The sequence below is a fragment of the Rhinichthys klamathensis genome, unplaced genomic scaffold (genome assembly GCF_029890125.1).
Source record: "Rhinichthys klamathensis goyatoka isolate OS25496 unplaced genomic scaffold, OSU_Roscu_1.1 h1tg000508l_1, whole genome shotgun sequence".
NCBI classification, from domain to species: domain Eukaryota; kingdom Metazoa; phylum Chordata; class Actinopteri; order Cypriniformes; family Leuciscidae; genus Rhinichthys; species Rhinichthys klamathensis.
Window position 1 is genome coordinate 109,091 of NW_026606989.1, and position 72,089 is coordinate 181,179.

The 72,089-nt window shown below is 37.9% G+C and overlaps 1 protein-coding gene across 5 annotated transcripts; it reads right to left on the bottom strand.

The window, feature by feature from the left end:
• Positions 1-425: 425 nt before the first annotated feature.
• On the bottom strand, positions 426-57,624 carry zmp:0000001168 (signal-induced proliferation-associated 1-like protein 2). 5 transcript variants are annotated; one of them, XR_008804176.1, is made up of 17 exons: positions 35,317-35,576; positions 26,938-28,559; positions 25,107-25,231; positions 24,346-24,534; positions 22,863-23,037; positions 22,059-22,162; positions 20,495-20,652; positions 19,809-20,412; positions 18,342-18,616; positions 16,983-17,360; positions 15,292-15,421; positions 13,573-13,696; positions 9,872-9,970; positions 9,648-9,729; positions 9,316-9,394; positions 8,981-9,066; positions 1,349-1,479 (listed from the first exon to the last, which is right to left on the bottom strand). XR_008804176.1 is itself a non-coding variant. In XM_056238093.1 (17 exons), the coding sequence occupies exons 2-16, from the start codon at positions 28,055-28,057 to the stop codon at positions 9,000-9,002; spliced, it is 3,825 nt and encodes a 1,274-aa protein (XP_056094068.1). In that variant the 5' UTR covers positions 28,058-28,559; positions 57,402-57,624; the 3' UTR covers positions 1,349-1,479; positions 8,981-8,999. The 5 variants fall into 5 exon arrangements, 4 of the variants coding, with proteins under 4 accessions (XP_056094069.1, XP_056094068.1, XP_056094067.1 ...); XM_056238093.1 differs by lacking the exon at positions 35,317-35,576 and adding an exon at positions 57,402-57,624 and having other exon boundaries at positions 8,981-9,182; XM_056238092.1 differs by lacking the exon at positions 35,317-35,576 and adding an exon at positions 56,800-56,964 and having other exon boundaries at positions 8,981-9,182.
• Between the last annotated feature and the right edge of the window lie 14,465 nt (positions 57,625-72,089).

Sequence of the window (72,089 nt, forward strand, 5' to 3'; positions counted from 1 at the left end):
AAGAGTACTTATTACAGAAATAATATACTTATTATAAGTATAAGTATAAGTTTTTTAGTTTGAAGTTATATTAAATGCAGTTAGCTGAACTTTACCCACTTAAGCACATCTTTCAAAGTAATTTCACAATGATTTCTATTGTCTTTGAAATATGGTTAAAGTACTGTTGAATATACCAACAAGCATTTATGGTAAAATAAAATATACTTTAACATCATTTCTATTGAAAATTGTATGTCATGTAATTAAATATATTTAAAATATATTAACTTTAAACTTATTTAATAACATACAGTTAAACTTAACATGACAAAAGGTTATTAAATCTATGATTAAAACGTGCACAAGAAACAATCACGAGTGTACTTTCTTTAAGCACACTTAAGTGGCCTTTTATTTCAGTAATATTATCTGCAAGTACAGGATTTTAAAAATATACTTTTTAAGTATTGAAGTACACTTCAAGTGCACATTCAATACAATTAAGCGCACTTCTTTTTCACAAGGGTAGTCCTAAACAAAAAATGTGCTTACAAAAATGCACGTATTTTCTGATTTTCACCATCAGTTTGTATCGCTCTTGGTGTTCGCATATTCACTCCAGAGATAAGTGAGAAGCCAGCCTTTTACCCCATTGCCAACAGAAAAGGTTAGATCGGGTTCTACCTATTTCTGACACTGTGATGGTTAATAGAGGGTTACAGTCACACTGATATTTTAATAATTTTCTTCTAGTAAGAAACTGTATATACACTGAAGTACATGGTCCGGAACTCCTGAAGCCATTTCAACACAGGTAAGGGGAATGTATTGCTAGGTATCTGGACACGGTTCACTATGTAGGGAATGAAATACTTAAAAGTATAATATGAGTTTGAACAGTTAATGTCACTAAATGTCTTCGTCAGGTCTGAGGGTTGCAAATAATTACTTTTGGATCAGTCAGATGGTTTTGAACTGCTTGTAAACAACATTAGCCGATGTTAAGGGCATGCTTCCAAAACAGTAATGATTAAGTGTTTCCTATGAGACTGGTTCTTGCACCGAAGGCTATCATTGTTAACAAGCTTTCACAGTGATGGGACTATATGTGAATCTAGCCCTGAAAACTGTTTAGGGTGAAACAGAGATTTGGATGACTTGTTATTTATATTAAGTGTATTTTGAGGAAGAATGTACTTTAGCCGACCAGTTTGTTTTCGTGCACTTTTCTAGAAAGGCTTGTCAATGTTCTTGTCACTTAAGAGAAGTTTTTAGGGCGTTGTTTGCTAGTTTTGCATTGGCCTTTAGATCAGTCTGTTGATCTTGCTTGCTGCCATGTTTTGGCCTTCAATGCTAGCAGGGTTTGTTGACATTGCAGAGCAGTTCAGTGACCTTAATGAGTCGCGCCACGGTACTCTGGGACTCTTCCTGCAACCGCTGGTTGTTCTGCCTGAGACTTTGCACCTCTGCTTGCAGCGTTGCCTTGTCCTCCTTCTCCTGTGGGAAGCATGCAAACATAATGTCTTTCAGGTTCGAGCGTTCTCACTCTGTATTGATAGGACATATCCACGCCACAAGAGGGTTTACTATATCTCAATATGTTGGTGGTACTGCATGAGACAGATAAAGACAGGCGGACGGACGTGATTTCACCAAGTAAAACAAGTTCCTGCATCAACATCCTTGTTGATCCTGAAAAAAAATTCCAATCAACCAGTCAGATTTGAGGGAAAGGTTTACAGTTAATGTCAAGTTTAGGCTTACAACAAGGGTTAGGTGCTTCTACACCATTCTTATTCACCTATCATTTCACTCTGATTTTAGAGACAAGTTATGGATAGAGTTAGGTTTAGGGGTAGAGATAGGGTTAAAACTATGTTTTTGGACAGGATTGTTGTTCCAGGATCAACAAAAAATGTTGATCTAGGAACATGTCTTACTTGGCAAAATCACGGCGACCATTGAAGTCAATGGCTTGCTTGACACACATTACCAGCGAATGCCACACACTATTACAGTACATGCTGCAACGCAAACAATGATCCTTAGATCACTTGCTATACAAAAAGTGGATAAATGAGGACTAAAGGTTCGTACACTGAGGCCCTGATTTACTAAAGGTTTGCATATGAGGTTTTACCTTTTAAAAGTTGGTAAGTTGGAGTTGGTAAGATTTTTTTTAAGGTTTCGAGAATGAAAATATTTTGAAAGAAGTCTTATCATCTCTACACTGGTTACCAATTAAGTTCCGTATCAATTACAAAGTATTACTACTGACCTATAAAGCCCTAAATGGTTTAGCTCCTGTGTATTTAATGGATCTTCTATCGCCCCACAATCCATCGCGTTCTTTAAGATCACTAAATTCGAGGCTCCTGGTCATTCCTAGGATATCTAAGTCCACTAAAGGAGGGAGGGCGTTCTCACATTTAGCTCCTAAACTCTGGAATAGCCTTCCTGATATTGTTCGAGGCTCAGACTCGCTGTCCCAGTTTAAAACTAGATTAAAGACGCATCTCTTTAGCCAAGCATTCACATAATGCTTACCTTTTATACTGCTGTTGAATCAGATCGAATACATTAATATTATGAACAGCAGCTATGCTAATTATTTCCCATCTGCTTTTCTGCTGTTATCAGAAATAGCGTTCGTCAGTTCCAGTTTGTATCCAGCCTCTCACGGAGACTTGCGATGAGATGACTAAACGCCTGTGAAGAGACGACTCAACGCCGGCGATGTTATGCCCTAAATTAATACATGATTAACTAACTCTATTTTTTCTATATACATTTCTGAAATGCGCTTTCTGTAAAGCTGCTTTGAAACAATATGTATTGTTAAAAGCTCTATACAAATAAATTTGAATTGAATTGAATTGAAGTCTCTTATGTTCACCAAGGCTGCATTTATTTGATCAAAATACATTAAAAACTGTAATATTGTGAAATATTATTACAATAGAAAAGAACTGTTTTCTATTTGAATATATTTTAAAATGTAATTTATTCCTGTGATGCAGAGCTTTGTGGAAACCGTGATACATTTAATTCAGGACTCTTTAATGAAGGTCAATAGTACAGCTTTAAAAAAAGAAAATAGATGTCTTTACTGACACTTTTGATCAATTTAATGCATTGTCGCTTAATAAAAGTATTCATTTCTTTAAAAAAAAAATCTTACTGACCCCAAACTTTTTGGATATTGGATTGGCATTTCAACAATTTCAATATATCAAAGGGCAATATAAATTAATAAATAACACTTGAAATGGATATTTGGCAATGTACACCTTAGAAAAATGTCCTATTTCTTGTGTGGAAAAAGTTAGTACACCCCTACATTTATGAAGTGCAAATTAGAACATTAAACTGGAAGGCCACATATTTAAACCTCAGTAAACTGGTCTGGTTTGATCATTAACCATAGAAAATCGAATTGAAATGCTGTTTGGGGACTTGAAGCAGTCCATATAAGAAACCTCTCCTCTCTAATCTTTATTTGAACAGTATTTATTTAAAAATATGAACATTGTAAAGGTCAATTTAATGCATTCTTGCTGAATAAAAGTAACAAAGGCAGTTAAATGAATTCTGCATGAAGGAATGGACTAACAATTATTCTAATCAATGTAAGAGACTGATAGACAATTATAAATAAATAAATAAATTATAAGTTATTTCTGCCAAATGGATGCAATACCAGCTACAAAACTGAGGGGTGTACTAATTTTTCCACAGTAGATATTTGGAATATAGTTCTGTATATTGTAGATTGAACAAGTTTGCAAGCTTTTATTTGTCATCTTAGTAAATCAGGGCCTGCATTCTGATTAGCTCTCGATTGTAAAAACAGCCCAAAAGTGGCATCAGACATGCATACACAGGCTGCATCAGTGATATGAAGCATTCAATAAGCAAGAAAAGAAAAATACATGGATTATAATGCAATATTCATGTGTCTGAAATATCCTGAGTGATATTCATGCATGAAAAGTAATGATGCGTCTAAAAATGGTAGTAATTGATGATAGATTGTTATCTGTGCATGTATAATACTGTTTTATAAGCCCACACTTTCAATCTCAAGGTGACCAAAGGGTTTAGTAGACTAAGGTTTACCTAGATGAGTGTGCTGGATAACTGTGGGACATTATGCAGTCAACCATGCTCAGCCTCTCTTTCCCTTCCTGACCTTATGCCGATAATGTGATCAAACAAACCTGAGACCCCAGATCAGCTATATTCATCCTGCTGAGGGGCCTTAATCATAATATATTATGTTTCTATATTATAGCGTTATTATGTGTGCATGGACTTCATTCATACGGTTGTGGTCTTTGTATTAATGGTCTGCAGTAATTCTATGATCCAATGTTTGCATAGATTTATGCTTATCCTTAACTCATCTATTGAGTGCCACATGTAGCTCTTTAAAGACAGTTTTGTAGCTCAAAGTCTGACTTTTACCTGACAAATGCCTCTCAATATAATTGAAACTACAATTTCAAAAACTACACTCAACAGAAATTTAGCTTCCATAAATTGGAAAATGAAACAGGCATATAACGATGTTGTAAAGTGTGTAAAATGTCCTTTTTGGCAAACTTTATGGCAAAATTATTTTCTGTGGCAATTAATATTATGCCAAAAATACTGTCAATGGAACTTAACTTGTTTTGAACCTAGGAACATTATTTTAAAAGATCATATTTAAAGCAACACCATAATAAAAAATAATATTAATGAATAGATAATGCTCCAGTTATTTTAATCATTTGATTTGAATTGTATATTTTTTATTGGATTTTTCTTGCCCAGTGTTGTTGTTTTTAAGCACAGCAGAAAAATAGGAAAATAGAAAAAATGTACCTTCGGGGCTTCTATAAGATTACCGGTATGCTTTCCGTGCTCTAATAAATTATTATTAGTAGACATATTCTAAAATTCTCAAACAGTTTTTTAAAACTGGGTTATTCTAAACCAAAGAAAATTGTGAACTGAATTGGATTCTTGTTTCTAAACTGGTCTAAATCAATAAATCCCTCATAATGAAAAATGTCATTTAAGAATATCTGGTAACACTTTATAACACAACATTATAAATGCATTAACTAACAATGAGCAATACATTTGTTACAGTATTTATTCATCTTTGTTAATGTTAGTTAATAAAACAACTGCTGGTTGTTAGTTCATGTTAGCTCTGGTACATTAACAGATATAACTTTTGATTTTAATAATGTATTAGTAAATTTTGACATGAACATTAACTAAGATTAATAAATGCGTTAGAAGTATTTATTAGTGATAGTTCATGTTAACTAATACAGTTAGCTCATTTTTACAACTCAAATTTTTTTGTAAAGTGTTTACTTTTTTCTATTTAAATCTGTAGGGTCAACAACATATCCTCACATTACTAAGAATGGTTTCTGTCCATTAGACATGTTTAAACATGTCATTTACAAATCCAAAATGAGCCACACACACGGTGCAAAGTGTCAGCAATCACAACCACATTTAAGTGCACTTAAAGGGATAGTTCCCCCAAAAATGAAAATTGTCATTACTTACCCTCAAGTTGTTCTAAACCTGTATGAGTTTTATTTCTGCTCTCTTCTTCTGGTTATCAACATTCTTTAAAATAATCTTATTTTGTGTTCAGCAGAAGAAAGAAACTCAAACATGTTTGGAACAACATGAGGGTGAGTAAATGATGACAATTTTCATTTTTGGGTAAACTATCCCTTTAAATGCATTTAAACATTTGAATTGGTGAATATGCTAAACTGTCGATTCACGTGTGAATGGAAAACAACATACGATAAAATGTTTCCAGTCACTAGTATCACATAGCACCTGTTTTAGGGCTGTGCCAAATAAAGATGTATAGATGCCAAAACGTTGCTATCGTTATCATTTAAAAACCATGTATGATAGCAACCTATGTATGCTGTGGTTATTAGTGTGATTTTGTTAGATTTGTAGAATTAGTTCCCTTTATTTGGGATGTTAGTAAATCAGGGTCTGAATATTAATACCAGTTGGAATCAAGACACATTTACAACTGTAAATTCTTGTGTACAGGATTTGCGTGAAATATGCAAAGAAATATTAAAAATGATTTCACTATTTTACAATGTATTTTTCTCTTAGTTTCTTTGTTTCTGAATGCTCTGTATGATTATGCTATCTTCTGTCTTTTACAATCCAAGTATTCCTGTGGGAATCTTTTGAGAAAAAAAAAAGAGAGAATAAAAACGTAGTATATCAGGGAATTGTTCTGAATGAATCCATTCAACAAGCTCAGATGTATTTGTCTCTGTTTGGGTCTCCTGCTTCTCATAGAATGCGTGTTTTTCCCTGTGCAACGATTAATCGTGATTAATCACATCCATAATAAAAGTTTGTGTTTACATAATATATGTGTGTGTGTACTGTGCATAATTATTTTTTATACTACAGGGCTGTTGAATGCTTGCTTCTGATTGGTTGAGAACGTTTTAAGGTGTGCAATTATTTTCAGGGAAACGCAGGGCTAAAGCAGTTCCAGGCAGGTTTGACCGCATTACAGGTCCATATCACTGCGCGTAGTTAACTGTAATAACGGAAAATAGGATACAATTCATAACAAGAAAAAACATGCAGCCCCATGCGCTTGATCTGCAATTTTTGCAATCAATGGACACATACAGTTTCATTTTAATAAATAAAGTATGTAGTCCTATCTATAGGCTAAATAGAAAATTAAATTGAATAGGCTATATAAATAAATTGATAGTCCTGCTGGGTTTTCGCAATTATTCCAGATAATATAACAAATCAATAATTATTGATAGACCTACTTGTTAAAAGGGCTATGTGTGTTTCATTTATTGGGTTATCTACTGTCAATTATAGAAAACAAGAATGAACGAATTAATTAAAAGCAATTTAATTAATAAATAAATAATAATATTGACGCACATGCTTTTCTGTCTCATTATTGCAACATCTCTCTCTCTCTCTCTCTCTCTCTCTCTCTCTCTCTCTCTCTCTCTCTCTCTCTCTCTCTCTCTCTCTCTCTCTCTCTCTCTCTCTCTCTCTCTCTCTCTAATAACTGCATAAAGCCGGGACACACTGACTAAGGCCAGTTATGAATGTAATTTGATACTTATGACTGATCATGCCCAAACGCGTGTTCAGCGCGTCCAGTCTGTAGCCTATTCACAGTCTGTGTTTAAGACCTGCTACAGTCGATGGAAACAGTCAGTCTTCGAATGTTTCAGCAAGTCGTAAGTGTGTCCCCCGACTGAGTCTGGTTCCCCCGACTGAGTCTGGTTCCCCCGACTGAGTCTGGTTTCTCCCAAGGTTTTTTTCTCCATTCTGTCACCTGATGGAGTTTTGGTTCCTTGCCACTGTTGCCTTGGATTTTGGCTTGCTTAGTTGGGGACATTTAACATTTAATATTCAATAATATTATTGATCTTCCTTACTTAAGGTGGACGTTGACGCAATTTCTTTTAGAAACAAACTTTGTTATATTGTTTTTGTTATATTGTTTTCATGTTATCACTGTGAAGCGCTTTGATACAATCTGTATTGTAAAAAGCGCTATATAAATAAAGGTGACTTGACTTGACTTGACTAGTCTGCTATCAGTGGCTCAAACCTCCGTTAATTAACTCTAAAATGACGTTTTGGAATTAGCAACGGAGGCATGGGATTAGATGCGTAAGAAATTAGACCTACATACAAGAGCGTTTTAATGACAAAAACTTGACAAACGTCTTGAAATGCATCATCTGAACAATGTTTTGAGGTGTGGTAACTGTAGTATAAGCGGAATAATTGACTTCAGGCCGTTGAATTATTAGAAAAATAATGCACACCCGAGGTGTAACGGCCACTCCGCTTCGCGTCGTGACCACATTACCACCTCGGGTGTGCATTATTTTTCTAATAATTCAATGGCCTGTCGTCAATTATTCCTTACGTATATATAAATACACACACATGCATGTATAAATTTAAAGGTGCTCTATGTAACTTTTAGCGGCCTCTAGTGGTGATGTTTCAGATTGCAACCAAATTTTACAAGAGCGCTCGTGCTCGAACTCATAGACAATACTGTCTATTACGCAAATATCTCGGCGAATACTAGACGGATTCGGCGAGCACCGAGCTCGTTGGGACCATCTAGTCGAGCTGAAAGAACCATATAAGTTCCATAGTTTTTGGTGGTGTTTTCGCGGAGATATTAGCAGAAAACCATCGGGCGCGCTGCAAAATTGCAGACGCCGGTGACGTCACGATCTCAGAAGAAAATCGCTCGTATCTCTGGAACGCAAAGACCCAGAGAGCTCAAATTCGGGGGAGGAGGTCCCAGGGGAACCCTTGCCCGAACGCTAGAGTGGCGGGCCTCGGGGATGCCCCCTACCGGATCGCCGTTCGCTGGGACCCCGGATTTCGAACGGCTATAACTCGGGGAGCCGAGTAGCAAAACATAGCAAAACTCGACAAGTGGATCATTTTAATGTGTGATTACAACCCCTTCACACACAGGCAATAAAAAAAGAATTCATTTTAGTAGAAAAGTTACATAGAGCACCTTTAAGTAAATTGTGTATATAAAATATTAATATTTCTTATAATATAAATTATATATAAATATCTATACACAGTATATACATTCAAATATTTCTTAATATATACATGCATGTGTGTGTATACAAAATAATTATACACAGTACACACACATATATTATGTAAACGCAAACTTTTATTTTGATTGTGATTAATCACGATTAATCGTTGCACAGCCGCTCACCAAAGTACATAAATGTGTTTTGATTGACATGGGCTTAGGCTTTGCTTCTCAACTTTATATCACATACTGTATGTCCTTCACATCCTTGAGTTAAACTTCCGCATCATTTTGATGTTAATCAAGTGAGAACTGTCATACATGTTGTTGTTTTTTGTTACTGATTGAGTAAAAATCTCATGCTCTACTTGCCTTCACTGCCATTGGTCGGTTAGTGTTGAGAGTGAGCATGGCTGCCCATTGTCCCTCCAGCAATCTTCTCATCTCCTCTGTTCACCCTGCTCAATGACAAGACAGGTTTCTTTTGCTTGTCCCGCCCTACCTCTACAGTCCCTCTGTTTGATTGGCTCTGTGAAGCAGCAGTGGCTCTTTGAAGTAGCGAAGAGGGCAAGGACTGGACAGGGCAGATATACAGACAAGGATGGGTGGATGTATTTAATGGGAGATATTTGAACGGGGTTACTGTGTGGGAAGTATGCTGCGACAGAGAGAGCTGTGCTGTGACAAACCCACAGAGGACAAAGTACCTTTTGGAGGTCGTCCTGCAGTCGCTTCAGCATGGCCTCTAACTGGGACACTTTCTCCTCGAGGTGACCAGGCGAGTCACTGCGAAGGCAGGGAGAGAAAGAAGAACACAAAGGAACACAAATACATGGTGTGATATATCATATGATATATATTTTGCAACATATGTGTATTCTGTTGGAGCATTTAGACTTCAAAGGCTCAATGTTGAATAACAGTGCAATACTGTAAATGTTTTTGGCAGGTCAGTTTATAGTTCTCTGTGAGTTGTGTCTCTGCTCATGTTGTGAGTATAATCGAATGTCAAAAGAATGCATGGCACAGTCATTCTCACCTGTCCTTGAAGTCTTTAAACTTGGTTTCCGTCTGACCTGGCTGGGTCATAGTCTCTTGAGTTCCATCTCCCGACTTCCGATCTGAAACCCAGCAGGAAATGACTTTAGTAATATTCCATCTTATCATTGCAAATTTACCAGACCAGCATTCTTGAGTGAACAGACTAAACAGACTTTCACATGCTCAAACACATTTCATCCACTGAAAATTGTCATTTCTCACCTTCTTGAGACAAAGCTTCCAGAATGTTCCGACAGGCGCTGGCCAGATCAGCAATCGACTGCCACTCTTCCTCAGATGAATCTGTTGTCTCTGAGAGAACTGAAATTAGCAAAGATATATTGTAAAAAGAGCTCTTTGGAAAGTATTTAGTTTTGATTATTTCTTGGAATCTACTAGAAAGTGCCTTTGTGAATTTTGTTCAAATTAGTGGAATTTGTGTGTAAATTAGCCGTTGTAGTGGATAAATGGCCTTGTGAAAAGTACACTTTAGCAGGGGCGCAACTACCCAGTGTCAGAGGGGTATGCAGCAACATTTTTTGCAGTAGCTGAGGCTAGGTTTTGAATCTTTTTCAAATTACTTCTGATGCCATCCCCCAAATTGTTCAAAGTGAAAGGTTCCTACTGACATTCTGGGGATTGGCTTAAAAAGGCCTGAGTAAAGAGAATAACACGCATGCACACCCGTATGCATTTTAAAAGAGAGCCTGGAGAGATGTAACCGCTCAACTAACAAGGGGCAGCACCGAACAGATGGCCCAGAGACAGCGTCTTGATTTAAGGCCATATAATACCCCTTATCCCAACCAGCCCTAGCCTGGCCCCCATCTGTCCAAAGCTTTACACTCATTTTAATACGTCAATGCCATTCATGCCTTGATTCGAATCTTTTAAAGCTTGCCGAATTTACTTATGGATGGGAGGCTGGTCGTAGATCAGCTTATTTTTTTAGAAAGGTAGCGTTTACAGGAGAAGGGCTTATGCAGGAGTAAGGGAAAATGAAACCTCCCAGAGGAAAAGGAGGAATAGAGCCGCCCTGTCGCCAAGACAAAAGAACAAAAGGAAGCTGAGCTAATGTACAGAGCAAAACCCTAACAGCTGAAACCATACCAAAATAGCTAAATACATTATATATTATATTTTATACATTTTTCAGCTCATAAGTCATTTTCACTACTTCCATAGTGTATGATTGCAGAAAAAGAAGTCTCTTCTGCTCACCAAGACTGCATTTATTTGATAAAAAAAAAAAAAAAAAAAAAAAAAAACAGTAATATTGTGAAATATTATATTACTTTTTATAATTACTTATAAGTCATGCATTTGATTTTTCAATGTGCATGCTCATAATCCATTATACGATCAAATATAAAATAGTTCCAGAGACACTTATTTGCCCCACCAATTAGTGGTACAAGTATGTCTTTAATGGCTAATGTTTGCATTAGAGGTCATGTTTTGCTAATATGTAACATTAAAAAAGATACATTTTTCAACTGTTTGTATGAACTATTTCTGTGTTTTTTTCTTCTTTATTTTATTTCATTTACAAATAAACAATTTAAAATGTATCATGAGCACAACTTCAGGTTCAGATTCAATTATGCATTTATAGAGGTTAGTAACTGTATTATCACTCACAAAAGGTATTTATAAGAACAAAACACATCTATTAATAACAATATATACACGTATTTGACAGAGAAAGAAATCTGAACTATAATAACATTATAGCAATGCAGGTTGCATCTTTGTAAATACATTCATGGAAACATACGACTGACTTATTTATACAAATAAATCAGTGTATAATGGATTATAAGCATGCGCATTGAAAAAGCAAATGCATGACTTATAATAATTAATTATAATAATTTGTTACATTTATATAGTGCTTTTCTAGGTACTCAAAGCGCTTTACATATGGAAGGGGGGAATCTCCTCAACCACCACCAATGAACAGCATCCACCTGGAGGATGCGATGGCAGCCATATTGCGCCAGAACGTCCCTACACACCAGCTTATTGGTGGAGAGGAGACATAGTGATGAAACCAATCAGTATATATAGGGGGTGATTAGGAGGCCCTGAGAGGCCAATGGGCAAATTTGTCCAGAATGCCGGGGTTAAACCCCTACTTTATTTCTGAAGGACATCCTGGGATTTGTAATGACCACTACAGAGAGTCAGGACCTCAGTTTAACGTCTCATCCGAAGGACTTATAAGTAATTATGAAAAATAATATAAATGTGACTACCGTAAAACTTCAAATAATAGCCGAGTCCCAAATAGACGCCTGTCTCTTTTACACGCCTGGTGTGGCTACAGGTTTGGGTAAATAAAGGCCGGTCTCAAATAGAGGCCGGGTCTGTTTTTTAGTTTTGGGTTGTATTTAATCTTCTAAAACATAGGAAGTGTTAACATAGGAAGTGTTACTGTGGAGGTTTTGGAAAGTGCTGCTGCAAGTTTTTGCGCCATCTAGTGGTTTAGAGGAAAATAAAATCAAAGGCGCCTTTTCCCCTGGTGCGCCTTTAGCCCTGTTGTACCCTATATACAGTAATATTAGAGGCATGTGATGTGACATTTTCAATACTTTAACATAAAAAAATGACATTTAATAATGTCTCTTTGTCTCTGTGTTGATGAAGTCATCAGTCACGTCACACACGTGCCTCCATTAGGGCTGCAACTAGGGTATCCGGGGCCACCGAGACTCAATGCCTCCTCTAGCGATGGCCCCGGGGCCGAGTTTGGTTCTCGGACCTGATGTCTCTCCTGGATGGTCCTCCATGGGAGATTCCCGTCAAGAGGGATCTTTTGTCTCAAGGAGGGGGAACGACTTATCAACCTGACCAGTATGGAAATTGTGGGTTTGGCTAATGAGGGGGATCAACCAATTTCCTGCAGGGCTATACCCCTCCACTTTGAAGGTGTATGTGGTGGCCATAGCTGCTTCCCATGCACCTTTGGGTGTTGAGTCATTGGGGAGAAAACCCACTCGTGTCTCGTTTCCTAAGTTATTATGAGGATGAGGCCCGAAAGCCACGCAAGGGTTCTGGGCTTGGCATTTGGTTCTGGTACTAGAAGGTCTGTCCACAGCACCATTCGAGCCTATATTGGCCCCGATTTTGTTGCAGAGAAATTTCGGATTCTAAAGACTGTGTTCTTACTGGCGATCACGTCTCTTAAGAGAGCAGGAGATAGACAGAAAGTTCTGTAAGTTTCCCCTTCATGCTTAGAATAAGTGCCCAGCATGGTTAAAAACGTTGTGCACCCTAGACCGGGTTAAATGCCTAAGGTTCCAACTAATGTTGCACAATCTATAGTCTTGCAAGCCTTTTGTCCTCCTCCATTCCAGACGTCAGTCCAGGAGAGGCAGAGCACTGGACGCTTATGTCCACAGAGATGCCCTGTGGAGAAAGTCTGATCAGTTTTTGGTCCGTTTTGGGTCGCCTTGGAAAGGTTCACCAGCGACCAAACAGACTGTGAGCAAGTGGATAGTTGAGGCTAATTCTCTTGCTTATGAGGTGTGGTGTCGGCTTTCACCTAAGGCTGTCAGAGCAGCGGTATTGACTCCCTCTGTTCATGACAACTCCTCAAGCCCCAGTTGGCTCGCTTTGGACCAAGGTATTTGGCGGGCCAAAAACCCCTGGACGTTGGCCCCGAGGAAGCCCCGATGAGGCCTGATCAAGCCCCGGAAGTGACAGTGGAAACACGACTGGCCCTGGCACGCACTATCACGCTCGCTTTTGGCACTGCAGTGAAAACACGGCTATTGTGGAAGTGCTTTTTTAATATCCCACTGCAAATATTGGCCTGCTGTAGCAACAGAGGTCTAAACTTATAACATTAACTACACAATTAATTTTACAATAATACATTTACCGCATAATGTTTTGTGGTATCATTAAGAAACACTTACTCTTAGTGATGGAGTTATGGAGGCTCAGAGCTCTAGAGTTTCTTTCTGCACTTTCCATGCAGGCAGATCTCATGGTCACATCACTGACCGATGGCAGCTCCTCAGTCCCCTGATCAGGCCCAAACTAGACAGAGCAAGAATCAAACGATCAATTAGTGTAATGACCAAAATATTATGGTAATTGCATATAACAAAATAGTTACTGGTAGCACTTTATTTTACAGTCCTGTTCCCCATGAACAATACATAATAACTTATTATAGTAATTGCAATAACTGGGTAATATCTAGGTACTAACCCTGAACCTGATTAGATGCTGATTAGATAGGCTATGCAATGTTTCAATTTTGAGAAAACACTTCTTAAAAGTGAAATGATTTCTGTAAATCCAGTGATCAAATGCTGTGGCTCTCAGTGTTCAGTGATAGGTTTCTGTAAATAAGTATTTCACAATGTACTCATGCATTTAAAACAGAATAAAAATTAAGATGATTATGACAAGAGAAAATGTGGGGAGCATGAGAGAAAGTGATTTTATGAGGGGAAGAAGGGAAAGATGAAGTGGGAGGAACAGTGAACATACAGGAAGGAAAGAGAGAGAGAGAGTGGGAGAGGGATCTCAGAGGTTAAAAACCCTTCTAAAAACACTACAATGACTTTCCAAACACAGAGAGCTACAAGCTGATCCATCAGTTGCCCTCTGTGTGGGAGGCAGGATCCTGCATACACAACAGCAGCAGATCATGCCATGCTTCAGGAGCTGAAATCTGTTGTGCTATTCTGGAAGTTGGTCATGCTTTTAATGCTGTTTCTAAGTAAGAGTCACAGCAGAGGTGAATGATTCACTTACATTCTTAATGCATCGATTACAACATCTTGAAACATTTTTTAAATAGTGAATAGTTTCGGCCAAGCGTCAAAACCCCCCAGAATGAATCATCATTCGTTAAAGTATTATTCAATATTTTAAAATAAATAAACTTTGAATTCCGTTCTCTATAAATATATATATATATAGGCTATATATATAGGCTATATATATATATATTTTTTTTTTTAAATGGAATATGGATTTTTAATTTATTTTGGCAGATTTAACCATTATATATATTCAGAGTAGCCTGAATATTTAATGTTTACTTTCAAGTTGCTTGGTGCAGTAAACAATCTATAGCAGTTTGTCTCTTTCTCTTTCTTACTGAAGACACAATAGGAGATCATTTACATAATCCTATAAGTGCACTTAAAAAGTATAGAATCAAATCATTAATTGCAATCAGATCAAATAGCATTGCATTATTCTGCATTTGCAAAAATTCAATGAATCATGAATTGAATCGTAATTGATAACTGTTAGTCATGGACTAAAAGTCAAAAACGTCCTCGGGCCTACAGTATTACACCCTCATCACATGCATATACTGTAATACACACCTGTCTGCTCCTTTATCTAGTCGATATACTTTTTTTTTGATAATATTATCTGATGGTCAGAAACACAAAATCAAAGGGCATTACCGGTATGTTTTTTTGTTCCAATAAAGTAATGTGTCTTGGTGAAGGAAAAGGTTGACAACTCAATAAGCTTCATTGTATCTGTGCCTATTGTGATCACATGATCAGTTCTTGCTTGCCTTGACAATCAATCAAATGAATGTTTCTCCCTTCAGCTTGTAAAAAGTAATGTCATAATGACAAAAGAAATTGTGCATTTCATACCTCTTCCACTAGCTCTGGAGGCACTTTAGGTTTGACTGCCAGTATGAGGTCAGGGGTCTCATCCCTAAGCTCTCCAGGGTTTTCATAGATGTGCCTGTTTCCTTTCAGCCCCACATTATCATACACATGTCTGACAGACACATTCATAGAGAGAGAAATATTAGTTAAAATAGATAAAATAAAGAATAGAATAAAAACTTTTCTGCAAACATTGAGCTGCTCATTTGTGTCAACAACAAAGAGATTGAGGCTGGGATATAAGTCTTGCTTTTTTACAACATCCAATTGCTTCACACTTCACTACTACAAATGAACTCTATTTAATTTAGTTAATAATTGTGTTGTCTATTTGTGAGTGCTATCCAATTAAAGGGGTCATGCTTATTCTTCCTTACCATTGTGAAAAAGAAGTGTACTTTACTATACTTTTAAAAAGAGTACTTACTGTATTACTGAAATGAAATACTTTAAAAATATATACTTCAGCGTGAATTGAATGTAACGTTTCCAGACATTTGCTTAACTGAATGTTATTTGTAATTAAAAGAAAATATCTCATAATTTAAATTTGTATTAATTTGAATTATCTTTATAGTGCTTTTTTGAACCACTTAATTAGGACTTAAGAACTTGTTTATATGTAATTTAATAATTACTTCTATGTCTTTAAAATATGGTTAAAGTAAAGCAGAATGTACTGACAAGCATTTGTGGTAAACTCAAATACTTTAATGTCATTTCTATTGACACTTGTATGTCATGTCTTTAGTTTAAATGTATTTGTAATTACACATTTCAAATGAAGAAGCAATTTAGTAGCCTATACATTTAAATATATTAACTAGCCTAAATGCAATATCGAAATAACACACTACAGTTAAAATTATAATCACGTACTTTACATGGGTTTTAGTATGTTAGTCAACACGTCAAAATAAGTGTACTTCTTTAAAGCATGAGAAAACATTATTTAAAACATAATGATTTAAAATGTACATTGAAATGTTTCATTTGAGTTTATTACAAAGTGCATTTTAAAAAAAGCATACTGTAGTCATGAAAGGGAACTGTATTTAAGTGCACTTAAGTGGCCTTTTATATTATTAATATTATCTGCAAATACTGTTTTTTTTTTAAATATACTTTTAAGATTTGAAGTACACTACAAGTGCACATTGAAAACAATTTAGTGCACTTCTTTTTCACAAGGGTAACCAAATAACCAATGGTGAAACATTTACATGTGCTTTGTAAAGGTTGAGAGAGGCAATCTTTTGGTGTTAGAACTCATAATTTTCAAAGAATGCACCTTACAGCGCAACATAAGACCACAGATTTCCAAAGACCAAAGATTTCTTATAAAATGTCAAAACATTATTGCTTTTCCTTTTAAGTATACGTTTGGTACACATGACCAACTTTTTTTGAGTCCTAATCATGATTTTGCAACATGGGTTAACTGTATATGAGTCCTAACACATCGAAACAACCAGTTACCACAGCTGACGAATTAGAATTAATAGTTAATTAGCACAGATCCATCTTTAAGTAAAAGTTTGTTTGCAACGTGATGCACACTTTTAAATTGTGGCTGATTTACAAAATAATTGACTGCCATTGGCAGGTGTTGTTGTTATTATCTATTAAGTGTTATAGTGAAATCAGAAGTAGGCAAACAGAAATCTGTATACCCTTCAAGGATGTCCTGGCATGGAGGGTGTCCTTCTAATGAGTAGCTTCGTGTGAGAGAGACAGGGGTGATTTCTGGGGTCTGACTCTTCATGCTGTCCTGCAGGGAAGTTGCCCGCAAGAGGGGCAAGCTGGGTGGGGAGAGGAGCGAATCTGTATCCATGGGCTCGGGAAATACCATCTGCTCTCCAAGTAGTTCCTGCTTTGGAGTTTCACTGTCGTCCATCTTATTTTCATTCTCTTTCATCTCTTCTTCCTCCCCTTCATCATCATCACCATCATCTTCATCGTCGTCCAGAACCCAGGCTTCGCCCGATCGTCCTTCTCCGGATTTGCTTTCTGCGTCCTGGATGGCTTTCTGGTAAAGCTCAGAGAAACTCCTGAAGTCAGACACAAGAACAAGAAAAAAGGGAAAAGAAAGTGAAGAGCAACGGTGGTGAAAACCTCAAAGTTTCAGCTTATTTATTTCAGCACAGTTAGTCACGGGTGAAAAGATCAATGCTACTATTTTGGTTCTCTTTTTTGAAGTATGTTATATAATCAAAGACTTACATAAATCATGCTGAGTGAGTCGCTTTATATAGGATTTTTTTTTTTTTTTTTTTAAATACAGTTTTAAAACCAAGATGTATTCGTGTGTGTTGGATTAGATCCATCAATAAGCATAATGAAAATTTAATGATAGTTGGCCAGCTGGTGAAACACTGGCTAAAACATGTTCACAATACAATGAGATCTGTCCTTCAATCAATTGCTCCTTCCCCTCTCTATCCATCTGTTTCCCTCCCTAGGGACATTGCCTCCCCCCCCCCCCCCCCAAATATATTTTGTAATACTGTTTTTACTATATTTTTTATCAAATAAAGGCTGCTTTGGTGAGCATAAGAGACTTCGGTCACACTTTAGTTCAGGGTCCAAAAACTAACTCAATAAATTACTGCTTATTAATAGTTAATTAGGTAGTTGTTAAGTTTAGGTATGGGTTAGGATTAAGGGATGTAGAATATGGTCATGCAGAATAAGGCATTAATATGTGCTTTATAAGTACTAATAAACAGCAAATATCCTAGTAGTATGCATGCTAATATAAGCATCTAGTTAATAGTAAGAATTGGACCCTAAACTAAAGTGTTACCAAGACTTCTTTTAAAACATTGAAAAATCATACCGTCCCCAAACGCTTGAATGGTAGTTTGATACATATATGCACAGTTTAGCACTCCATCCTCCACTCTCTGCTAACTATTTTTACTAGTCAGCCCACTTTTTGCTAAAAATCACTGCAGCGTATGAGTGCTTTACATCATCTCTCCATTTTGTCCACCCTCTTTCACACGCAAATAAGCCATCAACTCTTTTACCTGCGTGGTTTCCCGTTCTCGTCTGGAGGAATGACTGTGATGTGGATCTTCTGTGCCGTGCGGAGGAGTCGGCTCCTCTCTTCCTGGCTGAGGTGCACCAGGACCTGACCACAGAGACGAACAACACGAGCCCCCAACTGCAGCCCACCGCTCTCTGCATATCCAAACCGCTGCAGCTCAGTTACAAAGCCTTCCTCGCTCATCAGGAAGCCAGGCTGACCTACTCCGTCCCGCAGGGGTGTGATCTCACGCGCCTCACAGCCTCGTGTTACCAGCTACCAGGGGAGTTAGCATAGAAGTGTCATGTTAAAATGGCATACTGCATATCATAAAAGCTCATACTGCATATCATAAAAGCTCAGTCTTATTTTTTCAATATTTCTGTTTTTATGGTATTTTGATTAAATAAAGACGGCTTTGGTGAGAATAAGAAACAGCAACATATCAAGATGTAAACTAAAACCATATTTTCATTTTTTTTTCTTTTTTTATTGAACAATATGCAGTTCTTTAACATGTTTGGAATCACACAATTAATTGTGGTTAATTAATTTACCTATATTGACAATCCCTACTTTGTAATAATATTGTATTGTATGTCTTTTTTTTATTCAAGAGTGCAATACTTGCAAATGTCAACAGTTTTGTTGTATTTTGATGGATGCTACTGTTTAATATTTACTGCAGCAGTAAAAGCATACAGTAAAGTAGTAAAACCATTTTATGAAGGTCAGATACATGTAGTAAAAAGCAGATGCACCAATATTTGCAATATAATTCGGTGTGAATTGACAATTAACATTACGAAGCTCACAATAACAGTATTTACATTACAGATATACCGATTTATATGTTCTGAAATCAAATCCCTCATCCCACAGTGCTAACAATTCATGGGATTAAAGTGCCTCTATTACGCTTATTCGGATTTTGCCTTTCATGTAGCGTGTAATATAGCTGGTTGTGAATGTCTTCTTAATTTTAAAGATCCAAGTGCAGATAAATGGAGTTATTGTCTCCCAAAAGAAAGAACATATTCGGAAGTGCCCGAAACAAGTCTTCAAATCCACTTTGCATGCACTTCCAAAGGATAAGGACTTGGACTGGAATTGATATGGCAAAACCGAAGCCATCATTACAGGAGCTGACATTTATATATGGTAATAGGAGTTTTGTTTCCGAAACAAACGGTGAGTGGTAGACCAATCACAACAGACAGGGTCATCTGACCAATCAGAGCAGAGTAGGCTCTCGGAAAGGAGGGGTTTAGAGAGACCGGATCCTTGATCGAACCATTTCAGACACTGTGATGCTGCAATGTATATTATGAGAAAATTAAAGTGTTTTTTGACCCTGGATGTAAGTAAACCTATTTTAAGAGACCTTCAAAACAAATTAGAAAACTTTAAAATAGCATAATAGGGGCACTTTAAGTAATATAGATTTGCATACTGCATCACATCTCACCTCCAGCCTCTGGACAACCTCCTTAATATCCTCAACTTGGCTGTCCAACATCGTCATGGTCACTGCCTCGCCTCTCTCGTAGAAGATATCCAGGCAAAGGCCACCCTGAGCTCCAGTCTCAGTCACGGCCTTCCAGCCGATGACATCACGGCAGCTGCAATTGAACACGACTGTTCTAGTGGATCGCTCTATGAGCACGACTGACTCCGCTGACACGCCGAGCAGGCAGGACAGGCTAAGACCGTTGCCCTCCCCGCCCTGAACGACGGTGACGGCCCACACTAAAGCGCCTGCGCTATGAAGCTCTGCGCCTTTAGCTCCCTTAAACTTCTCTTTGCGCTTCCCGCCCAGTGAAAGCAACGGGAATTTGGTGGAAGAATCAATGGGTGTGGTGGTGACGTAGTTTTCCGCTAGGTCTTTCAGGTACTCTTGCCGTGTGCGTGTGGCCATGGAACGAAATTTTTCCGCTTTCTCAGCTGCGTTCTCTGCATTAATGGCTTTGGCAAGGAGAAAGTCACGGAAGGCAGGAGAACGGGGGAAGCGTGCACCTTTAGGGAAGAGAGGACCAAAGAGCGGGATGTCCTTGGAACGAGTTACAGCAACTCTGAGAAAGGTGGAGATAAAGACATTTTTTTATTTTTTTTTAACATTTTATGTTTTTTTTTTTAATGTGTCTACTCTTTTACCTGTAATAGGTGTTGTCGGTGCAGGGCTCGTGTACTTGGACAATGATGAACACATGCTGAAAGTGAGAACGGATGGCTTTGGGGGTGAAGGGTAAAGCACCTGGCTCTTGGAAGACTATTGTGATAATATCATTCCCTATGTGCCTCTTCCTCAGTAACTAGAAGAGAAATAGAGAAAACAGAAACTTAGTTAACTCGGAAGTGCTTGAGGAAAGAATTTGTATTCTAAATGTAGTGAATTATTCTAATTATTTCATTCTAAATGCAGTGACTTGTGTACTTGTGTTGTGTACATCGAATCTTATAGTAGTATATTTTTAAAAACTGTACTTGCAGATAATATAATATTAATTAAATAAAAGGCCACTTAAGTGTCCTTAATGCAGTGGTTCTCAAAGTGTGCCCGCAAGGCACTGGCTTTCAGAGTCTGAAATTTAAGAGCCCGAAAACATTCTTCATGTTTTCACACGCAAGTATATTCTTTTCAAGTATATTATTTATTTTCTGTAATAAGTAGAGTTTTTTAAAGTATGCTAAAGTGTACTTCTTTTTCACCAGGGGAGACATATGTTCACTGCACGTTTACGTTTCATAAATTTGATGTGTATGTTGGAAATGGCATATAAACTTTTCAATGCCCATTTTGTTATTGTAAAGTTATTACACATGACCCCAGGGCCGGTTGCACCAGCTGTGTTACAACTTAACCTAGTTTTGACTAAGTTACAACTTACAGTTACAACTTACGCACTACCAAATATTTTTGCGTTGCACCATTAAACTCTATATACGTATAAACTAAATATTTACGGAAGCCTCTCTGATCAGGAGTAATGCTTGGAATAAAATAGCAGAGAACATTGTGTGAATATGTTACTATTTTGTTAGAGGCTCTTCAGCACAAACCCGTCCTAAACATTGCGCTGCTGTGTGCATCGATCCATGTTGTGCATGTCAAATAAAATCAGTCATAATAAATGCATTTATAAATAAATCAGTATTTATATAAAAATACCTATTATGATCACGATTAAGTAGTATCGTATTTAATTGAACTAATTTTTACTGTTAGTTACGTAAGGCAAATGTTAGAATGAAGGAGTGAAATTCTCAGCATTTCAACAACTTCTGGTCACGTATTTGAAGGCTACTATAGGAATACATATATTATGGAGAGCTTACGAACTACTAGCTACGCTCTGCCTTAAGAACAAATGGTCAAAAGTACAGAGTTAGCTAGTAGTTACTAGGTTTCTAGTGTGGACTTTATGTTCCAATTTCAGTACAAAATTACTAATGGTTGGTGCAACCCTACCCAGGTCTCTTGCTTGACTAAAAATAAAAAACTGAAAAGGGCTATATTGAAAGTTACCAGTGACACTTTTCATCTCTTTACTATTATATTTTGAATATTATATATTGTCAAACAATATATTAAAGACAAGCAATTCAACACATTTATATTTACAATTTGCAGATAGATATAAGTTCCTAATAGTTATTCTATTGCTGATTCATATCATTGTCCTGTTTTAAGGGGATATTCTCTAGTTCTGTGAGTTACCTGTTGTGTATTGTTGGATGTGTATGGAAGCATGGTGGAGACATGGAACATGATCTCGTAATCCTGGTAGCGAGTATACAGTGAGTGTGTTCCCGTGGAGTCAGCTGCGAATTACAAACACACAAACACTATTATTATTACACACCAAATCAAAATCTGTTATTTACTATGTGAATATATTTTAAAATGTAATTTATTCCTGTGATGCAAAGCTGAATTTTCAGCATCATTACTCCAGTCTTCAGTGTCACATTAGCCTTCAGAAATCATTAAATATGTTGATTTTCTGCTCAAAAAAAAAAACATTTCTTATTATTAGTTTTATTATTATTTTATAAATAGAATAGTTCAAACGAACAGCATTTATTTGATTTTTTTCATACCATGTAGAAGTCTTTACTCTCATATTTGAATAATTGAATGCATCCTTGCTGAAGAAAAGTATTAATTTCTTTAAAAATATAACATTTTACTTTACCTTTTAAAATAAGCAAAATAAGCAATTACAATTACAATGTCTGTGGTACTCGTAAACCCAAAGACAGTAATAACGGAAGTGTTTACCTTGTGAGGACATTTATTTGGCCCCCATGAGGAAAACAGCTTATATATCATACTAAATTATGTTTTTTGAAAGTGTAATAATGTAGAAAGTTGTATGTGAGGGTTGTGCTTAGGGTTATGGGATAGAATACAGTTTGTACACTATCAAAATCATTATGTCAATGGAAAGTCCCCATAAACCCAATATGGTGTGTGCGTGTGTGTCTGTGTGTGTGTGTGTGTTTTGAGGTTTTTTCTTACTTTTGGTGTCTAGTTGAGCTCTGTATTTCTCCCAGGCCTTGAGTCGCACTCTGTCTCCAAGAAGGTCCAGAAACTCGTCAAACACTGGGCCAGCACTCTCATTGTTATACATGTCCTCTTCAGTACTCTGTCCTGCTCTGCAGTACATAACCCCCACCTTACGCTGGAAATTCAACTTTACACACACACATACACACGCATTAACAATGATGAAATTACGGTTGCTTATCCAACTAGTTTTCTACACACACACAACACCATCCTTCCTCATTTTTTCACTAAGCCTGTTTCACACTGCATGCACAAGCGTAACTACAAAAAAAGGGCTTTTGTTGGGCTTTATCACTGACAACATTGTGAAATCAAATCATCAGACACATTTCAAATGCCACTTTCAGACATGTTAACAGTGTACAGTACCTGTATATGTTCAAGTTTTGTTGCCTTTAGTCTGTCTATTAGCGGTCATCTATGTGATATGCAGTATGCAATGTTGATAAAATTAGCTTCTAGATGATACATTTATTTTTTATAGTCTGTTCGAAAACATGGTTGAGGATAACAACACTTTTCAAGCCTATAAACACACGTATACATACGTATATATTGACACAGGTGTTCAAAAGTTTTTAAAATCTTTTTTCAGCATCATTACTTCAGTCTTCAGTGTCACATGATCCTTTAGAAATCATTGTAATATGCTGATTTAGTGCTCAATTACTCTGAATTATTTTTGGTGCTCATTTATTAAAAATAGTTTTAATTATCAATGTATAAAACAGTTTTTGATGCTTAATATTTTGTGGAACTGTGATTTTTCCAGGATTCTATTATGAAGAGACAGGTCAAAAGAACATCATTTATTTAAACAATAAATATTTTGTAACATTAAATGTCTAAACCGTCACTTCAATTGAATGCATCCTTGTTGAATAAAAGTATTAATTTCTATTGTTTATTAAAATATCTTACCTCAAACTTTTAAATGGTAGTGTATCACGCTTTCCACAAAAATATGAAGCAGCACAACTGTTTTCAACATTGATAATAATAAGAAATGTTTTTTTTAGCAGCAAATCATCATATTAGAATGAATTCTGAAGTATCATGTGACACTGAAGACTGGAGTAATGATGCTAAAAATTCAGCGCTGTCATCAAATGAATAAATTCAATTTTTAAATATATTACAATTGAAACCAGATCTTTTGAATTATATAATTCACATATAAATAATATTTCACAATATTACAGTTTTTACTGTATTTTTGATCCAATAAATGCAGGCTTGGTGAGCAGAAGAGACAAACATTTTTAATTATTCCAAACTTTTGACTGCCAGTGTCATACAGTATATACATATGTACAGTATATCCACATGCATTCTGTATGCACCTTATTTCTATTAGCGTTTCAGTACCCTTCAAACACGAATTGTAAGTTCACCAGAATTACAGAAAGCAGCTCAATGTAAAATCACTTACCCCCTGCTCATCCAGTTTAAGGAGTGTGTCTCTGACTTTAGGTGAAGTGGAGGCCAGTCTGAGGCAATGTAGGTTAAGATCAGGCAAAATAAACTCCAGCAGTCTCTTGGGTGAAAGGCCGCGTGGCGTGGTGTGACGTGCTGCGGAGGGAACAGACTCCTCCAGGATTGAACCTCTCAGGGTCTTCAGCTGCAGGAAAATGACAGGGACAAGACCAATTCATGAGAGCAAAACACATAATGTAGACTTAAAGGGGTTATATCATATATATATATATATATTTTTCCTGAGGTTGATCATATTAGTCATGTATTCAAAATTATTTAAAACCTCATTAAAAAGATTGAATTTTAAAATGAACCTCTGCCTCCTAAGAGGTCATAGTAGCAATGTTTCTTTAAAAGATACTAATTTATTTTTCTGTCTGTCAAAAGTTGAACACATATCTTAATCTATGTAAAGTACTGAGTTATGGCCTGAGGACAGGTGCTTTTAGAGTTAGTGAGTAATAATGTAATGCTATGAGTTGTTTGTTTTGTTTTTCTTAAAAGTACATTTGTGTATGAATTTCCTTGTGATCTCATTAATTCTAAACAAAAACAAAACCTTAACAAACTAAAAAGTGTAAAGACAGAGGGTGGAAAATTGTCTAATTTCTGACCATTTTTTCCTAGTGTAAATTAGTAGCAACATAAGTGGACCTCAAGGAAAATGTCTTTTTTTTCCGACTTATTCTGTGTGTGAGAGAGTCTTGTATTTACTTCAGTGGTCCTGAAAATGATTCTGTAGTTGTACTGGGCCCCACTTGATCCCTCTTTTTCCTCCCTGCGAAAACTGACAGCCACTGGCCCCAAACGCTCGTCGATGCCAAAGAAATTCTGATGGTCTGGTTTACAAGAAAGAAAATATGCTAATAATTAATACAAAATGGTAACAATTAATAGTTAACAGTTAATACAAAATGCTGTAAATAAATAAATAAATAGTGAAAGTGAAAACAATATAAACAAACACCAGAATATTAAACACTAGAATAAGAGAAAACTATGATTGTGAAACCTTTAAAGGCTCATTACAGAGATGAATAAGCATACATGGCCAAACTACTGTTTGATATTGTCAAGAGTCTGAGTGAACTGTCTTCCACCTGCATTTATTTTGAGCTTTTTTCAAAATACTTTGACATCAGACTTTTATTTATGTCTTTATGTATGAACATATTTGTCAATGTTCAGAACTAGATAGCCAATAGCGCTTACGTCAAAGCCTGGCAAAGCTGCACTTTAGCTCTGCAGTTATTCACTAAACTTTTGCATCACATTTGATGTGAAGGGGCCTTTACAGTCATAAAAATTGGTCTTAGAAGACAAATAAATACAAAAGAACAAGAGGAATACAATAACAGTATAGTATGTTGGTTTGACAAAAGCAATAACAGACATGGTTACAACACTGTCAGAAAAAAAGTACAAAAACTGCACCTTTACAACAGCTTGTCACTGGGGCTAAAAGAGACAACTTTGTACCTTATCTACCCCTAAAAGTTGCATATTAGTAGCAGGGGTGTCAAACTCAGTTCCTGGAGGATCACTGTCCTGCAGAGTTCAGCTCCAACCCTAATTAAACACACCTGGACCAGCTAATCAAGGTCTTCAGGATTTCTAGAAACAGAGATGTGCCTCTGAATTGTGAATTATGTGAATTGTGTCCCAATTCGCATACTATGCGTCCTAAATAATATTTGAAATTAAAATTTGTGTGTCCCAAATCATAGTATGTTCAAATGAGTATCCTAAAGATACCCCGATGGTCTACTTTTCCCGGTTAGAATTCGAAGTGCAGATCTGTGCACACCATAGATATGTATGAGAAGATGCCACATTCCACCACTCCAGACACGTTGGCGCGCCCGCCATATTTTTATATATCTTCCATTGACATCCTTTAAAACAAAAACAAAAAAACATGCCTCTTGACTAAGTACCGCAGCATTAGCAGGCATTATTCTTTTTTTATGGCTAAGGTTGCAGGCTTGCCTTCAAGAGGCTTTGTTAGAAACTTCCAGGCAGGTGGCCCTCCAGGAGTAAAATGTGCCTTACAGTGTTTAGTAGTACCCTTTAAGGCAAGGGTTTCCAACCGCGTTCCCGGAGCGCTACCAATACTGCACAATTTGCATGTGTCCTTTGTCTGATACACGCATTTCAGGTCTCGAGTCTCTACTAATGAGCTGATGATCTGAAGGTGTGTTGGATTAAGGAGACAAGTGTTTGGGAGATATACCTTAAGATAAGCTCAGTTCCAACCTTGCTCCAACACACCGGTCTGCAATTATCAAGTGCTCTAGAATATCTTAATTAGCTGCTTCAGATGAGCTGTTTGATCAAGTTTGGAGCTGAACTTTGCAGGAAGGTAGATCTCCAGGAAAAGGATTGGGCACCACTCTTTTAAGGCTAACGCCCAAGCTGTACCCCTAAAAGTCCATTTTTTCACATTTATTCTGAGAGTGAAGTAGACTAAGCAATGAAAACGAGTATATGATATGTTTCTTCAAAAAGAGCAAACAAGCCAAAGTGGTTCGCTACACACCCTCACCTTTCATGTAAAAGTACTTGTGATAGTAACGAGCCCCAAGGTCTGCATGCTCTATGAAGTAGTTACTTTTCCCCTGGGGCTGGACGTGGCTCTCCCTGGGCTCCTCTAATACTGAAACAGCATCATTGGGGCTTTGAAGGCTCCTCCACCTGCACCTGCTGTGCAGGCCAAGCCCCACGCTCTCCTCGCCACCCATCTCATTCCGAAAGTGAGGACAGCTGAGCAGGAGATCATTATCATTCCCATCTCCTTCGTCCAGCAAAGACTGCTCTACATCTTCCGAACTAATCCCACTTCCCGTGCCACTCCCTCCACCCTGAGAAACTGAGGAAGGTGTGGATTGAGAGAGCGGACGGAGTTGAGAGGCAGCTGACGCACCAGATGTGATGTTCTTCTTGCGCCCAATGCTGTCCCGATTAGTGGCAGCCTCCGTCAGGTCGAAGAGGATACTCTGTACGTCATAGTGTGCAAAATTGCGCACCCAAGCACCGCCTGGGACTTGTTCACAGGGAAACTGAGTGGCCTGCGGAGGGGACGGTTTGGCCTTTTTACCGAGCCCCTCTGGTTTCGGGGGCTTGACTGGTTTTGAAGTGTCTACTGCTGGAGGACAGATTGCTTTATAAAAGCCGTCCACCTCGGGAGGTGCCTCTTGCAGCCCCAAAAGAAGAAACGGATCTCTGAAGCGCAAGGCATTGGGACTGAGAGCGCCTTGTTCTTCGGCACCAGGATCTACGCACTGTGTCTGTCGCTCCAGCGAGGAGAGGCTGCCGTATTCTCGGTGGAGGTACTCCCCCTGCCCCGCAGTTAGAGTTTTGTCCCCCCCTGCCCGGAGCAACTTCCTCCCGACCTGTCCCGTTGAATCCAAATCGCCAAGGGTGACATCACTGTTGCTGCGCTGCATTATGTGTCCACGACCAACTGTCCTTAGATTCAGTGTAGCTGCGTTGGGTGTGACGCTGTCACAGTTTGTTCCCTCTGGCTCTCTCCTGGGGGGCCATTCGGCCACGACTCGTGTCCGCACACTACCACCATCCTGCTTGGGGTCAAAGCTCACTCTCGCTAGGGGCGGGCGTGGACTCTGCCTGCGGAACTTGCGGATGAAGAGATCGTCTGACTGCATGATGCCCTGATGATTTGAAGTTGTGGGAAGCTCTTACTTTTCAGATCCCCTTGCCCCTTTTTCTTACTTCTCCCCACCAAATTACTGCATCTGTGTGAATAAGTCAGGAGTTTTTGAGGAACTTAAGTGACGGACACAAATGTTTCTGTTCTAGCCATGAACACCTAAATTCTCCAGCACTGCCAGCAGAACTCCGTTCAATAGGTTCCTCATTCACTAAAATATTCAGAAGGGCTGAGCGCAACCTTCTTCCTTGGAATAAAATAACAGCCGCGCAGGCTCCAGATAGGATTTCAGTCTCTCATTAACCATCTTAAATTCTAATACACAACAGTATCATTAATGTTATAGGCCAAACCCCAGCTTGGATTAAAGTTGGACCTCCTATTGACTCCCAGTCTGGTTTATTCTGAGTCAGGTACACCTCGTCGTGACTCTACGTTCATGGCCAACCACAAGCTCTGTGCCCTTAGAGACCACGGCTGCATCCTCCACTGAATTCCTGAAACACAATGACATGTAGGTTATTAATAGGTTGTACATGATAATAAATGTTATTTAGATAGCATTTTTGTAAAATACACTTTGTGCTTGGCTTGTAAGGCAGTACATTAGATTCTGTGGTAAATTCTGCAGTACAGTTTATACTTTATTATGTGCAAAGATCTTGACTAGCTTGAAGTTATTTATACACTGGGAGATCTTGCAGATGAAGAGAACGTCTGACTGCATGGGATAGGGTTAGTAATTCCACCTACTTCAATTTTAATTTCTCTCAAAAAGTGTTAACCTTCCCTAGCCAGTGGCACTATACTGTAGGTCAGTACAGGGCGCAGCTCACACACACACACACACACACACAGACAGCTGGTTGGTCTCCTTACCACTTACCAAAAAGATTAATCATCTCTAATCCAGCTTTCTTTTTTGGTGAAACTGCCAAATTAAAATGTAACCAAATGTGCCCCATTCCTGAAATACACACACTGACATACTAATAATTGGTTTTTAATAATGTATAAGCGAGCTGGTTTTGACCAAGGGGCTGCTCACAATTAGTACAACAACAACAACAAAAAATATGCAAAATACAAAAAACATTGAATGTATAGGCCTACATGTAGGTGTGTAATTGGGCATGTAATACCTGACACCTACATAACAAATCTAACAAATAATACACATATGTCTTGCACAAAAAAAATCAAAAAAAAATCAGAGGCCTATCTAAACGCTAGCGCAAACAAGATGTGGTTGCATAGGTAGAACAGTTATAATTTTTATACACTTCCTTTCAGTCAAAAATAGCATACAGACTATTCCGTACATCAGACCACATCCACCCAGCTGGCCTGCACAATAGCTGCTCTGCTCACAAGGGGAGGGGGCTTCCTGCAAACTTTGCCAATACATTGGAAAGTACTCATAAAATATGCAACATTGTTTGCCTGGTTTTTTAGCCCATGTTGCATGATTTTTTTGCGTTATGATTTGGTCTGCTCCCATCCTCTTTCAGAATCTATATCTACATTCTGGATTGTTGGGTAAAGGAGGGAGAGGAAGATTAATATCCCAGACACATGCATGATAAATTAACTTTGTTTTAATAAAATCATTCAGAGCTACAGTCTACTCTGTCAGATGTAGCGTCACACATAAAGTTTGGCGCATGTACAGTAGTTTATTCAGCAACAAAATTACATCTCATTTAAATTATTATGCCACCCATTGGTCAAACGACCCTGAATACTATGGCAAGCAGATTTGTCTTTAAATGTCACCAGTGTGTCACCAATGTAATCCAGTTTTGACAAGTACAAATCTAATTCATGTGCTCTACAACTGCATTTAAGGCTATTTAAAAAAAGCTCTCTTATGGAATTTTTACTGATAAAAACTTTATTAGCAAACATGCAGTTGAAATAGTTAAAATACAGATAACACACTTTCACACAATTAATCAATGTTTTTGATCTCAATTTTGACAAGACATAATTTGATCTATTATAGAGCTCAATAGAATTTCTACTTGTTTTCATCATGCAAAAAAAAAAAAAAAAAAAAAAAAACCTGTTTATAGTTTATTTATTTGTATCTCTTTCTTTCCAAATCTTGCCTGAGGTAGACGTTGTCAGTTTTGGATATTGGCAAAACATATTTTTTTAAAGTTTATTTATATTCAACATTCTTCAATCCATCGATCCATTTTCAATGTAAAACTAAATACTATTGTACAATTCATAATTTGAGTCCAGATGACTCCCAGAGATACAGGAGATTCAAGTGTTAATGCTCTGACTGCAACTGATTTAACTCCTGCACAAGGACTTATTTCTTGGACTTATTCACTGCCCACAACGCTTTATCACATGGATGCAATTACCATAATGAGTTGAATAAAGAGCTCTAAAATGCAATTCTGACTAGTAAGAATTACTCTTGTAGATGTCTTTAATTACATTTAGTAATAATGAATTTGATGATAATACTCATAATTTCACTTGTTAAGATCTTAAAATTATTTCTAGTTATAATAATACTCACTAAATTTAATCATTTCAGATAGGCCTTTCTTTCATTTGATTTGACTATAGTATAAATATAATTCTGACTACTCAAAACTGAATTATGACTGTAATTGTTTTTTTTTACAGTTAATTACAGTCACTTTGTCTGGCAATTCTCATTTTTTGAGATTCATATTCATATTTTTTGTTTTATTTCTATTAGACAGCTTGAATTGAACTTAAATTAGAATTGTTACTTGTAAAAACACAACTGCAGATATCTAAAATAAAAAGCAAAACAAAACAATGGAAGTCAATTCAGACAAGTGAATTACTAGTCAACCTTGCATTGTAAATATCCCCCAAATGAATTATTACAAAATTGCATTTTCAGATATCTTCGATGTGAATTATTACTAGTCAAAATTAGGAGGTGGACCAATTCCACTTTTGCTTTTCGGATTCCGATAACTGAATTATGCTTATTAGCCAATACAGATCCGATACATAGGACTGCTTTCTTTCTTAACCCCTTAAGTTGCACCATAGCCATTACATATTTAAAACAGTAATATCCTATACTAAACCTAAACTAATATTGACTACATATCATTTGAAAGCTTAGAATCTGTAGTTTTCATATTTGGTGATTGAACACATATGGAAATGGAGGCGCCCTTATATGGGCAGTAATGGAGTCTGGTTGTGACCTAGTGAAAAAGTTTGGTACTGCGCCCAAAAAAATCTTACTGAAAGCTCATTTTATATCAACCTAAAATTTGAAACACAACTTGTTTAGCGTTTTGGCTTTGATTTTCTTGCAGCTTTAGACTCCACCAGTTTTTGAAAAAATATATTTTATATAAAATATGAATAATAAAATGTTTACATTTTCATAAACTCAAACTTCTATAACTTTTTTTTTGTTGTTTCACTTTCTTAATTTATTTAACTTCTACAAACATCTGCCAAATGTCTTGTTTAAAACAAGACCAATCTTACATCTATATTCCAAAGCATTCTTGAATTACAACCATTTAAGTTCGGATTGTGCATTTTCATGTTTATTCAAAAAAGGGGGTGTGACACTTAAGAGTTTAACCAGTTTAGAATATCTATACATCACTAACATGCCAACTACACAAAAATGCATTATAAATAAAGAGTAAACAGAGTCTATAGCTAAACAAAAACAAATTATATATATATATATATATATATATATATATATAGCCTATATAGGCTTAAATATATATATGTATATATACATACACACACAATTGTTGGGAATAGCAATAACATCCATGGGTGATGCACAATATTGGATTTGTCTGACACATTTGACAACCAAGTCCATGTCCGTGCAGATACCAATCCAGGTACAAAATCTGTGCATCCCAAGTAAAAACTGCATTACAAATATCTAAAATTGCACTAGTTCAAAACTGAATTACAACCAATAATGCATGGGAGCTTTTTAGGATAAAATGTCTAGTTGCCATCGACACTAAGGCACGTGCACAGACCCCAAGTGGTGCTCAAGCACCTAATGCCCTTTTCTGCATCATAAGTGGATTTTGTTATATATTTTTTATATATAATTATTATCTTTATATTTAATTATTTTATATTTGAGTTTTTATTTAAAATAAGTATTGCACTATTGCAATATCTGCCTACAAAGAGCCAGCCTAATATACACTATAAGGCCTACATTAACTCAAGAGAGTCTGGCGTTGGCGTAAAATAGCTTCGTTAAGGGTCGAAAATACCACCACCAACATTAATAAAAAATGCCCGCAAAATTCAAGATATGAATTTTGCCTTTTATGTTTATATCATGTTGAGCAATATCACACGAGCAAAAGTGCTGTTTTCCCGAATATCAGCACGATTGCAAATGCAATTTTAGTATTTTGATTTTAATACAACAGTTCCACAAACAAAGTTGATATCAATTTAAAATTTTAAACACAGTAGGCCTATTGTAGCCTACATTTAGACTGTTTTTGCTCTATTTCACAAACGAAAATAGTTCTGACCAAAGCAAAAGTTGCGGCTTAACTGCATGGTGTTCGTTTATGAATGAATCAGCTGCTTTGAACGATTCAGTGAATGAATAATTTTTTATTTTGACTCGCTTATTAAAACTTGCCGCCACCTACTGGCGGTTTTGTTTTATGTAAAAATATACAGAAAAGTATAATTTCATTTTTTCATTTCATATTTCAAAAATGAACATTTAAAACACTCATTTCATAGCATAATTCCAGCAACTGTACACTCTAAAAAATGCTGGGTTGTTTCAACCCATGTTTGTAGAGGCCTGCATTTCAGCCCGAGCCCGACGGGCCCCGACTTATTTATGCTCCTAGGGCCGGGCTTCGGGCCAATTTTCACGTCATAGTTCACACGCGGGCCGGGCCTCGGGCCTGTTTTAGGCTTATCTTTTTTATAGCCTATTTTAGACATTAATTAAAATAAAACATGAGAAGATGACGATTGAAAAGCAAACATAGAAAGACGTTTTATAACCTATCACACTGACATAAGACTGACACATGACAGTCTGCTCATGCTCACGCTCACGCACACACACACACACACACACACAGGTTTCCCGGCGGCGCGATCTGAGATTCGCGCGACCGGCTCGTTCTAGTGTCCCGCTATGGTAGCGAGCGTGACTTCAGCGCAGCTGGAAAAAGTACGACTGGATTAAAACCTTCCACTGTGGATGCTGTGCTTTTTCTTCACGATGCTCTGAGACTGTTCTTAGCCATGTTAGGAGGAGGTTGTTTTTTGTTTGATTGGACTTTATTTTCATGAGTCTGTTGGAAACTATTGGAAATGGCCATGTTCTGTAGTGAAGACTTGATTTTTGAGGTAAGATAACCTGCATGTTTGTTTTTAATGTAATTTATTTGATTTGTTTAGATTGCATTCTCTGTATTGTAGCCTATATTATAAATTCATTTAGTTTGCGAGCGCTGTTGCGACTGAGCAGCAGAGCAGTTTGCCTCAGCTTTTCAAAAATGACAATAAACGTTTAAACTAACGTTAAATGTCTGTGTGATATGCTTAAGTTGTTTTATATCTATGGATTTTATTGTAGCCAAGTAAAGTGTTGATTTGAGAGGCTATAAATCAATCAATGGATCAAACATGTTTAACTCGCTGTCGGCTGCTTGGTCGTCATAAATTTTGTTTTTTGTTTTTTCTTAATTAACTTTATAAAGAAATGAAAATAAACCTACCGGTAAATACTTTGCCATTGAAAACAAAATATATCTGGTTGGTTTACTGACTGCAACATAGGTCAGGCTGTTTATCTTTTTTTTTTTCTTTTTTTTTTTTTACGGGCTCGGGTCGGACTCGGGCTGATCATTCTGATGAGCTGTCGGACACGGGCCGGGCTAGGGCCTGAGCGTCTCGGGGCAGGGCCGGGCTAGGGCCTAGATTTGAGGCCCGTGCAGGGCTCTACATGTTTGGGTCAAATATGGACGAACCCAACCGTTGTTTCAATTTTTTAATTACATTTTCAACCCAACGGTTGGGTTTGTCCACATTTGACCCAAACATGGGTTAAAACAACCCAGCATTTTTTAGAGTGTACTTTAATGCATAGGTAATAATAGATTAGTTATAATAGTAATGATAAATAGTAATAACTGTCAGTAATGCACAACAATGATTTTGCTCATTTACCAATTCCAGCATAATGCCAAGAAAATAAATCCTATTTATTTATTTATTTATTTATTTATTTATTTAAATAAATAAATAAATAAATACATACATACACACACACATAAATTAAAGTAATTTAAAGATGTTCTACGGTAACTAACTTGAGCACTCGCCCCCCAAAATGTCTGTGCACTGCCCTGCACTAAAAAAAATTGTTATCGTTTTGGTCAGATGTAAAAAGCAACCAATATTTCATAAGCATAAAGCAAAATATACAGCTAGACACAAGTGAGGCCATTTGGGGTTCTTGCAAAAAATCATTTATTATGCCATGAACCTCGCAAAGTTTGATAAACCCAACCTTTTTTTTTTTACCCTCACAATTATGTTAAGACTGTTTAGTTTTAGCTCCAGTAACGTTTAGCTGTTTGGACCTAATAAAAAAAAATATATATATAAACCTTTAACATATAAAGTAGCCTATAGCTATTAGGCCACATCATGTTCAACATTTACTCAATGGATGGCTCTACACGTATCCACAGATGTCTGGGATAAACCCTGAATATCCACTGACCCTAGAACCGTCCCAAGGCTGTCTTTCTCAGCATCGTTTTTGTGCTGATGTGCCGTTTCTTTCTTATGAGCATCTATGCACTACATTTCATCCAAATGTCGCTAAAAAAGAGGGCAGTGTGGATGTGCAGTGCGAACTGTGTGAATGCAGTTAATAATCTGCCTGCCTCTGAACAGACTCGTCTACGCTAAAACAAATCTAGCCTACATTATTATTATTTCACAAATATTATCTCTTTACAATAACATTAGTGTTTAGATGAGCAGTTTAATTTCATAATAACAACAAAGGCTGCTCGCACGATATGAATCATTGGCTGCTACATGCCAAGCGGAACAGGACGAAGTAACCGAAAATGAACAAAGAAGCAAACGAGCAGCACATCCTTTCTCACTAACATGACGCTGCTACTGTCTTAATGCCGGTTGCATCAGTGGCATTTGGTGTCACTCGCATTAAAAATAGCGGTGTCGAATGAAACTCACCAACAACAAAGCGATGTCTGACAGCTGTCTAGTCTCTCTTTCCCCTCGCGTAATTCTTGTCGAACTGACGTCTTTAATGCTAAACCTAGCTCGACGAATATGCCGTTTTTGCACAGCGACTTCCTGTGATTTGCAACCTCGAGAACAGGTGCAGTGGTGCAGCGAGCCCTTCCGATGCGCGCGCCAGTGTATACGCGAGCACTGCGGTGATGTATTTTAAAGGTGAACGACGAGGATTTGACGGTTTCATCTCTCTCTCTCTCTCTCTCTCTCTCTCTCTCTCTCTCTCTCTCTCTCTCTCTCTCTCTCTCTCTCTCTCTCTCTCTCTCTCTCTCTCTCTCTCTCTCTCTCTCTCTCTCTCACACACACACACACACACACTCGCTCACACGTCCTGATCTTATTTCACACTCTCCTTTCTTGAAATAGACGACTTTTTCCTGCAGATTTAGGGGTAAACAAACACACACTGAACAAATGCAGCAGAAACGAATGCCAGAATTCCCAGTGCTTCTCCGTCATATATTTTAAATAACTAACTAAAACATTTGTGTGAACTGTGTGAACATTATTTGTATAGTGCGTCCGTTTCCTCTTTCTGATAAGAGAAAGAACTGAGACCCCATTCTCAATCCACATATTTAAGTGTCAGTTTCACTTCCAAATTTTCTGACATTAGTAAATTTAGTACAACGACGTTGTAACAACGTTTGTTGGTATGATCATTTGAGACACATTTGCACAAGGCTTTCGTCAACCCACTCAGGTCCTCTGGTAGCCTACAGCCTAATCAATTGGGCCTTTTTCGTGTGGCATGTTTCTTTTTTGTAATTTATGTTTACACTACATAAAACATTTAGGATGCATTATCAAACATCCTAAATATTTAATAGTGTCAATATTATTATACTGCAGCCTCTGTATGCTCTCAACTGTTTTCACTTCCAAGTGCATCACCTGTTAAAGGGTTAGTTCACCCAAAAATGAAAATTATGTCATTAATGACTCACCCTCATGTCGTTCCAAGCCCGTAAGACCTCCGTTCATCTTCGGAACACAGTTTAAGATATTTTAGATTTAGTCCGAGAGTTTTCTGTCCCTCTATTGAAAATGTATACGGTATATGTCCTTGTCCAGAAAGGAAATAAAGACATCATCAAAGTGACATCAGTGGGTTAGTTAGAATTTTTTGAAGCATCGAAAATACATTTTGGTCGAAAAATAACAAAAACTACGACTTTATTCAGCATTGTATTGTCTTCCGGTTCTGTTGTCAATCCGCGTTCAGTGATACTGATGACGTAAGACGCTGCTGACATGTTATCTGGTGCGCCCGAGCTTCGTTTACAGTCTAAGGGAGACGCATGCTGTAAACAAAACAATCTTCGCAAACATGTCTAAGGATTTCGACACAGAGGAAGACTTGCATTTTTTTGCCCAGCCATATTTATTTGAACCCGAATACACGGACGCACCAGATAACACGTCAGCAGCGTCTTACGGCATCAGCGTCACTGAAGCGGATTGACAACAGAACCGGAAGACAATACAATGCTGAATAAAGTCGTAGTTTTTGTTATTTTTCGACCAAAATGTATTTTCGATGCTTCAAAAAATTCTAACTAACCCACTGATGCCACATGGACTACTTAGACGATGTCTTTATTTCCTTACTGGACGAGGACATATCCTGTTAACTGTCACCCCCCTTTTTTTGAATATACATGAAAATGCACATTTCGAACTTAAATGGTTGTAATTCAAGAATGCTTTGGAATATAGACTAGCCTGGTTAAAACCAGACCATTCTCAGTTGTAACTGAGTTATGGTCTGGCAAAGCGTCATAGACAAATCATTTCCAGAGGGGCGTCACCAACGGACGTCGCGGATAGACCTAAAACCAATCAGAGCGTTGAAGGAGATGACGTATGCAGAGCGGCAGAAACATCTCCGAGTGTTGTTCTTTGCTCGGTTTTTAACAAAAGGGAAACGTTCAAATCGCTTAAAACAGACGCGATAGCTGATTCGAATGAGTGATGTTCGACGGCGGCATCCATCTTTGTATGTAGGCTACAAAATCTGCTTCAAAATCCCAGCGCTGTCGTCATCGTGTAAAGCCCGCCCCAACGTTTCTGATTGGTGCCGCGATTTCGGCGGATTGGAAATGAGCTTGAATGAGCTCTTTGCCAGACTAACTTTCAGAGCAAATCTAAATTTGCCGGAAGTTGTCTGGGTTTTCCCAGGCTAAATATAGACGTAAGATTGGTCTCGTTTTAAAGAAGACATTTGGCAGATTTTTGTAGAAGTGAAATAAATTAGGAAAGTGAAACAGAAAAAAGTTATAGAAGTTTGAGTTTATGAAAATGTACAATGTAAAAAAAAATAATTATTCATATTTTATATAAAATATATATTTTCAAAACCTGGGCGACTCTAAAACTGCAAAAAAAATCAAAGCCAAAAATCTGAACAAGTTGTGTTTCAAATTTTAGGTTGATATCTCAAACAATGAGCTTTCAGTAAGATTTTGTTTGGGCGCAGTACCAAACTTTTTCACTAGGTCACAACCAGACTCCATTACTGCCCATATAAGGGCGCCACCATTTCCATATGTGTGTTGAGTGATCTGAACCATTATTTCCACAATTTTCATACAATTTATGAAGTAGACATCCTATTCAGAAGTAATATGAGAAGTTTGGCAGATTTTGATATGAATTCAACCTCTAAGAAACATAAAAACAACAAGTATGTGCGTTATAGGCAGCTTGCTGCCATGTCACAAATGGTGAATCTATAATTTTTTTCTTTATATTTAAAAAAATTTCAGACCTTTTTTTCTAAAATAATTGAATGGATGCTATCTTTTGAACTCTTGCCATGAAAACAAACTGAGGTTTCTACCCTTCTTTCATGATTTTTCATGTTCATCACTATTTCAAAATAAAGGTCTATAAAGGAATAAAGGAGTATGAAAATGTTCTTGTTGCAAATTGATAAATTACGGCTCCTCTGTAATTTATTTTGAAAATCAATCCCACATATAGAAACTAGAGATTGTAAGCTTTCAAATGATATATAGTTTGTCAAGATTAGTTTAGGTTTAGTATAGGATATTACTGTTTTAAAAATGTAATGGATTTGGGCCCACCGGTGGGCCCGTGACACTTAACAAAACCGTACATTCATTTTCAATGGAGGGACAGAAAGCTCTCGGACTAAATCTAAAATATCTTAAACTGTGTTCAGAAGATGAACGGAGGTCTTACGGGTTTGGAACGACATAAGGGTGAGTCATTAATGACATAATTTTCATTTTTGGGTGAACTAACCCTTTAATGTGGGTTCAAGCATGATTAATTGGTAGCTGAAAATAGATGCAAATTTAACTGTCTCTGTTAAAACTTTCCACTGTCCCACAACTCCAACTAGAGTAAAGTAGTGTTTTAACTTATGTAGGCCTTTTACTGTTTGAGAGAGTAATTCTTTGATAGGTATCTGCTAAGAACATTATGTTAACAAGAGAGAAAGGAAGCAAATTTGTTCTATTTAATATTGTTTAGCCAACACCATTTTTATACATAAAAAAAGAGACAATAATTTTCAACACTGTTTAAGAATCTACATAGTATACATCATTGCTGATTGACACTAAACATTTGCAACAGGGCACAAAGATTTATTAATTGTGCAGGAAGTTGCACATAGCTTTGTTACCTCTTGGTACAATCCTTTTTTATTCTGTTTGGTTAAAAGCTATATTTGATTTAGGATGAAAGATCTACCACTCAACTTATAGGGTCAGCGTTGACTGAGTAGCCTAATTTTATCACTGGCAAACCTGTGGAAACAAACATGACAAATCTCTGGGCACAAACCAAAAAAGCTCTTAGAGGCTCTTGGAATATCTCAATTGAAAATAAATAATTTGTGTATGGATTTAGAAGCTTTATCTAGGCCTATATAAATGGACTTGAAACTAATTCTTAAGTTATAGGTTGAAACAAAATAACTTGAAAATTACAAAAGCTGAATTGATTACTGAAAATTCTAAAAACACTTACAGCATTTACTGAGGATTTGTTGACTATAGGGAATGCAAAGTATAGTTTACTAATAACAACAGTATATCTATTTGCTGTGTTATAGTATATGTTTATTATGTTTTTTTCCCCTCCATGTCCCAACACACATACTAACAAATGCAAAACTGTTTGCAATTGCAATGGCCCATATGGGCCTATGTAAAACAGTTAAACCATATCAAGTTGCCACAATACACAGCTTGCTAAGATGCACAGTGCTTCTTACAGTTTTAAATTCCCTATATGCAGTGATGGATTAAACAGAGAAAAGGCTTAAACGGTTTCAGTATTGAGGGCTTGAATATTGTCCTTACTGAAGGTTTTGATGCAGCATCCAAACTGCGCCTAATGGAAATACAAATGTTCCCTATCTGTCAGTCACTTCGACATTGTGTCGGGTACTGACACTTGGAGGTCGCACTTGGGAGCCCCAAACACCTCTGATATTTTGAGAAAGTCAATGAGAATTGGCAAGTGGAATTTGCTTGTGCTACTCCCCCGGACTTACGGGTATAAAAGGAGATGGCGTGCATCCACTCCTTCAGGTTTGTGCTGAGGAGCCGAGAACTTGTGCCAGCCATTCGGCGGGGAGTTCAGTGTTGTGACAGGAGGTCACTTCGACGTTGTGTTGAGTACTGACACTAGGGGTCCCAATGGAAAGCACCACAACAGCTGAAACGAGTTACAAGGTTTTGGTGGTGCAGACCAGTAAGCTTGTCGGGTAACAAGTGCACTCGCAACATCGTGACCTTCCCAACACCACACGTAAGCCATGTAGTCCATCGAACAACGCGGGGACAGAAAGGACAGTACTTACAATGGGAATAGGTTGCTTCAGTCAGTCTTTTGACCTTGTCACTTTTTTTTTCTTTTAAATTAGAAGTTAGCACTAGAGAAGTGCTCTTCCTCCTCGGTAGGAGAAAGAACACTACGGAGATCACATCCTGCCCGAGGAGAGGTTTGTGGAGAATATATCGCATGGACTTACCAACCCGGAAGTAGCACACTACAAACACAGTGACTGACAGAGGCGGAGCTCTGGGCTAGGGGAAGACATGAGTTTACCGACAGGGGTGCGACCCCTAGTGCCAGTACTCGACACATCGTCTCATTCCCTCCATCAGGGAACAGAGGTTAAAATAGTAACCAAGACTTTCATTTGCAATGACAAGTTACAAGTTACAATATACTTTTATCCAAAATGTAAATTAACTTATAGGGTCAGTGTTGACTGAGTAGCCTTATTTATACACTGGCAAATCTGTGTAAACAAACATGACAAATCCTATGTACTTATTATAGTAATTATAATTACTGGGTAATAACTAGGTACTAACCCTGAACCTACCCCTAAACCTACCCCTAACCCACGTACTTACCTTATATTAGCCAGTACTTTCTAGGTAAGTACACTGTAAGTACACGTAAGTACTGTACTGTAAAAGCAAGCGTTACCACATAAATTAGGGTTACAATATTTTATGTTTTTTTTTTTTTTTGCCAAAAATAGCTCTTATACCCCTTTTCCACCAAAGCATTTTGAGAGTGCCTACTCGCGAACCAGTTTCTTTGTGTTTCGACAGCCAAAGAACCGGTTCTCGGCCAGGAAAATTAGTTACAAAGTGGCACCAACTCTTTGCTGGACTAGAACCGTTCTTTTACCACGTCATGCTTACGTCGTGGCTGGGGGCAGGGTTATTGTGATTTGTGACCAACAACACGACGGAAATGGGAGAGCTAAGACGTATGGCGACGTACACAGTGACGTAACGACGTCATTCATATATAACATAAACATATATTTACCCGCTCATAGACCCTCCCTTCGGAGAAATCAGGCAAGAAGTGGTTGAAAGTGGACAAAAGAGACTGGTTAAAACACCAGGTGCAAACGAGAATGTGTCTCTCTCGTCTACTTATGATCGATTCGACATAAACGCATCTGAATGCCAGGTGTAAACAGGGCAGAGAAAGCGAGAAAGCGTTATCTATTCTTTGGAAAATTGTATGGAAAATTGGTAGTAATGAGTATGGAAGCGTTTCAAATATTTCAGTAACGAAAAATCTATATTTTTGACAACACTACATTGCACTTAGTGTATTATTTCAGATGCCTTTTTAAAAGACTACAACTGAAAAACGAAAATGGTTATTTGAAGTATTAAATATGAAGTATTATATGTTAATTTCAAGCTCCACACAATATATATATATATATACATATATATACACACAACAATATATATGTATATACAATATATACATATACTGTACACACACACACAGAAACATTTATATTGAACAATGGAAAGCAGAGTAAATGTAGTATGAAATGTAGTGGGGTTGTTTCAGAGAGGCAGTTTAATTTTGACCATCACCCTTATTATAGGGTCTGCTTCCTGTTTGACAGGAAGTGATGTGATATGCCAGTTGACCTTTATGTAGGGTGAGAGGATGAAACTGTCATACCATCCTGCATGGCCTAGAACAAGGTGAACTAAACTTCCGCATCTATGTGTAATTTCTCTCCACTTTGTTTCCTCCATGCTCACATCTTTTGCACTTTTTAATATATAAGCGCTCATACAATGCTGAATACTGTTTGCTCATTTTTGTCAGTTATAGGTTTGTTCTGCAAAGTTGATTTGTAACATTTTTAATACGTTTTATTTCTGCATATATCATTGCTTTCATCCCCACCATAATCCTATTTTTATTTTATTTTTCATGTGGATAAGCTAAACACATTCGTCTAATAGCTCTGTTTACACCTGGTATTAACATACGTCTTGTGTGATACAATCACAGGTTGTCAACCAAGACATTTATCACATGTGTCTCAAATGCATCTCCTGTGATCACTTGAGGGTTGGATTCAGTTTATGAGAGGATCTCTGATTTCATGAATACAGTTCTCCTCATGGAGTTCACCATTTTAAAAATAAACAAAAAGAGAGATTTTCCACAAGACAAACAAAATGTACACAAATGATCCTTTTCAAAATATGCATGGTTTTTATTATTGTGTTGCTTTCTCCAGCATACAGTACTTCATGTCAGTCTGTCACTGCAAGTTGATATCTTACTCAAGATGTTCTGTGAATTATTTAGCTCATATTGATCTCTATTTAAAAAAAGACTGATCTCTACAGCGGTGAGTTAAATACAATCTATATAGGCAATACTTTTGATTGATGATAATTCCACTTCACTACTTAACCAAAGTATTGAAAGAGAATAGTTTCACCACTTAAAACATTAACATCCTGAGTATTAATCCTTTTATAGCTGAATTATGGAATCCAACACTGTCTTTATGAAAACAAGAATAAGTATTAAAAAAGGGATAATGACAACAAATGAATTATCAATATTTGTATCATTTATTGTGCAATTATGTTTTGGTTTATTCATATATAATTTAATAATTTATTCAACTCACCCCAGATTACCCCACTTACACATTGACATGTCTCAACCCTAACCTGAGGCAAGTTTTTGACAAGTCGATTTCAAGATAAAATTTCAGTTGATATAGGAGAAATGAAGAAGTACACTTTAGTATACTTTTAAAATGAGCACTTATTATGGAAATAATACACTTTAAAAGAATTTACTTAAGTGTAAACTGTTTTCAGACACTTATATTTTAGTTTAAATTCTTTTAAAAGCAAGTAATTGAATGTTATTGTGCTTTTTGACCCACTTAAGTATAGGACTTAAGTACATCTTTGTATGTAATTTCATCACTTCTGTTGTCTTTAAAATATGGTTAAAGTGAACTGCCCAATTTACCGAGATGCATTTATGGTAAACTAAAATATACTTTAACGTCATTTCTTTTGCAACTTGTATGTCATGTATTTTAATTGCACATTTTGCATAATTTGGTGCATTTAAAATATATGAACTAAATATTGAATAAAACACTACAGTTAAAATGATTTTAAATATATAAGTATACAGTATAAAAGTATTTTACATGTGCTTTAGTATGTTAGTCAACACAATAAACTAAGTGTATTTCTTTAAAGCATACATAATGATTTTAAATTTGATTTGACATTATTACCATAAGCTTTTAAAAGAGTACTGAAGCGTGTTAAGAAACAAAGTCATTAAAGTGCTCTTTAAGTACACTTAAGTGGCCTTTTATTTAATTAAGATTTCAAGTACACATTCAGTAATTAAGTACACTTCTTTTTCACAAGTTTCCTGATATTGTGGTTCATTAGTTGTATTTCATTTCTCTGTGCTTAGAGAATAACCCAAGTAAAAACTTTGCTGTCCCACGTTCCCCTGGTACTTGTGCAAGGTCACCCTAGTGCTTGAGGCAACACTGTATTTTTAGCACATGACACTGAACACTAAATAAAAAATTAAATGCTATTTTGTGTTCAGTGTCAAAAATATGGTTGCTCGACAACAATAGCAGAGGACTGACAAAAAGTCAGAGTAAATAACCATTAATCTTGGAAGGACAAAGAGGTTGACTAAAACATTATTCAGTTATTCATGAGCAAACCATCAGGCCACATTCAGGATATGCTTGAAAAAAAAAAGTCAACGATTTTTGCTCCTCCTCCAATGCAAACTTGAGAACAAAAACAAAACCTCAAGCAGGAAGTTTACAACTTGGTTCAAAAGGTTGAAATGATGCGAAAAGTACACAAAGACACGGATAGGAGATCCATCAGACATAACCACACGTCTCATTTGAGAAGTTAAACGCAACAAATTATGCAGTTGATTGATGCAGAATGTAAAGCTGTTAAATCCGTTGGCTGCATTTGAAATGGCAAGTGTTTTATGAGTTTTGTGTTTGTATAAAGAGGAAGAGGAAGTTGCTTGACAAAACAACACAATGGAATTAAGTTGAGTAATTCAAATGAGAGTATTTTATTCCTTAATTGTTTGGTTGTTCTCTATGCTTGAGTTCAGGTGACTTCCTCTGTCTTTGTCCATTTTTTGCATGTGTGCCATTGAAAAGAAGAAGTATACTTTAAAAAAGTATTATTCAAATAATACACTTTACTTCACTTCACTTTTGAATTGAACTTGAACTTTTGAACTGCATGTTAATAGGAATTAAATTAAATGGTCTTAGTTTAAATGTTAAATTTACTTAGCTTTTTTCAGCTTTTTGACCCACTTAAGTTGGACTTCAGTACATCTTTATATGTAATTTAACTTTGAACAGTGTGCTGTCGAATGTACTGACAAGCGTTTATGGTCAAATAAAATATACTTTAATGCATTTCTATTTGAATTTGTATGTCATGCATTTAAATACATTTGTATTCACACATATGTAATAAGGTTGCAATTTAGTACATTTATTATAAGTTTAGTACATTTATTTAATACAAATTATAATCAAGTACTTTAGTACTATTAATCTGACATTATTACGAAGAGCGCCATGAAAGTGTATATGGCCTTTTATTTTTATTAATATTAAATTATCTTAAAGTACATTTTTTTGTACAAACAAAATATACTTTTTAAGATTGTAACTACATGTGCACATTCAATACAATTAAGTGGACTTTTAATTTTTTCGCAAGGGTCAACAGTGTATATTCCCTTTTACCAAATCGTGTGTATACAGGTTTAATGAAAAAAGCCTCATAATCAAAGTAAATAATGTTTTTTTTTTTTTTTTTTTACAGATGCTAAACTTCTTTATTATGGGTAGGCCTAATTATAGCTAATTAGCTTTATATAAAACAGTAGTGGTCTGTGGTCCTCATTTATGTGTGTGTGTGTGTGTGTGTGTGTGTGTGTGTGTGTGTGTGTGTGTGTGTGTGTGTGTGTGTGTGTGTGTGTGTGTGTGTGTGTGTGTGTGTGTGTGTGTGTGTAAGATGTCTACAGAAATGGGGCTTTATTGCCCAAGTAGGCAGGAAGAACAACTGTTCTAATGAAACACACAGAGAGACACACTCACACAAGAAAGGATATAGTGAGAAGCCTTCCTCCATCACTACATCCATTATACTTCTGTCACACTGTCCACTCTGTCCATACCACTCTGTCTTTGCACCTGCGACTGCATCTTTTCCTACTTTACATTCTCCTCTCATCTTACTATTTTTTTAAAACTAATATAAACTTAGACTATCACTCTTTGAAATAAAGATCAGAAAAGGAGGTTTTCACAGCGATGTCATAAGAATCGTTTTGGGTTCCGCAAAGAAACTTTTTCATGGTTTGAAGAACATTTTAATAATCTAAAGAACCTTTTTCCGTTATAAAAAACGGAATGGAAAGGTTTATAGATGTTAATGGTTCTTCATGGAACCCTCAACTTCCATTAAGAAACTTTATTTTTAAGAGTGTATGTTATAATACATTAGTAACGAAATAACATATTAATCTGCTTTTGTATTTTATTAAATTATTTTGAGTTAATGCATATGCTAATATTGGTAAATCATCTTTTTTTCAGCCAGCCTTAGAATTGTGCAGGACATATGGGGGATAAAAAGAAAGTTTGGAAATGTCTTGTCAGAGTGTAATCTACATGTTGTGATTTTTTTTCACTTGCATCTCTTTGGCCAAATACTGTTGAAAGCATTTATTTACCTGCTAAAAATGTAGGACATGAGAAGTGAATTTACACATTCTTAGCTTATGAATATTAATTAGACCACGCAGACATTGCTTGACCTTCCTAGAGCGCCCATTTGCTTGGCCTAATTAATATTAATGAGCTAGAGGTAAGCTGAGCCCTGGGCTCATTCTTCTAGTTTCAAGCATATTTTTTAAAAAAATAGTACAATGATTAAACAATTTACACAATAAACACGAAAAATTACGAAATGGCAAATATTCATCCTGATTAACGCTTTCTCACTTTCTTAAAGATTTGACGGATTATAGACATTTCCAATATGTCGGTCAAAGTGCTCTTCATCTGGAAAGCATATACAAACATTTGATTGACATCTTAATACTATGAATCAAAAACATCTTAAAGACGTTTCCTAAATGTGAGTTTTAAATCTCACCAGCCTCTCTTCATAATACAACAGTTTTAAGCGACTTTTTAAGAAGATACATTCATATAGGCAGGGGTGCACATAACTTTTTCAGTGAGTTACTCAGGTGAGTACCAGGAGATGGTGTTTGGTACTCACCCCATATGTAGCGTGGTCTTAAAGGGATACTCCACTTTTTTTGGAAATAGGCTCATTTTACAACTCCCCCAGAGTTAAACTGTTGAGTTTTTACCGTTTTTGAATCCATTCAGCCGATCTCCGGTTCTGGCGGTATCACTTTTAAAATAGCTTAGCATACATCATTGGAGTGGACAAGACCATTAGCATTTCTCAAAAAAAAATGACCAGAGAGTTTTGATTTTTTTCCTATTTAAAACTTGACTCTTCTGTAGTTACATCGTGCACCAAAACCGACGGAAAATGTAAAGTTGCGATTTTCTAGGCTGATATGGCTAGGAGCTATACTCTCATTCCTGCGTAATAATCAAGAAACTTCAATGCCGTACCATGAGTGCAGCAGGCGTAATGATATGACGCAGCGCCTGAAAATAGGCCACCTTCCGTCAACACAACGGAACTATTTTCAGGCGCTGTGTCATATCATTACGCCTGCTGCACTCATGGTACGGCATTGAAGTTTCTTGATTATTACGCAGGAATGAGAGTATAGTTCCTAGCCATATCAGCCTAGAAAATCGCAACTTTACATTTTCCGTCGGTCTTAGTGCACGATGTAACTACAGAAGAGTCAAGTTTTAAATAGGAAAAATATCTAAACTCTTTGGTCATTTTTCTTTAGAAATGCTAATGGTCTTGTCCACTTCAATGATGTATGCTAAGCTATGCTAAAAGTGGTACCGCCAGAACCGGAGATCGGCTGAATGGATTAAAAAACGGTAAAACTCAACAGTTTAACTCTGGGGGAGTTGTAAAATGAGCCTATTTCCAAAAAAAGTGGAGTATCCCTTTAATAAGTGCAGTCCTCCTCAGTGTAGAAGCTGTCAATCACAGCTGTCAATCATGACATCACATTCCCGTTTTTATAGCATCAAGTAACTAACTAAAGACCGAACTTATTTTAAAAAACGAACACTTAAATTTACATCAGCGCGAAAAAAACTACCTAAAATAACAGAAAACATCGTTGGAAAAAATTAATTTGAAGTGTAATTTGATTGTTTAGTTCATTAGACTACATGATGAGGATTTTGAACAACTCACTATAGCTGTGTCAGCCGGTATTTTGTCAGTCAAAAATAGTCGATCTCCGAATGCAACTTAACAGGGAGGAGAGTTAAGATGGAAAGCTCCTAAAGCTTAGTTCCATATAAATTCACGGATAATTTGTTGTTTTGTCGTAAGTGAAAAACAATATTGATCTTGTATTTGAAAAAGGATCCTCATATAAGAAACAATACTAAAATTCAGAGTCAGTTCAGTTCGCATTCGGAGATCGACTATTTTTGACTGACAAAATGCGGGTGTTACTGTTCCGGCGGACACAGGCACAGCTACAGTGAGTTGTTCACTATCTTTTTTTTTAGAAAACTCTGTGTACACAAACAATGTTCTCAATGCTCGAGTTCATGTGTAGAGCCCCTGGTGATACTTCCAGCAAAGTTTCATGTTGTGTCGAGCCTTCTTAGTGTTTTAAAAATAGCGATTTTTGATGCTATCATATACGTGCCCCTAGCTCTCCCATTCAAAAGGCAATTTGACCGAAAACGAAAATACGGTCAAACTTAGGGTAGAGTGGGGGAAAACGCCCCCCTTAAGGAAAATGTGACATTACTGTGAAACAAAACATAAATGTGACTAGAATTGCCATCCCAGTTTTGAGTGACTATGGCAGGAGAATATTACTAAATATTAAAATTGCTCAACCTGCATAATTATATATATTTTTTGACTGAAAATATTTTTGTACAAAGGGGGCGTTTTGCCCCAGCGGTGGGGTAAAACGCCCCCCAAGGTGGGGTAAAACGCCCCCTTTCTTACCAACCAGTTTGCTTCATAGATCAACAGCAAAATAAACATAGTTTTTAATCTCTAAAAGTAAAAGGCAAGTAATGCAACAACATGTATATATACCTATTAATATTTATTTCAGGAATGTACAAAATAGCCAAATTTCTAACATTTTAATATTTTGATTTCTACAGTAGGCCTATATGGGGTTGATAATTGATGTAGTATTTGTTCACCACTATCATCAAGAAAAACAGAAAACCCTAAATAAATATTAAACATAAATTAGTGTATTTAAAGTGAAATATATTCAATAAATGCTCTAAAAGTCACTATATTTTATCATTGGGTCACCTAACCACCTTCCATCATTGCATCCACCAAGCTAGCTAGCTAATGCTCACTTGAGGTAATTTTATCATGTTTTGTTAAAATATTTTGATTTTATCGCCTAGTTATACTGCATTAAAGTGTAAAATAAAGACTTTGATAAACAGAAATATGTTACTATAGTAATTATGATAAAGAGAAACTATGCCCATTTGGGGGCGTTTTACCCCACAAGCTATGTTTTTTTTTTAAATTGTTTTAAAAAATATATATAATTATATTCCATATAAATAACATATGCTCTCAAACTACAGACTTCACTATTCATCTATCATACATTACTGTGATATCACTGTGAACAATATTCTATTAAACACTTGTTTACTAATATCTGAACATTATAGCATTTTCCATGTAATCCCCTTCTCTTCAAATACGTCGCTGGTGTCTGCTTCTCCATGGAGATTTGTATATCCCCGTTGTCAACGTAGTGCATAGCAATAGTAAAAATGTATCTTGATTCATTCTAGTGGTTATTTTGGGGAAAACGGGTGGGGGGCATTTTACCCCAGGGGGGCATTTTCCCCCACTCTACCCTAAAAGTGGCGTTTCCATTCTAATTATGTTTTTAAATGAAAGTTTGCCTCGGGTATATTAACAAAAAGACCCTAGGTTGCATTTTGGCGACAGTTACCCTTTAAGTACTCAAAGGCGCGTAATAACACAAGTGGCATTACGCATTTCTGATTTATGTCGCGCATGCGTACCTGCGTACCAGTTATGTGCACCCCTGCATATAGGATCTAATTTGATGTTTTAAAAACATAAGTCAATCAGGCATTCATGTATTAATGAGAATGGATATTTTTCATATTAAACAGAACATAATGGTGGTGCTTGGGGCTTAATACATTATTGGTCATTCAATGCTTGAATGAAAAGGACCAATAATAACAAGGCCCGAGATTACAGTAAGATGCTAAAAGTTACTTATATTTATATATATTCTTTTTTTTTTATTAAGTTGCATTTTTGATAATTTTTGGTTTTGAGAAAACAGTTGAAGAGACAGGAAGCAGTAGGAAGTGGGATCGAGAAGAGACCATGAGTCCGGACTTGCGATATTTGACGGAGCATTGTCCATAAGGCTATGACTCCGACAAAATGTAAAATGTTTTATATAATGAATATTCTCAATCATGAATATTAAATCACATTGCATCAACCGGAGTGATTTATTGAAAACAAAATGCGTGAAAGATGAGCACTAGTCAACTGGATTACTGTGTGCGTGTTAGTCTGTTGCCTATCTGCATGGTCAGACTCTCTATAATTAAAGTCACCATGAAATCAAAATGGATTTTTTTTATGGAATATTTCCGTATTTATCTTAAATGATTTATTCTTGCAAAAAAAAGAAGCTTATTACAGTAATTAGCTAATTGTGATTAATTGCACCTAATATTAAATATATTAAATAAACATTTACATTTTTAATATATTTTATATTGTAATAATTTCACATTGAATATCCAAAATAATTTAGAAACATATAGAAACATAAAACAAATTTTGTTTAATGGCAACCTTTTACAAAGTATATGAATGAAGGCCAGTATCACTAATACTGATACTGATGTCTCTATTAAATGGAAAGCTATCAATTTTAACATTTAATAGGCTTTAAGGGGGTCATATAATGGCATTTTTGTACAAGCTAAAATGATTCTTTAGCGTATATATAAAATAAAAGTTTGTAATATAATTTAATTAAAAATTCTCATTAAGAAAACATTGTACATAGAAAACATGCCGTAATGTACCCTGAGTGTAAACCTTAGACGCATTCATCGTGAAGCGTGCAAGCGATTTGCAAAGATTAATATAAATATTAATATAAAGATTAATAAAACGTTACACTCACTTCAGTTCTTCTGGAGGTTCAGCAGGAACACGAATAGCTGGTACCGATCCTTTATTCATGAGCAGCTTCTTAGCAAAACCAGCTTTATACTGATCCTCGTTTATAAAGCAGTCTGGTGAGAAATTATTCGCGCAAACATGAAAGCATTGACGTTGCTCACGGGGAATATTCCCTTCGAAAACAAAGCTTAGCCACTGCGTCTTCAGCGGTTCGGATTTAGGAACATTAAAATGACTGCTGTGTTCGTTATTACACCCAAGAACAGAACACCACAATCGCCATTCTGCTCATAGACAGTGCTCCAGCATATCAACAATGACCGCGCCGGTCCATGCGGACTTTGATTGACAGCTCGCTGACGAGCGAGGTCGGGTCTGTGTTGAAACGCTGCTGTCAATCAACAATCGTGGGAGGGGCGTCACACGGTCGAACGGCTTGATTTGAGACAGGGGAAAACATACAAGGAGATTAAAAAAAAAAACACTGGATGGATTTTTATCATTTTATGATGGTTGTGTACAGGCACTGCCAACACACATTTCAGTTCAATCAACTTGTAAAAGTGCATGTATCATTATACGACCCCTTTAAAAAATGTGGGCTGGTTCAGAAATTGTTACTTGCCCTGCTAAAATGCACAAAAAACTGTTGTTTTTGGCCCATGTAACCTTGAAAACAGTGCTTTAAGATTTTCAGGTAAATATGCAGAAATTGAATAGGCTAATCAAACACTGCATAAATGATAAACTGAATATAGATGAATCCTTATTAAAGCTACAAAAGTTATTCAGTCAAGAGCAGTGAGTGATTTACTTTTGTCTTTTGTTCTTAGATTAACATTAATGTTTATAAGGCTGGTTTCACTAAGACCTGACTTACATGACTCGGATCTGACACATCCTATTTTCTCACAATTCTTTACGTCAATGTAACACTTTTCAACTAATTTAAGACCGTGAGTGTTGTCCGTCCATGTGCGAAAGAGAACTCTGCAGCACTGTGTGTGCGTTTCGGGTGTTTGTTCACAGAAAGCTGCACCAGTTCAGATTTGAGTTTTTTTTTTGTGCATCTTATGCTTGAAGGGTTTAATAACACTTGAATGAATGATTGCGTGGTCATATACTGTAGCGCAGCCAAAGGATGACAGAAATAAACAGATTTTGTGGGCATTATCAGACTTGTGCGGCTCTAATGATAATGCGATCTGTCTTCCTTACCATAGCTCTTAGGGTATGCATTAGGACCTGCATCTACATCAACATAGCTTCCCATCATTTAGGTCAAAGCATTTAATATTTAAGTGTTCCATTTTAACATTACACTATATTTAGCTTCACTTGCAAGTTAGAGCAGGGCAGCGGAAGTGTAATGGAATAAAATAGAAATTACAGAATGTATTCATACACTTTTTGGGGTTTTTTCTAGTTGTGAATAATCTTTAAGAATACATTCTCATTACCCCACACTTTCATATGTCTGAGAAAAGAAGTTTGCTTCTCTTTGCCAAAATTGATCATTACATTTTTGTTTTCAGAATTTCAACATTTTCTTGCATTTCTTTTCTCTTCTTTGATGGTCTTATTTCACACAGAAGTTGGTGTGCGTGGCATTAAGCTCCGAGTTTCCCACAGACACTCACAGCACTTGTATTGATTTCCGGCTCTTTGCACCAAGGAAATGCTAAGACATACACATACTAATGTTGAATGATGTTTTGTTTTTCTTGCATTATTATTTGCCTGAGAAATATTTCATCAGTCATGATAGTGTATGTCTCATGTTTTTAAATATACATGCAGACCTTAAGTTTGTATCTAAGTACATATACAATGGCAACATGATCTCATTGTATATTTGCATATATTTTACCGCATATACATTTATCTATGTTTGCATAGACACCAAAATGTAAAATATTGACATTGACAACATCTAAACTTTTTAACCTTATGTTTAATCTAAGAATATTTAATTTATGGAATTAATCAGTTGATTCTACTGTATTTATGATCAATGAGATTATGTTTTCAATCACATTTATTTATCTATCACAGTTGACTCATTTATTTATCACAGTTGACTCATTTATTTTGTAACTTCATTCTGTTCTGTGTGACTTCTGGTGCTAGGTTTCAAAGATTGCATAATTTTAAACAAAACCACACTATCAAATCTTGAAATGAACACAATTTCTGTAATTGTTTAAACATTATATATTTTTTAAATGCCACACATGTATACTTTGGTACAACTTTTTTGCCATTTTTGGATAATTCCATAAATTATTGTGATTACACCTGTCCGTCTGTTACATTTATCTTTATACTATATTTTTTAGAAAATTGGTTAGGTTTAGAGATAGATACATCTTCATAATGGTGTATTGAAACAACAACAACAACAAACAAAAAACTCACTGTATGTGGTTTTGTTTAGGTTTGGGGATAAGGTTAAGGGATCTAACATATCTTTAAAACTGCAAAAATGTAACTATATAAATATATATGATATAAACAATTCATAAATATTTTGTATATATCAGTAATACTGTTTACATTTTAGATGCTGTCAGTACACCCAATTTCCTTGTTTCAGCATCTACCCAAATGTACAAAAAGGTATATTAAATATGTATTATACGTTAAGTACGTACGAATACCTATACTTATAAACAATGAGACCAGTCTGAAAATGGATACACATCTGTGTTGTACACTTCCACTTCCATTTTTCACAAACTAAGGCCTCTGTATCTCAACATCACATAGCTGAATAGCCATACATGACCAGCTTCCCTAGTGCAACTGTAAGCACTTACAGTGAAAATGGCAGTAGAGTAATATTATAAGAAAACTTAAGCCAACAGTTTCAAATAAAGTGATACATTCTGACATTTATCCTGCAGCCCAGATAAAGGATAAAACCATTGGTTTTCATTACCAAAATGATGCTATTGTAGAAGTATGCTTAATTGTATTGAATAGCCTATGCACTTGTGTACTTCAAATCATAAAAATATATATTTAAAATACTGTATACTTGCTGATAATATTATATTAATTAAATAATAGGCCACTTAAGTGTACACTTTAATGAATGTTTCTAAACACACTCAAGTACACTTTTAAAAATGCACTCTGTAAATGTCAAATTAATTCAGTTTTACTTTAAAAATACATTTTAAATAGTTTTTTTAATAATATTTTGTCTTATTTGTGCTCTAAAGTACACTTATTTTGATGTGTTGACTAACATACTAAATCACGTTTGATAATAATTTCAACTGCAGTGTGTTATTTGATATTACACCTAAAGTTCATATTTTCTAATTGTTATAAATTGTAACTTCATCATTACAAATGTGCAATTAAACATACACTCACCTAAAGGATTATTAGGAACACCTGTTCAATTTCTCATTAATGCAATTATTTAATCAACCAATCACATGGCAGTTGCTTCAATGCATTTAGGGGTGTGGTCCTGGTCAAGACAATCTCCTGAACTCTAAACTGAATGTCAGAATGGGAAAGAAAGGTGATTTAAGCAATTTTGAGCGTGGGATGGTTGTTGGTGCCAGACGGGCCGGTCTGAGTATTTCACATTCTGCTCAGTTACTGGGATTTTCACGCACAACCATTTCTAGGGTTTACAAAGAATGGTGTGAAAAGGGAAAAACATCCAGTATGCGGCAGTCCTGTGGGCGAAAATGCCTTGTTGATGCTAGAGGTCAGAGGAGAATGGGCCGACTGATTCAAGCTGATAGAAGAGCAACTTTGACTGAAATAACCACTCGTTACAACCGAGGTATGCAGCAAAGCATTTGTGAAGCCAAAACACGCACACCCTTGAGGCGGATGGGCTACAACAGCAGAAGACCCCACCGGGTACCACTCATCTCCACTACAAATAGGGAAAAGAGGCTACAATTTGCAAGAGCTCACCAAAATTGGACAGTTGAAGACTGGAAAAATGTTGCCTGGTCTGATGAGTCTCGATTTTTGTTGAGACATTCAGATGGTAGAGTCAGAATTTGGCGTAAACGGAATGAGAACATGGATCCATCATGCCTTGTTACCACTGTGCAGGCTGGTGGTGGTGGTGGTGTAATGGTGTGGGGGATGTTTTCTTGTCACACTTTAGGCCCCTTAGTGCCAATTGTGCATCGTTTAAATGCCCCGGCCTACCTGAGCATTGTTTCTGACCATGTCCATCCCTTTATGGCCACCATGTACCCATCCTCTGATGGCTACTTCCAGCAGGATAATGCACCATGTCACAAAGCACAAATCATTTCAAATTGGTTTCTTAAACATGACAATGAGTTCACTGTACTAAAATGGCCCCCACAGTCACCAGATCTCAACCCAATAGAGCATCATTGGGATGTGGTGGAACGGGAGCTTCGTGCCCTGGATTTGCATCCCACAAATCTCCATCAACTGCAAGATGCTATCTTATCAATATGGGCCAACATTTCTAAAGAATGCTTTCAGCACCTTGTTGAATCAATGCCACGTAGAATTAAGGCAGTTCTGAATGCGAAAGGGGGTCAAACACAGTATTAGTATGGTGTTCCTAATAATCCTTTAGGTGAGTGTATATTTAAATACATATCATGCAAGTTTCAATAGAAATGACATTAGTTTACCAGTACATTCAGCAGTTCACTTTAACCATATTTCAAAGGCAAGAGGTAATTATGAAATTGCATATAAAGATGTAATTAAGTCGTACTTAAGTGGGTCAAAAAAGCACAACTTAAAGGGGTGGTTGATTATGATTTCACCTTTCTGACTTTAGTTAGTGTGTGTTGCTGTTTGAGCATAAACAACATCTGCAAAGTTACAACGCTCAAAGTTCAAAGCAAAGGAAGATATTTGCCTTTAAAGAAATCGTTTTTTAAGGACTACAACAAACGGCTTGTAGGGACTACACAACATTCCTCCCGGGTTAGTGACATCACTAACCCTAAAATGTACATAAACCCCGGCCCCGGGAACACACAGTCCATGTTGAGAAGAGGAAGAGTTGTTGTAGTAGAGCACATTTGTGAGTCTGCTCAAGCTGTTGCATCCGTCTATTCCCATGCAATACATACGTAAGACAAATGCAATAGCATGTCACTCTGTAAGCATCTTACAACAGTTCCCACACAAGCGATTGTATAGATTATTATGACAGAATATGCTAATATGCACACACACACACACACACACACACACACACACACACACACACACACACACACACACACACACACACACACACACACACACACACACGCTCTTGAAGCTCCGCCCTTGAAGCTCAGCAGCTCATTTGCATTTAAAGGGACACACACGAAACAACACATTTTTACTGACCCTCAAAAGGGACAATTTTAACATGCTGTAAAAAATTATCTGTGGGGTATTTTGAGCTAAAACTTCACATACACATTCTGGGGACACCAGAGACTTATTTTACATATTGTAAAAAGGGGCATTGTACCACCCAATTCAACTAATTGCATTTAATATAAATTCAAAATATAATACATTTTTAATTTAATTGTAATAACGTGCAATTTTACAAATAGTTATTTTTTTTAAGTGTAGGGTCCTTATTTAATCTGATGCATTGGAAGCAGGTTCAACTTCACATACTGTAGATTATTTATAAGTAATGATTGACCTCTGGGCAAAAACAATCAAATGAACCCAACAAGCACATGTGTTATTGTAGCACCTGAGAAGACAGAGGAAGAGAAAGGACTCAGTGCACCACCACATTACAGCCTAATAAATGTGACAAGGTGCAAGATGCCATTGTGCAGTTATCCACATTTTACGTCAACTGCACAGGGTCAAGTGCTGCCATGAAAAGCCATGCAGCCGTACCCTTTGTTGTGCATGCTTAAGATTTCTGTTCTTCCTATTCTTTTATCGCTCTGTATTCCACTCCCTCCATTCTCATCTATTATCAACGTATCCCTAGAGCCCAGAGATCAACCCTTCCCCCCATCCTACCAAACAAATGAGAAAGAGATTGATAGAGACGCTAGTGCATCTTGCATTTTCCTTGCCACCTTGAACACCATCAGCAGCAGCGCTTGCGGAAATAACTTCAGTGCAAATCAAACGTCCCAGACCTTTTATGAATCAAAACAAAATGTGAAAAAAAAATCCTTACCTTTTTTAATCTATTGGTCTCATTCTCTCATATTCTTTGTCTCCATAATCTCTGTCAATCATCTAGTGCACATCCTCAGCAAAGATCTGCAGTGGCTCGGTGTCTGTGTCAGAACAGCGGTCTGCGCGCATGTGTGTGAGTGTGCATGTATGCGAATGCAAGCCAGCAATGACGTGTAGTGGTGTGAAGCTAGCAGAGCACAGTTTCAACCTCAGACATCACTTCCTCTGCTTCACAATGTGTTTCCCTTTACTGTGTTGACACATCCTCTTCTCTGTCTCACTGTTACTTGTATCTTTCAGAAAAACCACACATGCAAACGCAGAACGGGATGTACACGCTTAAAAATAAAGGTTCTTTCCTGGAAATCTGTGGTTCCATAAAGAACCTTTACATTCATGGAACTTTCAATTAAACAAACGGTTCTTTATAGTGGAAAAAGGTTCTTTAGATAATTAAAACTATATTTTGGGAACTGTTCACTAAAAGGTTCCATAATGGTTCTTCTATGACACCGCTGTGAAAACCCCATTTGGAACGTTTATTTTTAAGGGTGTAGCATGATGTGCAGTTTTAAATGTACAGACAAAAATGGTTCTTACCTCCCAGTTTTCATTTCAGTTCCACATAAACACTTCAATTCATGCTAGCATTTTTGTGTTCTCTCTCCTCCAGTGAAGGCTGTTTTTCCTTCAGCCAAATATATCAATGCAGAAATGCAAAATCCACCTTTGACAGCTTGCCCTGAGAAGCTCACTATGCCCCCATCGTTCTGTTCTTACAGGGGCAGGTTGGATTGCTCTCCGTCTTTTTCTGCCCCTCTCTAGCATGCTGCCTTTAATACCCATTCACATCAAACTAAAGCCGACCCCTTCCTCCGCCCCGCATACGCTATTGCTCTCCACCCCCTCCTGTCTTTTATCTCCTTCACCCGCTTTGCTTGAATCTCTCTTGCCCTCTGGCTCCTCAGCCTCCTCACTGTAGCTACAGTAATCCTTTTTCTAGACTAATGGATGGATGATTAAACAGACTAGATTAGTATGGAGTAGAAATGATTCCCGAAAGTAATGGTTCCAAAAGGGTGTTTTTGCAATGATGCAATAGAAGAACCATTTTTGAGTTCCCCAGAAAAAAAAACTGTTAATAATTCTTATATTCTTAGTGATAAAAAAAAAAAAAAAAAATCGTTTCCACTCTAAAGAAGAGTGGATGTTAAAGGTTTTCATGGAACCATCGATACCAATAAAGAACCATTCTTTTTAAGAGCGAATATGCAAATCTCAGTATTTTTGTGCTTGAGCTTGTGTGTGTGCATAACCCTAATCACTTGTGACTCATGTCAGCACATACATACGCAGTCGTTCGCTTGTGATGTGGTATAATGACTAGGTCTGGAAAAGGACTCTCCTCCAGATTCAGCAGCAAGAGGACTCTACTATGGCTTGGCCATCTGGCAGCAGAATGTGGGGTGACCCTCCCTGATACTAACTGAACACCACGGAAGTAGGGGAGGAGTGATTTGGGGGGTTGGTCGATGTGTCTCACACACACACACACACACACACACACACACACACACACACACACACACACACACACACACACACACACACACACACACACACACACAAGCCTTATTGTTTGATTCCCAAATGATTTTTATGATAAACAATATTACTGTAAGAAAGGAGAGTATTATGAGGTATTGTTGTTGGTTCAACATATCTATCAGAAAAATGTGTTATTTTAATAGATTATGTAAATTACATTTTCATACATTTTCTTATTGAAACCTTACAGATGAACGAACCACAATCAGACCTCTTCTGGAGCTGCGCTGTTATCCTTCACTAAAACTGAAACTAAATGAAGCTGAAATAAAATTATGGTCACACTTTAGATTAGGGTCCAATTCTAACTATTGACTAACTATTAACTGCTACTTTTGTCTCAATAAACTCCTTATTACTGCTTATTAATAGTTAGTAAGGTAGTTGTTAAGTTTAGGTTTTGGGCAGATGTAGAATATGTCATGCAGAATAAAGCTTTAATATGTACTTTATAAGTACTAATAAACAGCCAATATCCTAGTAATAGGCATGATAATAAGCAAAACCCCTTTTAATTTTATAACCCCTTTAATTATTAGTGCTGCAGGGATGACTTATTTTTGTAGGCCAAAAGCCAGAAACAAGTTCACACTTTAGCATATCCGGTTCCATCACCCTGAAGTCAGTCGATTTTTTTGAATGGGTTTTTGGTTAAATGTCTGAAATAAGGTATGTGGTTAACACAAGCTCAAGATATTTCCACATTTTATTCTATGACATAAAATGCATCAGTAATCACCTCTTGTGATTGTTTTTAAAGCTTTTACTCGTCTTGAAAAAGGCTTGAAAAGATGTTGTCTGGGACATTAAACGTTCTCAGGCGAACAGATTCTGAACAGATGCAAACTATTCTAACTCAAACTATCAGGAAAACGTTTTTAAATAAAGACTAAAAAGGGTTGTAATCGGGTCGGCAGCTTAATGGTGGGAATGTTGAAGTCATGTGATTGAGGAGTAGTTCGTGTATAGTTTAGCTTTTTACTTCTACCGATATTCTTTAGGTTAATTTGCATTGATTTGTAAATGTTATAACGATGAAACTTGAAAGAATATATTAACTTTGGTCACAGAGCTTATTTTCTGCAATAATCCAAAAGTCAGTGGAAAAATCCTTTGGGTTTTTGTTGAGGAACCAAGAATGATGCTAACTTTCAGATCTGCCTACAAAAATCCACCATCGCTGCAGCACCATACTTTAATAACACATGAACAATATTAAAAATAACACTGTTCTGGAGGCTGTCAAGTTGTAAGGTTCCTTTTCTGCTGAGGCTTCTTTCTTGTCCTGTTTAACTTTGTTGTGGGTGTGGCTTCAGGCAACAGAGATAGGCCTACACAATAAAATAGAGAAGTAATAAACAAAATATTAAAAAAAGGAAGGACAAACTGTATAAAGAGCATATGGTGAGCAGCCAAAAGTGGTGTCTGGTGTCCTGGGTTCAGTCCTAAATGTACCCAGACATTTTTAGAGTCATTATATGGTCATCTAGTGGACATTGTTGGTACTGCTGCAGTTTTGAGGATTACAAATGCATTGTTGCAAGATGCTATAGTGCCCCTAACAATGCTTTTAAACTGCAGATTTGGTCATTTTTGAGTGTTTATATAACAGCAGTTCTTTATTTTCCTTCATTTTCTTCTGACCTGCATGTCATTCTGATTTGGTCTAATGACTAAAACCAATTCCGAATATAACTTTTTGTATAATTTTCACAATTCTGTCAGGACCACTATCGTCAAATATGATTGGCAATTGCATTCAGTCAGGATTGGCGGTATGGTTCTGTTCGGGGCAAGAACTCCCTGCGCATCCATGCATGCAGCCTAGCATGGATAAGAGCAGGGAGAGCAGCAATAACCCCCCTTAGGGTAAACAGAATACCAACATTAATGTATTGCAGATATCATTAATTCAAGATTTTAAAGTACAACATAATTCGAGAATTTATTCTGATTCAAGGGGAGTCAGAATGCCATACTGACTGACGAGAGGAGGAGCAGGGGATGGAGGGTAATAAGCTCCTGAGAAACGCGATAGCTGCTGATAATACTGAAGGAGCTTATATATGTATACAGTGATAGGCGTCGTATTCCTATAGGTAGACGTGGATCAGCTGATGCGAGCTTGACTTACGTGACCTGCCAGAACTCACGCTATGCTTAATTATTATTAATAGGCCAAGGAAAAATCAAGTTCCACTTAGTAGTGATCCTGGTTTTTTATACCCAATGTCACAGAAATAAACCATACAATTTATACCATAAACAATAGTGGTAGTCTAATGAGGAGTCATCGGATTGAGAATCCATCTGCAGCTTTATTATCTCAGAGTCGAAAACAGGTACAGGCTAGGTCGAGGCAGCAAACACACACAGTACAAAAAGACAGGCAAGAGGTCTGGGCAGGTAGCTGACAATCACAATCCAATAGACAGGCAAAGGGCAGGCGGCAAAGAATCAAACAACGAGAAACAGTCCAAGATCAAACACAGAATAAATAGTCCACAGTAGAAACGCTCAGAAATGATCACCACAGCAAATCAAGACTTTCCAACGGTGGTGTGTGGAGTGTTGAAATAGTGTCTGTGTGATGAACTGCAGGCGTGTGTGTAATCAGTCCAAGGTATGAGTGTCTATGGGGATTGTAGTCCGAATAGTAACAGTCAATATCCTGGTGAGAGCTACCTCTGGTGATCCGGAGGAAGCGGAGAGGGAGTCTCTCCTGTAACAGGTAGTCTTTATCATCATATCTTATTTTGATGTACAGTCATATACAGTCAGACACAATATCTAAAGGTCTTGATAATTAACACTTTTTGATCTTTCAAATCACCAACCTAAATATCAAGGAGGGCTAGGCCATTCCACTTCCACGTCAGGTAAACCACAGATCAATGGATAAAAGTTTTGTTTTTGATCTTTTTTTTTATATAGGAAATGAAAAGCCAAATAATTAAGCTCATTGATCTATATTTCTTATTCATCATTTCTTAAAAGGTGTTCAAAATTATTCAGGTATTATTTGGAACAAAATTAGAGGCCTAAAAAATAGCTGTAGAAAGACTGTAGCTTCATTAATTTGATAGTATACATAGCGTTGTAATCAGAATTAATTAATTGCAAATCAGGTTTATCGGCAAAATTTACAGACTTTCAGCTGTTTGCAATGAACAAATCAAACAACAGTAATTACAATTGCTCAACACAACAAATGTTTCAAGTGGTTTCCCATAATTCAACTGAAAATTCAACTTTTAACGTCTTCTGCAGTCTAAAAATTATTCAACCCCCTGAACAGAATCCCTCACAAAAGCACAAATCTGCCAAACAGGTGTTGTCTCAAGCACACCTGATACAACAAATCAAGAACTGCATTAGTTGCACCAGGTTTGCTTGACCTAGAACACATGAAATACCCGATCTGGCTAGGTTTGTTGAGTGTCACGTTTGACTGCATGTTAGAAATCTGGCAAAAGAAAATCAAGTCAAAAGATTGGTCCAAAAAGTTAAGAGAAGATATCATTGCCCTTCACAAACAAGGAACAGGATACAAAAAGATAGTGAAGCACTAAATGTTCCTAGAGACGACACCATTGGAAGCATAGTTCACAAGTTCAAAGTTAAAGTCCAAGGTATGAGGTTAAACTACCTGCAATCTGCAAACAGATTTCTGGGAAGGCAGGCTCAGAAAAACCCTTGAGTGACTGCAAAAGACCTGCAGCAAGTTTTGGTAGCAACAGGCACTGAGGTTTCAGCTTCCACAGTAAGGCGCACACCAAACGCAGGTTTCCATGCCAGAACTCCAAGACTTCAACACTACTGACCCAAAAGCACAAGAAAAATTCTCAAAATCATATAACTAAGCCACAGAAGTTTTGGGATTCTGTTCATTGAAGTATATCCGGAAATCCTAAGAGAAAACATCTTGCTGTCAGTGAGGTAGCTGAAACTTGGGCGTCATTGGATCTTCTAACAGGACGATGATCTCAAGAATACCTCAAATTCCGCCAAGGCTTGGTGGCAGAAGAAGTCCTGGAAGATGCTACAGTGGCCATCACAATCACCTGACTTGAACCCCATATAAAATCTCTGGCGGGATTTGAAGGACGCAAACCCAATATCACTGAACTGGAGGCCATTGCTCATGAGGAATGGGCTAAGGCCCCATCCACACTACTGCGTTTTAGTTTAGAAACGGAGAATTAAAACGAATACGATCTCCGTCCACACCAGCGTTTTAGCTGCGTATTAGAATTGATCTCCGTCCACATTAAAACGACTGAAAACGCGGATCACGTGACCATTCACCAACACTGGGCATGCGCATGCCGGTGTAAACACAACTTCATTGATAAAATTATCCCACCATGCTCTGGGTTAACCCCAAACCGACGCTCCATGTACGGTCAACACCGCCGCTGCACACGGGAATTGTCACAGATCGCTCGAATAATAGCTTGACTCCGGGTCTCCGGCGCATGTAGGGAGTTATAGCGTTGTAAAATGCAGAATTTACTTGTACAACAGCTGCTAGCAAAGATATACGCCATGACTGATGACACCCGATCATAGAGCCGAGCGTGAGCTTCTACTACGTCATCGTTTCTAAAGTCCTCCGTTTTGACCCGTCTACACTAAAACGCCCTCCGGAGATTCAAAACGAAAAACGGATCGGCAGCGTTTCTAAACTTCTCCGTTTTGGGTCTCCGTTTTTGCCGTTTTAGTGTGGACGGGAGGTGCAAACGAAGCAAAAGGTCTCCGTTTTTAAAGGAAAACGCAGTAGTGTGGACGGGGCCTAAGATTCCTCAAAAACGCTGCCAGAAGCTGGTGTCTGGTTATACATCTCGTTTACAGCAGGTCATAAAAGGCAAAAGAGTGTTCTACTAAGTACTAAAGATGCTTGCCATGAAGGGGTTGAATAATTTTGAGACAGCAGAAGTCATTAAAAATTGCATTTTCAGTTGAATTTGGGGAAACCACTTGAAACATTTGTTGTGTTGGAATTTCAATTACTTTTCTTTGATTTGTTCATTGCAAACAGCTGAAAGTCAGTAAATTTTGCCAATAAACCAGATTTGCAATGGGGTTGAATAATTTCAATTACAACTGTATACCATAAGCAGGAGTACAGTACTCTCCACTAGTATTGGCACACTTGGTGAATATAAGAAAAAAGTCCATTTATCTATTTAGTCTTGCATTTAAAGTATTCTCAAATATCTAACCATAGGTGAACTAAAATAATTCTGCAAAACATTTGTGCCAAAATTGCACCTGTTGTAATGTATAAAAATCTAACAGAAGTACATTCACATTTATATTGTAGATTTTTAGGTGCCTGAGTGATCACAAATCCTTTAGTGGTAAGTCGTTACTTATGTTTCACTGTGGAATAAATATAAGGTGACAAACAGGCCAAATTCCAATATTCATGAATCACTATGGGAAAGAACTTATTTGGAAGGGTTGCCATACAATTTTGTTTTGCTGTTTATTAAATCTTAAGTGATTTTAGTTAACTATAACTTTCAATGGGACAAAACTCTATTAAGACCAAACTAGTGATTTTCACAATTAAATAAATAAATGCATACATACATACATACATAGTACATACTATAAGAGGAAGATATATTCATGCAGCAGAAAATTATACCTCATCCTCACTGTTAAGTTTGGTGTGGCTTCGATGTTACAGGGCTGTTTTTCTTCAAAAGGCCATGGACAAGTTGTTAGGATACAATAAACAGATATTAAATCAACACATGACTGCCTTTGCCAGGAAGCTTAAATGGGACATGGTTGGATCTGCAACGTGGACAATGATCCAAAGCACACCTCAAGTAAAAGAAAACACACACACACACACACACACACACACACACACACACACACACACACACACACACACACACACACACACACACACACACACACACACACACACACACACATAATTTCATAATGAAATGCAACACTGAGTTCAATTTGATGGTGACCTATCAACAGATTTCATAATAATATTAATCGAGGTGTGAAACAAGGCCGTGTCTCTTTTGGCATTTATTTAACCTATGTATATTCAAGACTGCCTTTGATAAATTGGATAATCACTCGGGAGAGACTCTTCTTGTCAAGGTTCTGCCCTGGCAGCCTTGTCTGTTTTGTTGTGGTTTCATGTTTCTGTGTTTGTCTTGTGTTTGAGCACATGGCTCTGTCTTGGTCTGTGTTTGCCATGTGCTCCTCATGTCCTGCCTCCTTGTTTCTCGTTACCACGCCCCCTTGTTTAGTCCACGTCTTGTCCTTGTTTCATTAATTGTGCTCACCTGATCCTCATGTGCTCTGGTCCCTTCATATTGTGCCTCTTTCCCTCATGTCTTTGCTGGTTCGTTGTGTGTTGTGAGTATGCACATTGCAGTGTTTTCTAGTTTGTGATCTTGAAATTATCCTAGTGTTTACGCTGCTTTGTTATCATTGTTACTCTTTTGTTTTGCTTAAGTTTTAGCACTTGTGCTTGGTAATCTAGTTGGAGTTCTCTTTTGTTTCTTTCCTGTATCCTGAGTTCCCTGGCCACTGACTCTCAACTGCCTGGCTGCCTGACTGGTGCAGCTATCCCCTGTGTCTAGCCTCTGGTTCTGTGAGCCTCTACCTGGTGGCAAGACTGGAGCTACATCTGAGATCTACATCAATCTGCATGTTCCTAGTGTTCCTGCCTGGTCTTTCCTTCAGAGCTGCCTCTATTGCACTCAAGTCATCGCCATCTAGCTGACGGTCTCAGTGGTCATCCATCCTGCCTGTCGTTGTCGTCTGCCTTGCCCTACTGTTTTTACTGTGATTCACGCTTCACTCCCTGCTGTTTCAAGTCTTCAGTCCTGTTAATAAAAACCTTGTCTGCTCATTTGCGTCTGGGTCCCATATCTTGCAGAACCCTAACAGAACGAACCAGCCAGCACAGGACCCAGCAATGAGCATCCGTATAGTTCCCCTGCAACTGCCCAAGAGAGACTGGCACTCCAGCAGGGGCTGTTATCGCTTCGCCAACAGGGCCGAGATGTGCGGCCTTTTGCCCAGTTCTTCTGGACTATGGCTAAGGGCCTTGAGTACGATGATGCGGCCCTCAAGGTGGCTTTCAACCACTGCCTGGATAGTTCCTTGCCTCAATGGGAGATGGAACAACTAAGAGTCCTGGACTTCTGGAACTTCTCCAATTACCTACATCACCGTAAGGATTGGCAGATCCTGACACCAACAGAGCCTGACTGTAGTGACCACCTCACCCTTCCTCCTTCAAGTCAAGCTCTTCTTAATCCAACTGAAAAACGAAGGTTGAGAAGGAAGAGGGCAGCTCGGACTGCTGCATCAGTTTCTGCAACTGACTTGGTGGAAACAGTCCTTCCTAACATAGTCACCCCAGAGCCTGCAGAGACCGTCACAGTCACCCCAGAGCCTGCAGAGACCGTCACAGTCACCCCAGAGCCTGCAGAGACCGTCACAGTCACCCCAGAGCCTGCAGAGACCGTCACAGTCACCCCAGAGCCTGCAGAGACCGTCACAGTCACCCCAGAGCCTGCAGAGACCGTCACAGTCACCCCAGAGCCTGCAGAGACCGTCACAGTCACCCCAGAGCCTGCAGAGCCCGCTCCAGTCCTTCCAGAGCCCGCTCCAGTCCTTCCAGAGCCCGCCAGGTTAACAGCAGTCAAGTTTAATGCAGTCACGTCAGAGGCAGCTACGGCCGCTGCAGTCACTTTAGAAGCGGTCGATCACGCATTGTTGTGCCCCCGTAAGCTGAAGCCAAGGACGGCCCATGCCGTGCAGTTTTACACTCCTTGTCAGGAGACCCTAGACCCATTGGTTCTGTGTCAAGAGGCCCCAAGTCCAGTGATCCAGGGGGACCAGGATCAAGAGGTTCTAGACTCTATGGTCTTGGAGGACCAGAGTCAGGAGGTCACAAGTCCAGTGGTCCTGGAGGACCCGACTCCAATGGTTCCATATCCAGTGGCTCCAGAACCACGTAGTCTGGTGTAACCACATCCAAAGCTGCCCACTTCACCAGTAGTCTTTGGCCTAGTGAAGGAATCAGAGACTGTCAATGAAACTTTACCAGAGCCACCTCTTATTCCTGTCACCCCAGAAGAGTTTGTTCCAGAGCAGCTCGTTTCATCTGTCTTGGACAAAGATGCCAGTCCAGAGGCAGTCGAGCACAAATTGCCTTGCCCTCAGAAGTGGAAGAAAAGGATGTCCCGTGTTGGCAAGTCAAATGAACTTTTAGAGGCCCCTAGTGCTTTGGTCCGGCAGGTCTTCAATCAAGTGGCTCCAGCCCCTGAGCAAGTTCCAGTGTCGGCTCCAGCCCCTGAGCAAGTTCCAGTGTCGGCTCCAGCCCCTGAGCAAGTTCCAGTGTCGGCTCCAGCCCCTGAGCAAGTTCCAGTGTCGGCTCCAGCCCCTGAGCAAGTTCCAGTGTCGGCTCCAGCCCCTGAGCAAGTTCCAGTGTCGGCTCCAGCCCCTGAGCAAGTTCCAGTGTCTGTCACTGAAAGCGCCTCAGCAGCCCCAGAGAGCATCCCAGAGTCAAGTCCAGTGTCTATCACTGAAGGCGTCTCAGCAGCCCCAGAGGGCACCCCAGAGTCAAGTCCAGTATATATCCTTCCAGCCACGAAGGACGTTTCTGAGTCCATGTCAAGGTCCCTTCATGAATGTCCTGAGTCCATTCCCCTGACACGCACCCTTCCTGCTAGGTCTGTAATGGCCCTAGAGTTCACCCCCAAGACTGTTTCTGACACCAAGGCCATTTTCAAGCACGACCATTTGAGCAAGCTCATCTTCCCAGGAGGACCACTAAGTCTGTCCCTACCCCTCCCATCCCACCCTCTGTATTACCTGGTCATTATATGTTTTCTAAACCAGTATTTCCCTGATTTGCCTCAAACTATTCCCCTGGATTATTTTCTTCCCTCCCAGTTCCGTTTCTTGGAAGCCCCGGAACTCCAAGTTTTGTTCCTCGCCCGCCCTCCCTGTTGGTACCCCCTTTGCCCAGTGTGGACGCCTGGAGGCGTCCATTAGAGGGGGGGTACTGTCAAGGTTCTGCCCTGGCAGCCTTGTCTGTTTTGTTGTGGTTTCATGTTTCTGTGTTTGTCTTGTGTTTGAGCACATGGCTCTGTCTTGGTCTGTGTTTGCCATGTGCTCCTCATGTCCTGCCTCCTTGTTTCTCGTTACCACGCCCCCTTGTTTAGTCCACGTCTTGTCCTCGTTTCATTAATTGTGCTCACCTGATCCTCATGTGCTCTGGTCCCTTCATATTGTGCCTCTTTCCCTCATGTCTTTGCTGGTTCGTTGTGTGTTGTGAGTATGCACATTGCAGTGTTTTCTAGTTTGTGATCTTGAAATTATCCTAGTGTTTACGCTGCTTTGTTATCATTGTTACTCTTTTGTTTTGCTTAAGTTTTAGCACTTGTGCTTGGTAATCTAGTTGGAGTTCTCTTTTGTTTCTGTCCTGTATCCTGAGTTCCCTGGCCACTGACTCTCAACTGCCTGGCTGCCTGACTGGTGCAGCTATCCCCTGTGTCTAGCCTCTGGTTCTGTGAGCCTCTACCTGGTGGCAAGACTGGAGCTACATCTGAGATCTACATCAATCTGCATGTTCCTAGTGTTCCTGCCTGGTCTTTCCTTCAGAGCTGCCTCTATTGCACTCAAGTCATCGCCATCTAGCTGACGGTCTCAGTGGTCATCCATCCTGCCTGTCGTTGTCGTCTGCCTTGCCCTACTGTTTTTACTGTGATTCACGCTTCACTCCCTGCTGTTTCAAGTCTTCAGTCCTGTTAATAAAAACCTTGTCTGCTCATTTGCGTCTGGGTCCCATATCTTGCAGAACCCTAACACTTCTACCCTGGGATGATGTAAACTTCTTCAGATGATCTCATTTCAGAGCAAGAACTAAAACACCAGATTTTGTCATCAGATAACTTCTATATGCAGATGATACTGCATTGTGTGCATCTTCAACAGAGTAGCAACAGACTCTGCTTGACTTTTTCTTATGCCCCTGTGATGTTTTTGGGCTCATAATCAAATCAGCTTGGAAAAAAACTGTGACTATGTCACAAAATGACAACAAACATTGTTTTCAGTTAAATAATATAGCACTCGATGTGGGGAAGTTCACTTATCTTGGATGCTTATTTCCATTGGGAAGTACACGTAATACCACCTTAGAAGTTGAGATCTCAAAGAGGTAGGGGAAAGAGGCCTCTACTTTTGGATGTCTGACAAAAAGATTGTGGAGAAATAAGCATCTATCTTTACTAAAGTATGACCCCATAGTGCCCCGGAACCTCCACATGTTGCAAGAAAATTCCCTTTAACATTAATTTCAGCAGGGGGCAGATCAAATGGCCAGCAGCTAGCATGAATTATCTGTGGAAGCAGTTTGATGAAGATGTCAACCAGATTTGAGGCAACAGTTAAGGGGGAGGCTGATGGAAAGCTGCAAGCCATGACAACATTCATTGTCAGCATGAGAGCAGAACGATTTGGAGGAGAGGAGGGAAAAAGTATGAAAATACCTTACTACAAAAACCATAGAGCGGTGAGAATTAAAAACATCAGGCAGGCACGGCCGCATTAACAATAGGGCTAGGCGGGGCTAAAGCCCCGGGGCCCGAACAAGGAGGGGGCCCTTGATTGGCTGTGGAGCAGATACTACTAGCCATCTGATTGCCAAAGCCTTACCACGCAACGCCCCCCACAAATTAGCCCTGTTATTTAGTAGCACTTTGCCGAATATTCCATGCATTATCATGGAATCATTATCATTAATATTATAGTGACCGTTCGCAAAGACCCGCCTTTTTTAGTTACTGTGTGACAAGCCAGGCGGCTCTCACGAGTCACGCACATCATGTTCTCACTCACGCACTGAAAAATACATTGCGGGGCAAAGACTAACGTTACACAATTGACTACGAGAGAGAGTTCAGAGCAGCTTACTGTTGATATGAAACAAAGTCTCAACTTTCAAATATTGTAATTTAAATAATTTAAACAATACCGTTTTCAAGTTCAAGTCCACCGACGTTCATCTACTGACAGCTTTGTTGTCGGACAAAATTGCATATTCGGCGTTATGATTGGCCAGGTCGCCTGTCAATCAAACCCCCTTGGGCAGCAGGACAGGGCATGGTGAAATGAAACGTCACGTTTTAATTTAACATAATACATTTATTCTATATTTAACTTGTGAACGATCGACCTGCTGCTGCACATAGGCCTATAGATGGCTGCCTGGAGTGCCTGCGCCTTATTAGAATATAGCTACGCATCAACCAATAAATCGCCTCCACCCTTCACTTCATTCTAGAGTCTAGACTATTTTTTAAAACACAGCGTCATCGTCGACCCCACAAATTTTCGGTAAGTTTGATTATTAACTTGATGGATGTTTGATCTTGCTTTTTGTGTTTGATCAAACTCTATATTCGCCTAAAGGGCTGGCGATAATATATCCGGTAGAAATATGTAAATTTTGCTGAGACATCATGATGTAAGTTTATAAATTAAACGCGTTTTTAATCATTGTGGTTTGGATACAAATTATTTTAAATGATGGTGAACTTGAGGCGGTTTTGCACAGTGCACTTGAGTTCCGACCCTGAGGTCTTAAAGTGACAGTAGCTGCTAATAAAGCTGCTGTCGCCATTTGTGTCCATAATGTTAATCAAACATCAGAAAGAAAGTAATTTACTGCCCTTGAATGAATCACTTTTGTAAAATTAATAAGAATGAATGTTGAATTTATAGTGAAAACTATGTATTGTATATTTGATTACTTTATACAATATAATATTATTCAGTGCTTTAAGTTTTTCAAGGTCGATTTCATGTGCCTTTGTTCTATTGTTAATTGTTGTTACTCTTGTCATCGGTAAGCTTGAGATTCTTTTCTTAAGTTACTATTATTTTTTGTGATATTGAAATTGGTCACAAGAATTATGAAATGTTAGTGCCATTCAATTTTGATATGATAAAAAATCGTTTTAAAAGTAATATAACTTAACTGTGAAGTATATCATAGATTGATAAAATGACTCGTATAATGATAGAACATTTAGCTCATGTAGTTGGTGACCTGTAGTGGTGGGGGGCCCTGCAGTAATTCATAGCCCCGGGGCCCAGTGAGCTCTTAATGCGGCCCTGCAGGCAGGAGATGATAGCTCTGAAGTCCCAGTACAAGGAGGCAGGAGAGAGTGAGTGCATTGGTTTATCTCAGCTGATGTGTATCCTGTGAAAGAAGATCAGGGTCCTCCGCCGAGGAGAGTGGCATCGGAGGCGCTGTCGTGAAAGGGCCGAAGACGTGTTGCTTTTATAGCCGATCCCTTTAAGTTGGAGTTGCTGGGGCAGAACCGCAGTGAAAAGCTGGTCTGTAGTTGCTATGCTGCCAAATGGAGGAGGTACATTTTTTCGATATTTGAAATGAGCCCGTGTGTGGCTCTGAATCCTCATGTTGGCAGGAACACAACCTCAAGCAGCTCCTCAAATGCGGAAGAGTGAGAAAACTACTCTGCTGACACACCCGTATGCATGCCCACATTTAACTCCCCAGAATCTGATGCAGACAGCATTAGATCCTCATTTGGATCAGAAGAGTCAGTGGAGAGGATGCGATATAGGGGAATACCCATCTCACGCTCCACCTCAGCTAACTCGACTTGCGATCCCCATGATTAAAGCGGTTGCGCCACCATGGCAACCGCGGGACCTGAAATATGGGTCGCAGGTGCTTGACTCTCATCCATTGAGAAGAGAACCAAGTGGGAAACGAGTTTTCACACTGTCAATTTCTCGTAGTGCATGCATTTAGCTCCTTCGAGGACTGACCAGGCGGGTTTTTCTTCCAAACCAAACACACACATTTTGTGTGAGTTTTCCCACATAATATAGTGGGGACACAGCGTCACACATCTCCTATTCCAGGGTTCAGGAACCCTTTTTGACCAAAGAGCCTTTTTTTTCCGGTTAATGCATTTTTCCAAAAGAGCCAAACACTTTTTAATAAGATTTCAAAGTTATTCATAATAACTTTATTGGGACAACTAAAAACAAACAAATCTGCAACAAACAACAAATAAATTGCAATATGGAATTAATTGTGCAGGGATTTCACTGTGAGGTTGAGTTACCTGAGGAGCAAATAAATCCTCTTCAGAATTCTCTCTCTCTCTTTGTGTGTGTGTGTGTGTGTTGTGGCATCAAGAGAGGGCGTGTCATAGCTTGAAACACAGAGTTTGCAATAAGGCAGCAAAAAGTTATTTTTCAAGCCACTTGAAGACTCAGCCATTGGCATACTGAAGGCTCATCCGTCTGATTGCATGGTCATGAAATGTGTCCTACTTCCCCACACTTGTAACACATACTCAGTTTATACAATGTGCTTTCGACTGGGGATTCTTGCTGGCTGGACCTTCTCCCCTGTGATGTAGCCCACCTGGGAGTAGTGGGCTCTAGGGAACAACTTTTGTTGGGGCTGCACACTGGTTGGGAACCGTGTGTTCAGCATGTCTGCACTGGCTTGGTATTTTTCAACTGCTTCTATCATTTCTTGGAGTGAACTTGGGTTATTCTGACAGACAAATCATTTAGCTTCAGGGGGTAGGGCTCTTACAAACCTGTCAATCACCAAGGAATCATCAACTT

Bases quoted from the DNA above. Each gene is read 5' to 3' on its own strand.
- zmp:0000001168 (XM_056238093.1), bottom strand. From the start codon at position 28,057: ATGCAGTCAGACGATCTCTTCATCCGCAAGTTCCGCAGGCAGAGTCCA. The intron at 23,038-24,345 runs GTAAGTGATTTT...GTGTGTGTAAAG, and splicing joins TTAAACTGGATGAGCAGGGG to TTGAATTTCCAGCGTAAGGT. The intron at 17,361-18,341 runs GTAAAAGAGTTG...GTCTGACTTCAG, and splicing joins GAGAACGGGAAACCACGCAG to GAGTTTCTCTGAGCTTTACC.